Source organism: Aphelocoma coerulescens, chromosome 5 (assembly GCF_041296385.1).
Source record: "Aphelocoma coerulescens isolate FSJ_1873_10779 chromosome 5, UR_Acoe_1.0, whole genome shotgun sequence".
NCBI lineage: Eukaryota > Metazoa > Chordata > Aves > Passeriformes > Corvidae > Aphelocoma > Aphelocoma coerulescens.
The window spans coordinates 63,742,155-63,812,436 of record NC_091019.1 but is presented as its reverse complement, the minus strand read 5'-3'; the positions used below and the strand labels follow the sequence as shown (position 1 = coordinate 63,812,436).

At 46.3% G+C, this 70,282-nt stretch overlaps 2 protein-coding genes across 4 annotated transcripts; one reads left to right on the top strand and one right to left on the bottom strand.

The window, feature by feature from the left end:
- Positions 1-23,149: 23,149 nt before the first annotated feature.
- Positions 23,150-44,391, top strand: NAA30 (N-alpha-acetyltransferase 30, NatC catalytic subunit). The gene is made up of 5 exons (XM_069018564.1): positions 23,150-23,211; positions 23,485-24,417; positions 31,827-31,950; positions 33,975-34,030; positions 40,959-44,391. Exons 2-5 carry the CDS (start codon positions 23,488-23,490, stop codon positions 41,094-41,096), a joined length of 1,248 nt encoding a protein of 415 aa, XP_068874665.1. The 5' UTR covers positions 23,150-23,211; positions 23,485-23,487; the 3' UTR covers positions 41,097-44,391.
- A 1,766-nt stretch (positions 44,392-46,157) lies between these two features.
- Positions 46,158-69,926, bottom strand: CCDC198 (coiled-coil domain containing 198). Of its 3 annotated transcripts, none has more exons than XM_069018562.1 (6): positions 69,589-69,926; positions 66,331-66,407; positions 63,496-63,582; positions 62,360-62,458; positions 61,799-61,964; positions 46,158-48,056 (listed from the first exon to the last, which is right to left on the bottom strand). In XM_069018562.1, the coding sequence occupies exons 1-6, from the start codon at positions 69,806-69,808 to the stop codon at positions 47,929-47,931; spliced, it is 777 nt and encodes a 258-aa protein (XP_068874663.1). In that variant the 5' UTR covers positions 69,809-69,926; the 3' UTR covers positions 46,158-47,928. The 3 variants fall into 3 exon arrangements, with proteins under 3 accessions (XP_068874663.1, XP_068874662.1, XP_068874664.1); XM_069018561.1 differs by lacking the exon at positions 46,158-48,056 and adding an exon at positions 60,498-61,092 and having other exon boundaries at positions 69,589-69,920; XM_069018563.1 differs by lacking the exons at positions 46,158-48,056; positions 66,331-66,407 and adding an exon at positions 60,498-61,092 and having other exon boundaries at positions 69,589-69,919.
- Positions 69,927-70,282: the final 356 nt, after the last annotated feature.

Here is a 70,282-nt window from a genome sequence, read left to right as displayed (position 1 = left end):
ACAACTCCAGCCCATGCTGGGGCATTGATGCCACACTCAGCCAGCCCTTGGACAAAGACCAAGGTCCATCTGATCTCCAAAGCTGCACCAGATTGAGTTGCAATGAGGCCACTCTGGCCAGCAAAGCTTCTGCTGCAAGACTCGTGTGCCTACAAGGAGATGCTGCTGTTGCTTTGTTTTCCTTCTGAAAGCCCAAAACTTCCATAAAACATCCTTTCTGTCATTTCCCTCCCATGTTCCCTCTTCCCTTCCTGTTCTGGGAGATGATGCAGCTCCAAAGCAAGGACTGTCTTTGCTTTGTGTCTGGCACAATGCTGCCATCAAATTCCACGAAACCACCACCTAAACAGCTTGCTCAAGCGAAAATCTATGCTACAAAAATGCCCCTGCCCAGCTATATTGGATTTAGCAGGAGAACTTGGAGCATCATCATGCACTGAGAAAGGATGGGAAGGAAAGGTGTCCCCCGGTTTTCTTTTATTCACCACCGTGTATGGAACAGAATGAGCTCACTGGAGAGGGACTCTTTCCAGGAACTGTAGTGATAGGACAGGGAGAAATGGGTTAAAAATGAAAGAGGGAAGATTTAGGTCAGACATACAGAAGAAATTCTTCCCTGTGAGGCTGGTGAGGCCCTGGCACAGGGTGCCCACAGAAGCTGTGGCTGCCCCATCCCTGGAAGTGTCCAAGGCCAGGTTGGACAGAGCTTGGAGCAACCTGGGATAGGGGAAGGTGTCCCTGCCCATGGCAGGGGGTGGAACTGGAAGGGTTTTAAGATGCCTTCCAACCCAAACCATTCTGTGATTCTACAGCAGTTCAGTTCTAGGTGGGATTAGCAATAAATGTTCCTTTATCCCCAGAGAAGGGCTGCAGGATCCTTTTGCACACGCTTCTAAACCTAAAGCAACCCAGCACTGAGTATTTGGACCACTGACACCAATCCAAAGAGCAAGGCCACTGTATTAAATACTTTGCACCTTTTCAATTCCAGTGGCCTTATTTCAAGCATTCAATATTTTCTCTCATTTTTGTTTCAACTTATTTTTAGCTTTTTTTTTTTCCCTCTGTCAAATGTATTGAAGCTGACATAATTATCGCTCTGCCTCCCCCAAAGGCATGTATTTACCTACTTGTTAAAAGGCTTTTTCCATGCTGCCATGCTGTTGCTGTGACAAGATGACTTTGAAGGCACAGTAGGTAAAATAATATTGTATATTGCACAGCAACCCCAACAACGAAATGTTAATTTAACCAATAAAGTAACCACATTGTAATTATAATAATCACTGTTCCTTATCTCTTAACAGGGCTAAAAGTGGAATTCAGATTTGCCATGTAGTGCGTGTCAGCTCTGAAATTACTACACAAATCACTCAGAGCACTGAAGTTTTTATCCCCACCACCTCTAACTCACGGAAAGGATTCTCTGGAGAGTCCAATGTGGCCTCAGAGCCATCATCTTCCTCTTCCAGCTCCCTCCTGCTCCAGCATCACTCTGGGAACAAATCATCCGGGGGCTGTGCTGGGACACCCTCTCTGAGCAGGTAATTAAGATTTAGCCATCATTCTTTTGTGCTTCTAAACCTCTCTGCTGGCTTTGAGACTCCCACCCTGCTTCTCATTCCCAATGTCACACAAATAAATGGATGCCAAGTTCTCTTTGAGACTCAGAAATGAGTTACCAAAAATAAAGTAAATCTGTGGCAGTGATGGACATCTCAGAAGACAGAGAGCTTACAGCAGGAAAGAAAGGGAAGGAGAGGGATGGAGAGCCTTTTTGTGTTTGTAGGCATGGCAAAAGCTGCTTTTTGCCCTTCTGCTGAGCAGCAAGTCAGGAAAAGTGTGGTCCACTGCAGCTCGAGGGAGGATGATCTAAAGTTGTACAAGGGAATTAGCACGGCTTAATCCATGGCTGCTCCCCAAAATGGCAAGGCAGGAGCCATCTCAGGGTGGGTACCTCAGCCCCAGAGGGGAAGAGGCTGGAGCTGCAGATCCCACTGCCTGGATGGCAGTGAAGGGGCCCCAGCCAGTGCCCAGGGTCCCACAGGGACACTCCAGGGATCCAGGACTGCTTGGGAACCATGCCCAACTCAAGTGCAAAGGGCTCCTTTTCCTGCCTTTACAACCCTTCCCATGGCAGAGATGGGATGGTCCAGCTGACCCTCCTAGCTCAAAAATCTGTGCTGGAAAGGTGCCACAAACCTGGGATGTTGGGCAAGACCTTTAGTGCACATAGCCCTGCACAGATGGAACAGGGGCAGCTGCAGGCAGAATACCCCACAGGTCTGTCAACACCGTGGGCAAATTCCTGCTCCTGCTCCTGCTCCTGCTCCTGCTCCTGCTCCTGCTCCAGGACGTGGCCTCCAGACCAAAGCTGCCTGGCCAGGAGCTCCTTGGTAAAAGAGTGGGTGTTGTTTCCCTGAGGGAATGGATCTGTAACTGATCCCAAGGAGGTCCTGACATCCTCTACAGAGGGGCTTCTTGAGGATAATTCTGTTACAGCCCGAGCAGCGTTGAGATACTCCAACACCACGAGTCTGTGTGAGGTCCGAAAACAGATTTTTCCCTTCTCACATTTTATGGGGTGTGGAAATAAAGCCAATTCCCATCCCAGGCCAAATCCCCCAGCCAGATGCCAATCTGGCTCCCGACTGTGATCCTCAAGCTAATATTAACTTGACACAGAGGCAACAGCAGAAATGAGGAATTTGAAGAGCAGGCCTGGGTCCATGTTAGCGTAGGTTTGGAATTTTTGATGTGAAAATTGATCTGTGGCTTTGCAACACACCTCAGGAATCACCTTTAAACATCAGAATACTTAATGCTTGCTCTGGGCAGGTTTTCGAGATAGCAGAGTCTTTCTCTTCCCTTTAAAAGTCCTGGAAACAGCAATATTTCAGGAAACCTCGGTAAATACTGGGCTGCACTGACCAAATCACCCCACAAGAAATGAAACAGCTCTCAGTGTGGCCAGTGGATGTTGCCAGCCAGAGCTCAGGTTGTCCTTTTGCCAATATCAATCCAGCAAGATATTTTCTATATTTCCCATTGCTACTCCCAAAGTTGATCTTTCTTCTTTTTTCTCCTCTGGGGATATTGCAGGGGCTGGACAGCAGAGAATTCCCCACAGTGAGTCCATCCTTTCCTCAGGCTAAGGAGGAAATGCAGCAGTAACTCTTTCCTCTGTGTTAAATAGAGGGGGTTTAAGCCATCTCCACATGGCTTCTCCTCACCCCGGCGCTCCCAAGAGCATTTTAACATCAAATCTGCAGCACCCGTGGCACTTCCCAGGCCTCAGGGGTGACAAACCTTCATTGTCACCTGCAAATGCCACTTTGTGCATTCTGGGGACTAACGGTGAGAAAATGTAACCGTGCCTCTTTTTAATTTTCTCATCAGATTAGAGGCATGCACGTGGCAGGGGTTAATTGCCAGCAACTTTAATTGTTACCCTATGACTCCTGCTTCCCTCGTGTGTTAGTGGCACACAGTCAGGGCTAATAGTGAGAAAATTTGACTGTAGCTCCACCACTCTCTCTTCATTAGGCTAATGGAACATTTTCCTCTCATTTTCTCCCCGGGGTAGCTGTAGGAGTGCTACCTTATAATTGTTGCTCTTACTGTAATTGGCAGTAGTAGGAGGATGTATAATCTCATTGTCTTTCCTGTGCAGTGGTAGATTTATTTATGACCTATTGACAATCCCCAGCCAGCAGCTGTAGCACAGTGAGGGCTGCATTAGCCTTTCCCCTCAGCAAAGGGGAGACTGCACAAAGGCTGTGATTAACCAGAAAGAACAGGAACCCAAGATGTCCCACAGGACCAAATGTTAACATCAGGAACGGCAAACAAAGGCGCTGCTGACCCTGAAGGGATGTTGGTATCCGATTCCCAGGAGTCAGACCAGCCTTTGTGGGTTCTCATGGCATGTTCTCATCTCACTGGTGAAACACAAAGGGTTAAATTCATCTTCAGAGCTGCTTCAGCACACTGACACCAAAAATGGACCAGGCTGGCTTCCACACTACTGTCCACTATAGCTGGGTGAGAAAATGAAGTCATCAAAGCCTGTAGGTGAGGGGGATATCCCAGCCCCACTCAGCAAAGCACTTGAAGTTGGGCCTAATTTCCTGCCTTGGGGTTTTGCTGCACAGGGCCCTAAACTAGTTTGGCATGAACAAACCTGATCCTTCCTCCCAAACACGACTGTTGGATCCAGAAACAGCTTGTAGGTCACGGCTGCTGTTGCCAGGGGGCTGAAGAGCACAGTTTTTCCATGGATGACACCCTGCAAGCAGCTATTCCAATCAGAGGCTGCCAGAGACCTTATTAATGTCTCCATGTGTTTTCTGCCTAGAAGCTGCTGCTCCTCTTGTCCCCTGCTCCAGAGGAAAGCTCTTTGCTTTTACTCACAGACCAGTATTTTCATAGCAGCAGCCTCAGAAAGTTGGGGTCAGGGCAAGCCATGAAGCTCTCCAGGCTGGAGGAACAATGTCTTGTGAACAGGCACTTATCCAGTGGTCTCAACAGAGCCAGGATCAGGCCCTGAGACCCTGATAACACTGAGTTATCCTGCTGCTCCTCAGGTGGAGAAAATAGATAGAGGTAAGTCAGGATCAGAGCTGCAATGAAGCTCATGCAGAACCCTCCCATCATGTTTCTCCAGTGGCTGAAATGATGCTCTTTTTTCCACATCCTCAAGGCTGAATCAGTCAAAGAAACACTTGGAAAATCCCTGTGTCTCCAAAATAGGGAGCACCTGGAAAGCAAATCTCCATCCTCCATGCTGTTAGCTTTAGTAATTTATTTATTTATGAATTTTCCCGTCTTCTCGCTGCTTTATAAAAAAAAAAAAAGACAAAAAAAAAAAAGAAAAAAGAAAAGAACAAATAAACAAACAAATAAATAAATAAAGAGGGAAGCAAAGATAAAAATACTGACCCAAATCCACCGGCAAAGAGAGAAAAAAAAAAAAAAAGAAAGCAGGAGGGCACCACAAGATACATCCTGGTTCTGTGCTCGTGCTCACGACAAGGGTCCTGCTCACCTCCCTGCTGCTCAGCCAGGTCCACTTGTGCTCTCATCTCCTCTCAGCCCAGGAAAAGCAGGTTTAGGGCTGGTCAAGGGCATTCCATAGCAGGCAGGATTTTCTCTCACAAAGGAATTTGCTGGCTACGCCCCAGAACGTGACCTAGGTAATGAGCTTTGTCATTTGCTCTGTCGCGTGTGGGAGCTTTTTTGGGAGCCAAACCAGCTTTTCTGCACTGCTGAAAAGCTTTGAACTCAGAGGGCTTGTCTCAGGGATCTCTGACAATGAGAGCCATAACACCCACCCTGACATATCTAGCACAGTTTGTGCAGGAAGCTTTCCCAAGAAAGGCTGGGATTTTCCAAGGGAACATCGTATCTCTGGGTAGGATGAGGGATCCAGGCTCTCCAGAGAAGTGGTCCAGGCACCAAGTCAGCCAGAGTTCAAGGAGGATTTGGACAACACTCTCAGGCACAGGGTGGGGTTCTAAGGGCTGTGCAGGGTCAGGAGTTGGATGTGATGATCCTTCTGGGGCCCTTCCAAGCTGGAATATTCTGTGATTCTCTGATCCTGCCCATCCAGATGCAGACATGCTGGAGATGGGGCTGCCTGTGCTCAGCTGCAGCCTGGTGGGAAACACAAACACAAAGATGCTGTGCAGGAGCAAGAGCCTGGGTTATCCCATGGGAGCAGAAACTCTGGGAGCCCCCATGGTGGCCCTGGGGACTTGTACCATGAAAACAAAGTTTTCAAAGAGAAACATTCATGGCTCATCCAGGAGGAGATGGACACAAACCCCCTCTTGAGCCCTGCATATCCCAACATGGGGAAAAAACCTTGGAAAATTTTCAATCCCACCCTTGATCCCACTCCTTGGTCTTTGTCCATGCCCAGGCCCTGAAGTTGACTGCTTGTCCTTCCCACCCCTGTAACGGGGTCAAGTCACAGAATCCCAGAATGGTTTGGGTTGGAAAGGGACCTTCAAGACCATCCAGTTCCAACCCCCTGCCATGGGCAGGGACACCTTCCACTATCCCAGGGTGCTCCAAGCCCTGTTCAACCTGGCCTTGGACACTTCCAGGGATCCAGGGGCAGCCACAGCTTCTCTGGGCACCCTGTGCCAGGGCCTCCCAGTCTGAGCCTCACTGGATGCCAGTGGAAGTTTTGCTTCCATGAGAGGGAAAACCAGCCCTTATCAGCCCAGGATCAGCCCCTGCCAACAGCAGCACACACGTGTTGATAGACAGGATGGATTTTTGTGTCAGAAGAGTGGTTTTGCTTATCTTCCACTGCACACAGATGAGCTTATTAAAGCAAAGTAGGTCAGGCACATGATCTAACAGTGTGATCTATGTGAAAGCCACTGGGAGGTGATCATTGTGCTGAGACACTCCAGTCATGATGGATTTATTCCACTTCATACAAAAAGACTCGGCCAGAGCCAAATCTCCCCAACAAAGCCAGGAGCAAGCTCCCCACTAACTTCAGTGAGACCAAGATTTCAGCATCAGTCACTGGTTTCTGCAGAGAATATTTAAAGGAGTCCACAAAAGGAATTACTACCTCTGGATGCTATGGAAAAAAAAAAAAAAAAAGAAGACTAATAAAATTAAAAATAAATGAGTATAGTGCTGACTTCAGGAGGATGACTTTACTCCTCCAGGCTGTAACAGTTTGTGTCATCATTGAACATAATCACAGTAACAGGATGGTTTGGGTTGGAAAGGGACCTTAAAGCACATCCAGTTCCACCCCCTGCCATGGGCAGGGACACCTTCCACTAGCCCAGGTTGCTCCAAGCCCCAGCCAACCTGGCCTGGAACACTTCCACAACACTTGTAGCTCTGCAGGGACGTCAGCAGCCACATCTGTGCCTTCATCCAGCTGAAAACTAACCAGGTTTTGCCCTCCTTCATTCCCAGCTTCCTCCTCTCCCTGACCTGGCTGGCCACAGCACGGATACTGATACAGGCCTGAAGGCTGGACTCAGCCCAGGACTTCATTTCACCTCCTAGACAGAAGATTATTCTCATTTAGGCATTAGCAAGCCCTGACTCCTCACTGGTGGGCAGCTGGAAGTGGCACCCCCTTCAAGAGGTGTCAGATCCAGCAGAAGATGCCTGCCCTGGGCCGGCAGAGATAATCTCTCCCTCCCTGGTGACAGGCACCATCCAACGTTATCAAATCCAGCTCGTGGCTCGTGCTCAATCAGCAGCTTATTTAGAAAAGTCAGTTTGCTAACTGAGAAAAGTTTAATGAATTTTTGGTGTACGGGGAAAAAAAAAAAGATTACTTTATATTACCGATGTGTTCATTTGAAAAATTCATTACATTTATGTATTGTGTTTTCATGTAAATACCTCAGCCAAAATGTATTAGCAAAGAATACAATATTATGGTTCATGGTTCATGTGGTATCTGAAAGGAATAATTGTATAACTAATCAGTGAAAACAAAGTAAATGTTCCTCTTGAGCTTGTACAATAAAAAACTGAATTAAAACTATTCAGGCTCAAAAATGCAAATATGCCATGTTTCCCATCAACAAGAAAATAAAAAAAATTAATATTTAGAAACCCACCTGGAGTACTGGGTTTAGGTCTGAGGGCCCCAGCTTGAAAAGGATGTGGAGATGCTGGAGTGAGTCCAGAGGAGGCTACAAACATTCTCCAAGGACTGGAGCCCCTCTGCTCTGGAGCCAGGCTGGGAGAGCTGGGGATGCTCATCTGGAGAAGAGAAGGCTCCAGGGAGAGCTCAGAGCCCCTTGCAGGGCCTAAAGGGGCTCCAGGAGAGCTGGAGAGGGACTTAGGACAAGGGCATGGAAAGACAGAACAACAGGGAGTGGCTTCAAATTGACAAAGGACAGGGTTAGATGGGATACTGGGAAGAAATTCTTCGCTGGGAGGGTGGGCAGGCCCTGGCACAGGTTGCCCACAGAAGCTGTGGCTGTCCCATGCCTGGAAGTGTTCCAGGCCAGGTTGGCTGGGGCTTGGAGCAACCTGGGATAGTGGAAGGTGTCCCTGCCCATGGCAGGGGGTTGAAACGATGGAGTTCAAGGTCCCTTTCCAACCCAAACCATTCTGGGGTTCTGTAATCCAGAGTCTCAGGGATTTTCTGACAGTCTCATCACAAGGCACTGGCACGGTGTTCAAACCACTTCCCTGTCCCACAGCCCCAGCAAACAGTTCAGAGCTGGATTTGGGCAGTTTATTTTTTGGGGCTGGTTTTTAAATGCAACTTTCTCAAATGATCCCTCTGGTGTTAGGGCAGAATGGGAACAAGGTGATACAAGGGAACAACCCTTGGGAAGGATTTGAATTCCCTAGAGCACAGCAGAGCCATGCCCAGCCCTCAGCAGCCAGTGGCAATGGCCATTCCCTGGGGAAGAGTCAGCACAGCTCCCATCCAAACCCTCAGGGGTTAGCTGGGGTTACCTGCAAAACACAGATAGGCAGCAACCAGCAATTGCAATTAATTAAAGACCCTAAAATCCCAGTTATTTCCCATTCATATATTTATTTTCATGTACATATGTAGCTTAGACTCGCAGCAAGAGACAGCTTTTCCCAGGGATCTCTCAGGGATCCCTGTCCTTACACAGGCTGCTCTGTGAAACCCCACAGATCAGAGCTACACCAAGATGATTTTTGGGAAGAAAAGGGTCTGGATGAGCAGCACAGCCCATGGAGTTGGTACAGCAGGGCCACGGTCTCCGTGACTTCCAGGGGGCAGGGAGATGCTGCAAGCAGGTGAGAAGGAGGGAAAAAACCAAGGGGAATCCTCCTGAGTCTGGGCACTACCAAAAACAGGGGAAAAGGAGGTTTTGCTCAGACTACAAAGAACTCAGTGGGGTCAGTGATGCTGTGTCTCTGATGGACACCAGGACCTCAGACAATGCACAGTGTGGAGCCTCCTGGATGGGATCTGCATGTCCTGACAGCAAAGGAAAAAAAAAAGGAAAAGAAAACGGAAAAAAATCCACTTTCAGCACCACTTTGTGACTTTCTGATTTTCACAGCCAAGTGCCAACACCTTTTCCTCACTCAGGTACGAGCAGGGCTGATGGGCTTCACTCAGGCTGCCAGCAAGGAAGGTTTTGCTGCCCCAAAGAGCAGAGGCAGAGGAGATCCAGTACCCCAACCAGCTTCCTGCAGGGTGTGAGATGGAGAGCATCCAAACTGCTCACCTGGGCAGGATGAGGAGGCGGTTCCCAGGATAAATAAAAACCTGTTTCCAGAATAAATAAAGTCATACAAGATGCCCTGTGTGGGGTGACATGAATCCCATGACTCTTAATGGATTTGGGATCCCAAACCCCCGCCCCCAGCCCAGCAGCTGGGGTGTCCCTTTTCCCAGAACCACGCTCATTCCCGCAGCAGAGTGTTAATATCCACAATGTTGAATTATTCACTGCCTCAGGGCACTCACTCTGCTCTGAGCTGGATAAAAGCACTCAGGCAGGCTCTTACAGCATCCTGGGGGCTGCCACAATATCCTGGATCATTGTGGATGCAGCGGCTGGAATGTAGGAGCTGGTGCCTTCCCGGAGGGGGCAGGACGAGCCGCAAAGCCCCTGGGCTCCTGCGGGCTGCTGGGTGCAGAGCTGGCCTCGGGCAGCGTGCACTGGCTCTGCGCAACCACAAGAGTGTGCCTGCACCACAGCTTTGGGAAATGGGAGCGTTTTGCTGCGACGATGTTAAAATCTCTCCTCCTCTGCAAGAGAAAGGTCCCGGCTCTGCCCTCCTACCCACACGGGATCCCCCTCTCTTTAAGGACTAGCCATAAATCTTGGGGAGAGAAGGATTAGGATTTTGGAGCAGGCACTCTGTTGCATGTCTGGGTAGGGATTTTCTGCCTCAAGCATGTTTTTATTTTCAGGTCCTTAAAGCTGTAAACTCTGGAGATGGGTCCCTGCATGTGCAGGGTAAGGTTCTTCTCCCAAATCTTTAAGAGGTGTCCTAACTTCATCCTTGGCAGTGCTGGGTTGATTGTTGGACTTGATGACCTTAAAGGTCTTTTTAACCCTAATGATTCATATTTCCATGATCTGAGCTGGTTATTCCAGTTCTTTGTTATGGATATGAATTTCTAGGGCAAGTCCATCTGAGCTGCTTCACTCAGTGACTGTAGGATGAACACAGACTGCAGGATTAAAAAGTGTCTTTCAGCACATGTAAAGGGAACCAAAGGTGTTGAGTCCAACTCTAGGGGTTGGTGCTTGCAGACATTGCGTTTGGTCAGCCAAACTGATTTGAAAATTCACTACTGCTGATTGAGACCTGCTTTCACAAAATCACAAAATCACAGAAACATTAAGGCTGGAGAAGACCTACAAGATTATTGAGTCCAGCCTTTGACTGATCACCCCTTTGTCAACCAGACCAGAGCACTGAGCTCCTGTCGTTTCCTGAACACCTCCAGGGATGGGGATTCCATCACTTCCCTGGGCAGCCCACTCCAATGCTTGACAACCCTTCTGTGAAGAAATTCCTCCTGATGTCCAACCTGAAGCTCCTCTGATGCAGCTTGAGGCCATTTCTTCTTGTCCTGTCCCTTGTTCCTTGGGAGCAGAGCCCAACTCCCCCCTGGCCGCACCCCGGGAGTTGTGCAGAGCCAGAAGGTCTCTCCTGAGCCTCCTTTTCTCCAGGCTGAGCCCCTTTCCCAGCTCCCTCAGCTGCTCCTGGTGCTCCAGCCCCTTCCCCAGCTCCATTCCTTTCTCTGGACACACTCCAGCCTCTCAATGCCTTTCTTGTCTTGATGTGCCCAGAGCTGACCCCGGGACTGGAGGTGTGGCCTCAGCAGTGCTCAGCACAGGAGGACGGTCACTGCTCCAGTCCTGCTGGCCACACTATTGCTGGTACAGGCCAGGTACCATCGAGCTCTTGCCCACCTGGGCACACCTGGGCTCATGTCCACCCACTGTCACCCCCAGGTCCTTTCCTGCTGGGCAGCTTTCCAGCCACTCTGCCCCAGCCTGGAGTGCTCCACAGGGTAGTCGTGACCCAAGGGCAGGACCCAGCCCTTGACCTTGTTGAATCTCACACTGTTGGTCTTGGACCATGATTCCATCCCCTGCAGATCCCTCTCAGAGCCTTCCTGCCTTCCAGCAGATCAGCTCCCTCAGGGTACAGTGAGTCCATGCAGTGAGTCCCTGAGTCCACGCAGTGATTCCATGAGTCCATGCAGGACCACGTACACCACTCACTTACCTGGGAGTGACTGCTCTGAGCATGGTTTGATGTCACATCCCTTCAGCATCAACCCCGACCCCTCACTGCAAGTGCTGTGTTCTGCCAGGGTCCTCTGAGTCTGCTTGTGCTGGTTTCTGCCAAAAGTAGGAGGTGGTGGAGCAGTGAGTCAGTGCTGATGGCTTCTCCCTCTGCACAGATGGGCAGCCTTCTGCAGCCAGCAGCAGCTGCAAGGCCCAGCATCGAGGGTTTTGTCTGCAGGGGCTTGGGTGCAAAGCTCTGAGCCTTTAAATTCATGCACAGACCAATATCATTGACTGCTGACCTTCACAGGGCTGGGAATTTCCACAGCACCCAGCTCCACGTGGAGAGCTCCCAGCGAGGAGACGAAGTCTGGTTTGGGGCTGAGCACTCCCACATCCGTGGGAATTTGGATGGAGCTGTTTGGGAGCCACTGAAGGAATCAAGCCGAGCTGCCAAGCCTTGGGCTTGGTGTGAAGCTGATCTCCCTCTCAGCAAAGGTGATGGGGAAGATGGATCCAGGCTGGCAGCAGCTCCCTGTCATCTTCCATTTGTGAATGAAGACCTAACTCTGCCGGCAGCTGCCATCTGTACCAGCCTGCTTGGACACGGCCATGGCTCTGCACAGCATCCAGGAAAAACAAGACAGCCAAGACAAACACTTCCAAAAGTGCTCACAGCTGACACATTGCTCATCTGAAGGCCAAGGCACCTCATGGTCACTGCTGGCTGCTCCAAAATGGGACCACTGACCTGCCCTACCTCTCCATTGCTCTCGACATCACATTTTCTTGCACAAATACATGGGGGTGTTGGAACGGGTGAATATTCATGCTATGAGAATATGAGAGCAGAGAACATTTTGGAAGGTACCTGGGTACTTAAAGCCTATTGGTAATTTTAATGGTCTTTTTAAAAAAAAAAAAGGATTGTGAGGACACATTCTGCCTTCTCTGTCTCTGCCTAGTGGTTTATTTATCTTCCTGTGTTTTGCAGGGAATTGAATTCTTGTCTCCACAGTTATCAATACTGCCACCCAGATTTCTTTCCTGAGCAGAGTCTATGATTACACACATAGAGTTAATTACTCTTTCCCATGTTTATTATTTGGGACTTACCAACACACAATTTCCCTGGAGTTTACCCTTCAGTCACCAGGACTTGGGATCCATTCTCTTCCCTTGACACAAATCCTTAGGTTAAACCATCCCATGGAATTGCGTGATACCAGCAAGCTGTGGCACCTCAGAAATCCCCTTCTTTTCTGGTCAGTTCCTGGAGAATTTATCTAGACCTTTAGGGGATCCTGCTTGATAACCTCTCTGTAGTGAAAAATTACCATTGTTTCTGTATTTTCTTTCCTTCTTTAAACAATTAGAAATCCCTGACAGGGCTTTCATCTTGCACCATAATAAAGTAATTTCTAAAAAAAATTATTGCAATAAAACTGCTAAAAATCTTTCTGCAGTGACTGATCTTCCACAGTCTCCAACATATCCAAGTATCCCAGATGCCAATTTGCCTGCTACAGAAAGAAGAGCTGTGGTTTCCAGGGCACCTCCTGCCTCTCCCAGCTCCACACTGATCCAGACTCATCCAACCCACATTTGCTTTTTGCCTTGTCTCCAGCACTGGCCAAAATGAACATCTAGGAAAAGTACAGGAGCAGGATGAGCATAAAGTGATGTTTCCATGATACTCTCTCAGCCTCTAATAATTTTCCTCTTGGGAACTTCCTGAGCCAAATACTTGCAGACAGTTGGAAACCCTCAGTTGATGCTTCCCTCTGGTTCTCTTGAACACACATAAACTGTTGTCATTCCCAATTCCACTTTATCTACAGCCTTTTGCCACCCCCCCCCCATGTATATATGTATATATACCCCTTCTACATCCATAAAGGAACCAAAACTGGGGTACCCAAGAAGGATTTATGAGTTATGGGCTTCCATCATGACACAACAGTGTTAAAATCTGGTGCCACATTTACCACTTTCCATTCCTCTGCTAACTATCACCACATCCAGGAGATTTCTTGGTTACACTTCTGACGCTTATTTTTTCTCTTTAAAAGATTCAAATTCAAGCAGTTTGACATTTTCTACCCTGAATGTTTCAGAGGATGCTGGAAAGCATCCAGTACTCATTTTATCACTTTACTTTTTGGCCAGATTTCAGTGTAGCCTTTTTTCTTTTGCACAGAATTAAAAGATCACACAACAGGTTAGTTTTCCATATGTTTCATTGTTTTAAATAATTAGCTTAATTTAGGCTCCTTTTGTGTTCTCCTTTTGCAGACTTTGCAATCAACGTGTTTACTAGCAAGTGAAGACATCATGAATGTATGTGTGCATTAGAGGGTAAATGCAAAAATTACATTCTGAATTCACTGACACGAGCAGTCACCCCTACAACACGGTTTTGAGAGTTTAATCAAGAAACAAAAACTTGTGAGCCCAAACAAAACATCTTGAATTTCTCATTTCAATTGCTAAACACTCACCCAGGCTGCATGTGAATGAATTACCGACCCAAAATTATGTGCATAAATTATTTGGCAAACAAGTCTGAGTAATGAACAAATGTGGGTGAATTGCTGTGTTGGGGAAGAGAAAGCGAGGCATGATTCATTCAATCACCCACTCGTTATGGCTGAGTCCCCGGGCTCAAATTAGGCAATAATCAAGGATCCTTCAGTGCAGGGGCTGGAGTGAGCTCAGCTAGGCTGTGAGCCTGCAGACCCAGGATTTGGGAGCTGGGGCTGGTGTCTGCATCATCCAACACTCACCCATAGTGCTGAAGTGCCCAGCCAGTGCTGGTGCAGGCACTTGGACAGCCCCCCATGCACCAGGAAATTGCAATTCCAGATCTCACTGCAAAATCACACATCTCTGGGCCAAATAATAGTCAATATATGGCCTAAGCCACACTGACTGTTGTCATGTAGTGTAAGCAGGTCTTCAGGCTGGCAGAGAGGGGGTTTAGATGGGAGATCAGGAAAAAATTCTTCCCTGTGAGGGTGGTGAGGCCCTGGCACTGGGTGCCCAGAGGAGCTGTGGCTGCCCCATCCCTGGAAGTGTTCCTGGATGGGAATTGAAGCAACCTGGCATAATGGAAGGTGTTCCTGCCCTTGGCAGGGAGGTGGAACTGGATGGGCTTTAAGGAGCCTTCCAACTCAGGCCACTCTATGGTTCTCTGATCACACAGGCACAAGAAAAGCTCACCTTGTGCCATCCCTGCTTTTCTGTACTTACACTGGATACCACTACCTGAAAATGTGGAAATTATGCACAGACAGAACTGGATCCAAACCTGTATTCCCAGCTGTAATGACAGAAGGGGGTTGAGCTCTCTACCTCTTGAATTAGGCTGTCTTCTAACCATTTCTTCTTTTCCACACACAATTATTGCTCACTTGGGTTTCAAGGTTTGCATGGGATATCTGGAAACCTCATTCTTGAAGGACTTGACAAATTTGTGCCCAGCTCAAACATTAAGTGTTACCAATATCCAACACCTGCTGCTGATTCAGCCATGCTCTTAGCCCCACCTCCTGCCCTCTGAGCCAACAAAAACCACAAAGTTCAGCTTCCCAGCTGCTCTTTGCCCTCACCAGGCTCGTGTTCCAGACCTCTGATGTTTTGGGGAGAAGCACTGCACTGCCTGTGCTCGATGGTCACTCTTTTCATGCAGGTAGCAGAACCAACATCCAGAGGTTACCCAGGAACCAAGGATCAACAAAGCATCCTCTGTCCTGAAGCTTTGTGGTTAAAAACCTCCCCAGTCAGACTTTTGAAAGAAAGAACAGAGTAAAAGCATTCAGAGCAAAAACGGTCTTGTTATTTTTCTTTGGCTTTGCTGAGCATCAGAACAAGTGCAAAGGTGACATTCTCAGGGAACTTTTATTCCAACCATCCTCCTTCAGCCACTCTTGATTTTCAGAGTATCAGTAGCAGGTGGTGCAGAAGACACTGCCAAGGCTCACTTGGAGGATATTTTTGAAAGCATTAAAAAAAAATTCCCTTGAACTATTCCGAGCACTGCAGGCAGCTCTTTTCTGCCTCAGAAGGGAATGTGGAAACTTGGGTTTCCTCCCCAAAAGCAAAATACCTCTGCATATCCCTGGCCCTCCATGAGCCAACTGAGCCTCAGTGTAGAATAGGAAGCAGGAGCTGAATTCCTCCCCTGGGGAAACCAGAGCTGAGTTATTGTTCAGTGGCATCAGGAACTGATTCAATGTGAATGGGAGAATAAAAAATCCAGGCAAAACAATGAGATCCCAGCCAGCAATACACTTAAACCCACATCTAAGCTTAAGGTCATGAATAGTCCCAAGTAAAATACCAGGACTGGATGCACTGGCCTTAAGAGCATAAAAACGGGTTTATGCATGCACAGTAATAAATTTTAGCAAGGATGGTGTTTTAAGTTGCCCAATTCCCTGTAACACTCTGGAGTTTCTGTTTCTAGTTATTGCAAACATCTATGCCACAGTGAAGGGAGAGTGACAGGCCCAGCACTGCTGCAGTGTGGTGTGGAGCAAGCAGGAGTTTCACTTCCCAGGCCAGCTATTTTCCCTCTGCTCCCTGAGGGAATTCTGTTGAAGGGGAAATTTGCCCCTGTAGTGTCATATAAGAGAAGAAAGCAACAGTTTCCTACATCACTTTACACTGGAACCCTGATTAATATTCAGGTAATGTAACTTTTACTAAAATTAGATTGGCAGCCACAAAATGCTTTGCTAATTCTGTTTGCAGTGCTCTGCCTGTGACATTAATTTGAGTGATATGGCCTGAGCTTCCTGTTGGACACACGAGTCTGTGGTGTAAAATTCACTTTTGACAATCAAAAATTATTATATGGCTGGAATTTTAATAAAAGCAGAGTCCAAAAAGACCTCAAGAACCTTCTCTATTCTGCTCCTGTGTAACAAGGCAGGATCAGCTGAGTGATTTTTGTTCTTGAGAGCTTTCCATGACAACCCTCTCTAGGAGCTTATTACAAGACTTCACTGTCCACACATGTCACATTTTTCAGAATTCTCCTGGTCAGTACACATCTCTTACAGCTTTCTGGTGAATCTCTGAAACACCTTGCACTCAGCTCTTTATAACTCCATATATACAATATTTCCTTGTCTTGCTTATGTCTTCCCAACAGAAGTCTAACTAATGTCAAGACTCACAACTTCAATGTTTTCCCCTCTGTCCCAGAGCCTGTTACTCTGACATGGAAGCAAATGAGGTTGATTTGACATGATGTGTTCTTGACAAATCCATGTTGACTGTCTCTAATCTCCTTGTCTTCTCTTACATGCTTACAAATTGATTGGTTATTTGTTCCAGGATTTCTCAGGAAACTGAAAGTAAGCTGATGTGTCTGTAATTCCCTAACTCCTTTCAACCTTCATCTTTTTTACTAAGTTTCCGTCCTCACCTTCAGTTTTTTAAGGTACTTACTCATCAAATATTTCATACCCTAGGGAATCCATCAGCAAATCAGCAACTAGCAGAAGACATTCTAAAAAGATGATCATATTTTAATGACCTAAATTATTACAAGATATTTTAAACTATTTTAGGCAGATTATTACTGGGTTTTGGGTTTGGTTTGGTTTTTTTTCAAAACACTACAGTTCTGGTCTGTCTCTACTGTACAGCTTTCAGCAAGCTCGTTTATAGCATCACATGATTTTTTAATATGCTCTAACTGTTCTTCTTGACAGCTATAAACCAAACCCAGCCAAAGTGGTCAAACTGAGCCTGACACTGTTGATGGATGTTACTGCAAGAAAGAAGGCCTGAATTTCCTGCCAGTGTCCTCCTTTCACACAATGAAGTGGGATGGGTCAAAGTGTGTGGGTGAGCAGTTCATGCAAGGAGATCAACATATCGACTTGCCCAAGTGCAAATCCCTCCTTGTGCAACACTGGGAGCAGGGAACAATGATGGATGAGAAAGCCAGACATGCCTGATTCTCACAGCACCCTCCCTGCTGTCCCAGGGCCTGCTCCCAGTGGAGCTGGGTCCATGCACACCAGCTGAGATCAATTGCCAACATCAGCTTTGCAGCCATGCATTGAGCTTTTCTGGATGTCACACTCGCACCTTCCCCCAAACTCTTCCTTCTTTCCCTGTTCTCAACAAAGGTTTGGGGAGGAGAGCTGTCTCCTGCTAGTCATGGAGCAGTGCATCATTTTAAATTAATCATTCCCCATTAGCTTCCCAGGCCAGATGCCAGGCACAATGGAGTCAATCCTCTTCCATGAAATCATCTCTGAAGCAGCATCTCTGCTCTTAAGCACATTTTCACTGGGTTTCTAAGCACACATCAAACCCGGGTTCAACAGAAAGAGATTTTCTCTGCTCTTTGCATTGCTTTTTTCCAATACTACTGAAGGGCACTGTGCTCTCAGGAGACAGGGAAAAATAAAAGGAGTCTTGGCAGAGTAGCAGACAGAAGGAAACTCTTCCTGAAAAGCTTAAGAGCATCTTATTAGAAGGAGAATGAGGTTATGGACACACCTTTTCCTCCTGCTGAGTCATGATTTCTTCCTGCCACTGACAGTAAGCATGGGAAAGAGAAGCCAGCTCCCAGTCAGTAATCAAAGACTCACACGATTTCACCCATAGTACAAGAAAAGAGGTAAGACCAAGAAATGAAATAAATATTGTCATGATTGACTCATCCTTCACAGATCTCTGTTTTGTACTCTTTTTTTTAACCTGTCAAACCTCTCTCGCTGTCATTTCACACTTGGTTTCAACACAGCTACAGAGGTGGAGATGGCAATTCTCCTGCTTATTGATCTCGACACGACAAAACCTTGTCCCACATGGAGAAAAATGTTACTGCTGTCAAAAGAGATGTAGGCAGTGACTTTTGTATCTTCCTCTGGTAAAATAAACTTGGATTATGGCACGGGGTCACTGCTGTGGGAATTGCAGACGCCGGAGCGCTGTACAACACTCCCCTCTTGTGATTTCTCTCGTTACAACACTTTCCAAACCGCAGCGTTTCCCCATTAACCTCTTTTACATGGAAGATTCCCCCTCTGAGCACAAACCCCGCCCTTAAACAGCCACTTTCCTCGGTGGGAACTGAACAACACTATTGGATGCATACACGTAAATTTTGGTTTTCCTGATTTCCTCTTTCCCTGTGCCTATAACCCTGTGCTTTTATATGATTCTCTATCTGCTGCTTCAGGAACTTGTACAGACCTGGTATTCCCACCTCTGCCAGCACATGTTGCATTTCCTCTCTAAATGCAGAGTTCAGTGCAGAAATTTCAGACCTGCAGGTACATCTTTGCTATTCTCTTGTATTTATTGGAGGACCAAAGCCAGGCTGCTTCAGTGGAATGACAGCATCTTTGCCCACACGGTGACTGTCTCTAAATTTTGAAAGCATCACAAAAAAAAAGGGAATCAGTGCAGGATTCCTGCTCACCACGGCGAGGTGTGGGCTTGCTCTCAGGAAATTGCAGAGTTGGACACTGGTCCAGAAGAGAAGGGAAGCTGGGGACTGGGCATGGCAGCGAGGTGGGATGGGTGGAAGAGGTGAGGACACCAGGGTGGCCTGGCTGTCACAGGCACAGCCCAACACACCTGAGCAAAGCAAGCAGAGACCCTTTAGTGACAGCGACCAGGCTCAGCTGAGAGCCCAGATGGCCCAACAAGCCCATGGGGAAGCACAGGGTGAAGCAGGAATGGTTGTGCTGGACCTATCTCAAAGCTGACCCTGGCCCCAAATGGGCAAACCCCCAGGAAGGGGGACACCCTCAGGGCCATAGCACTGACAAGGCCATGAAAAACTTCTACTTGCCCACATGAAAAAGCAGATTCAAAATTATATCATTTATTTTTGACTTGGACAGGTGGAAAAGAAAAAGAGAGTTAATTACTGTTTTGCTGGTGTGCTCAGAGCTTAAGTAACACAGTCACTGTTAGGAGTAATTTTAAAGAATCATTGTTAATAAGTGAAGAACAACAGAGAATTTTCAGTTCTATTTCCGTGTCACACACCTCTTCTTTGAGAAAAAAAACAACAATTTCTTTGTTAAGCACTAACCTGATCCTCCATTTTATTGCCCAGATCAATTACAGCTCAATATTTTGTCCCCAGCATCCCCAGTTCTGGTGCAGCTGGGATGTCACTTTGTTACCACAGGGAACAAAGCCATGTTCAGATGTCCATTTTCTACTCTAATACCTTGAGAGGAACTGTGAAACTATATCAAAGTGTAGGTGCTTGCCTTAAATACTGAAGATAAGAGGAAGGCCATCAGCAACTCCCTTTCTTTTCACAGATAATGGAACTAAGTTTCCAAAGTTTGCTAAGTTGCTGTTTTCTCAACAAATTAACCATGGATACCTCCAAGGTCACAGAGCAAAGAATGACAAACAAGGCCTGTGTTCCAGCCCCATCCTTGCTTCAGAACATGTGGTTTGTGATGGCATGAGTGTGCTCAGGGCTGAGGGATGCTCAAAAAGTAGTGAGGGGAAAACTAAGGAATAAAATGTACCTAAAGTTAAGGAGAAAAAAAAAAGTGTGGCTTCTGGTTGAGAACATGCATTTAAAAAGCAGCTGTTGTCGTAACAAAGACAAGAAATAAGACAAGCTTAAGCATAGCAGGAACTTAGACTGAGAACATCTCAGCAACAGCCATAGAATCATAGAACTGTGGAATGGTTTGGATTGGAAGGGGCCCTAAAGATTTTCTCATTCCAACCCCTGCCATGGACAGGAAATCCTTCCACTAGACCAAGCTTTCATGATAATTTAGATCACCTTCACCCTCCCTAACAATGTTTCCTGGCCTGGATTGTCTTCTTCACACAGACATCACCCTAACACGTGGCTCTCAATCCCAGTGCTGCAACATGGCAAGTGAGAGCAGAACGTGGGCCAGCCCTGCACTGACATTTGTTTGCTCTTTCTGTTTAAACTACCCCAGGCCAGTGAACTTGTGCCAGAGCAATTCCATCGGGCCCACAAGGGTCCTTTGGTGCCTAATAACACACAAAAATAAAAATGAAAGCTTTGAGCACAGTTTTGTATGTGAACACCTCTGTGGAGCAGACAGAAGTGTTTAAAAACAGATCTGCAGAGCAACTGCAGGACACAAAGAAAACATGGATAATGTGCATTAAGCTTTCTGAATCATAGAATAACCACAGAATGGTTTGGGTAGGAAAGGACCTTAAAAATCATTTTGTTCCAATCCCCCTGCCATTGACAGGGACACTTTCCACTAGAGCAGGTTGCTCCAAACCCCATTCAACCTGTCCTTAGACACTTCCAAGGATAGGGCAAAGGAGACTTGGAAAAGAATAAATAAATAAATCTAAAAGGATTCAGTTACCCATTTCTTTGTTAGATTTTCAGTATTCCCATCATTAATTACTTTGAATAAAAGCCTTATAATTCCCTCAATTTCCAACAGGTCTCTTACTCTGTGCCCACTTTATTTCAGCACTCAGCAGTTCAAAAACAGGAGCCTGTAACCCCACACTATTTATTCTTCCTAATTAAAAAAGCCTGTTAGGACATGTAGAGCTGTTCCTGGATTTTACTTTTAAGCCCAGACCTGTCACTTCCTTGAAAAATAACTGTAGCAAATGAAAATGAGCAAGTCTTACAAGGGCCCTTCATGAGAGAAAAGGAAAAAAACCCCACTGTTTCTCAGCATTTTGGGGGGCCTTGTGTGCACACTAATATAATATTTACATCTAAAGGACTTGTTTGTTGCTGTGGTATCCAGTAGCATTCTTAAAAGAGATTATTTGAGGCAGAAGAGCAGCAGAGATGGCTTGAGACTTCTTTCAGCCTTGCTGAATTTCCACGTTTATCAGACACCCAACGCAGCCCAGGGTTTATCCAGGCAGGAATGACGTCCCTGACGCAGCTTTTGGAAGGAAAAGCAACAACTCCTGTGCTCTGATCTGCAACAGAATGTCACCAAAACACCTCTGGCGCCTGTCCCCAGACTAAACACAGCTGGAAACGTCCTTGTGGGCAGTGCCTGGGCCCGGTCAGGCTCTGGCTGGTGCTGATCAAACAAAACCCAGAGCAGACAGTGACTGTCCCTTGTGCTGGGCACTGCCCCTGTGCTGGACACTGTCCCTGTGCTGGGCACTGTCCCTGTGCTGGGCACTGCCCCTGTGCTGGGCACTGTCCCTGTGCTGGGCACTGCCCCTGTGCTGGGTACTGCCCCTGTGCTGGACACTGCCCCTGTGCTGGGCACTGTCCCTGTGCTGGGTACTGCCCCTGTGCTGGACACTGTCCCTTGTGCTGGACACTGCTCCTGTGCTGGGCACTGCCCCTGTGCTGGACACTGCCCCTGTGCTGGACACTGCTCCTGTGCTGGGCACTGCTTCTGTGCTGGGCACTGCTCCTGTGCTGGGCACTGTCCCTGTGCTGGGCACTGCCCCTGTGCTGGGCACTGCTCCTGTGCTGGGCACTGTCCCTGTGCTGGGCACTGCTTCTGTGCTGGGCACTGTCCCTGTGCTGGGCACTGCCCCTGTGCTGGGCACTGCTCCTGTGCTGGGCACTGCCCCTGTGCTGGGCACTGCTTCTGTGCTGGGCACTGCTCCTGTGCTGGGCACTGTCCCTGTGCTGGGCACTGCTTCTGTGCTGGGCACTGCCCCTGTGCTGGGCACTGCTCCTGTGCTGGGCACTGCTTCTGTGCTGGGCACTGCTCCTGTGCTGGGCACTGCTTCTGTCCTGGACACTGTCCCTTGTGCTGGGCACTGCTTCTGTCCTGGACACTGTCCCTTGTGCTGGGCACTGCCCCTGTGCTGGACACTGCTGAGGCCTCATCGCCAGCCCTGGGTCCAGTTCTGGGTCCCTCAATTCAGGAAGGACTTAACTGAGGGACTGGAGTGATTCCAAGGAAGGGAAGGGAGCTGGGAAAGGGTCTGGAGCACAAGTTTGATGAGGAGCAGCTGAAGGGGCTCAGCCTGGGGAAAAGGAGGCTCGGGGGGGACCCTCTGGCTCTGCACAACTCCCTGACAGGAGGGGGGCAGCCGGGGGAGGGGGTCGGGCTCTGCTCCCAGGGAACAAGTGACAGCACAAGACAGGATCCTAAGATGTGCCGGGGAGGTTAGGTTGGATATTAGGAAGAGTTACTTCACAGAAAGGGTGATTAGACATTGGAATGGGATGCCCAGGGGGATGGTGGGGTCACCGTCCCTGAAGGTGTTGAAGGAAAAAGACACTAAGCTATTCCAGAGCATCCGGAGGAGGCCACAGGGATGGGGAAGGGTCTGGAGGGGCCTCATGAGGAGCAGCTGAGGACTCCTGGTCTGTTCAGCCTGGAGGTCAGACCTCAGGGCAGCCAAAGGTTCCTCAGGAGAGGCAGTGCAGGGGCAGGGTCTGACCTGCTCGCTCTCAGTGACAGCACCCGAGGGAACAGCAGGGAGCTGTGCCAGGGGAGGTTTAGGTGGGGTATCATGAAAAGGTTCTTCCCCCAGAGGGTGCTGGGGCACTGAACAGGCTCCCCAGGGAATGGGCACGGCCCCAGGCTTGACAGAATTCAGAGAGCTTGGACAACGCTCTCAGGCACAGGGTGGGATTGTCGGGGTGTCCTGTGCAGGGCCAGGAGTTGGACTCCATGATCGCTGCGGGTCTTGCCAGCCCAGGATACTCTGAGTTTATGAAAGACTGGATGTGTTCAGTCATGGGCTGGACTCGACGATCTCAGAGGTCTTTTCCAACCCAGCTGGTTCTGTGGCTCCGTGCCCCTGTCACTGACCCCGCGTCCCTCTCCCGTGCCCCGTCCCCGCCCGAGGGCCGCGCTCCCGGCACCGGGACCCGTCTGAGGGCGCTGGCACCGCCCCGCCCCACCGTCGCCAGGCGCCGCCGCCAAGGGAGGAAGTGTCGTAAGGGCCGACAGGAACTGGCCGCGGGTTTTACGGCCGCGGCGGCCGCGCTTGGCGGCGGCGGAGCGGGAGCTGCCCAGACGCGGCGGTGAGTGGCGGCAGCGGGGGGACCCCGGGCCCCGAGCGCTCCGGGAACGGCCCCGCCCGCGCCCGCGGGGGGAGCGGGGCAGCCGCCAGAGGGGGCGGCGGGGCGGCGAGGCGCGGCCCGGGCACCGTGCGTGCCTTTGTTCGCGCCCCCCCCGCTCCCCGCCGAGCGCGGCCCGTGAGGCCGCCGCGCCTCCCCTCCACCTTCCCGCCGCCCCTGTTCGGTTTGGCGCCCTCCTCCTCCTCCCCGGTGAGTTTGTGTCGGTCTCTCCCGTAGGATATGGCCGAGGTACCGCCGGGGCCTAGCAGCGTCCTGTCCCCGCAGGGGGACACGCTCTCCCCCTTCCCCGGAGGAGGAGGAGGAGGGGGGGCTGCTTCCTCCTCCTCCTCCTCTGCCACCTCCTATGCCGCCGCCGCCGCCGCCTGCACCGGCGCCCAGGACGAGGAGGCCGAAGAGGAGGAGGAAGAGGAGGGACCCGCGGGCGGACGGGAGCAGCAGCAGCAGCAGCGAGGAGGAGGAGGAGGAGGAGGCAGCGACGGCGGCAAGGGGGGCTCGCAGCACCGCCACCACCATCGCCACCACCACCCCCCGCACCACAACCACCAGCTCAACGGCCTCATCAGCCCCGAGCTGCGGCACCTGCGGGCCTCCCTCAAGGGCAAGATCCTGGGCTCGGAGGCAGGGGCGGCCCCCGAGGGGCTGGAGAACAAGCGAGCCAGCAAAACAATGGGCTCCGGACAGCAGCAGTCGTCGCCCCCCACCGCAGCGCCCTGCTCGTCCCCCCACGCCAACCACCTCCCTCCCCAGGGAAGGACTGCACCCTCTCCTCCTCCTTCTCCCCCAGCTAAAGGGGACAGGAGCCAGCCTGCTGCCACAACCACGACTGCTGCTGCTAAGACTGCAGCCCGCAATGGGCTGGCAGGAGAGACTGGCTTGGAGGAGGAAGAGCAGGAGGAGGGGGATGAAGGAGGGGAGGAGGAGGAGGAGTCCCTGCAGCTACTCTCCGGGTCCTTAGCAGCAGCCTGCAGTTTGAAAGGCTCGGGAACGGACTGTCAGCCCGAGGAGGACCTAACGATACGATACGTCCAGTATGAGTCAGAGCTGCAGATGCCCGATATCATGAGACTGATCACCAAAGATCTGTCTGAACCCTACTCCATTTACACATATAGGTATTTTATCCACAACTGGCCACAACTTTGCTTTTTGGTAAGTGCCGGAGGGAGCAGGGAGGGCAGGAGTTGGGAGTGGTGTGGGGCAGGGGAGGAGAGGATGGAAATACGTTTGTGGAAATACTTTTAATAATCTTTTTGCGGATAAGGCCAAGCTTTTTTGGAAATACCTGTCCCCTTGTGACCTGTGCATGTATAAGTAAAGCATGTGCCCGAAGTTCCTGCATTTGTTAACACATATTTTAAGTGGTGGGGAAAGGGTTTGAGTACAGGGCTAGGATCCAGGAATTCAGGGCTTCTAATCTTGGTTTTGACATTGACTTTTGTGACCTTTGGTAGCCTCATTTTATGATTCTGTCTCAGTTCCTCGGTTTGGATTTAAAAAAGAAAGCACTTAGTCCACTAATGCCTTGTAACTGCTTGGTAATTCTTGCACAATGGTTTTAAAACTGACTGAAGCAGGGCTGGCACGTAAATGTTAAATGATAGGTGGAGAGGTACTGTGAAAGGTTTAGTAGACTTTTTGATCTGTGAGCTTACTTTGAGAAAGACAAGTCCAACTGTGTTGCTTTTACAGGTGTGAGAGTGCTCGCAGCATGCAGGAATTCTCATGCTGCTCGCATTGGCTCCCTGCACTAACAACGCATTTAGTTTTGTATTCTTCCTACTGCACTATTGAAAGGCTGGTTTAGCTGCCCCCCTGCCTTCCTAAATGTTTAGCACTTCTTGTGTCTCAGTTGCATGCTTTTAGGATGATAATTCATCCACAGGTAAATGAAACTGAGCAGAAGTTGGTCTGAGGAGTGTGTGTGCATAGCAAGGGCTTAGCTGTGTTTGGTTTGCTCATAGGAACCCTTACAGCTGCAAAACAGAACGTTTAGGGGAGTGTTTGGCACTTCCTTGCTAACGAAAATGATGAATTCTTCTCTCTTGGTGTTTTAATTAAGGCCGGACACCTCTCTGAAAGGTCTGATTTAGCCAGAGCCAAGCCACCCTTCAGTTCAGGGGTATCTCTGAAATTTTGATAGAATAGGAGTACAAGAGGTGAGGCTAATGGAGTCCATCTGGCCTTAAACTTCCTGAATGTTCCTCTTTTAGGATCTGGTATAATTTATAGCAGGATTGATACGGTTTATAGAAGGATTTTCACAACTGTGCCTCTTAAAACCCTGCAGAGGGAATACAGTAGGATTACAGGAAGTTGAGCAAAGCAAAAAGCTGACCTTCTGGAACAAAACAGAATACAAAAAATATTGGAGAGCATTGTTGGTTGCAAAGTCATGTTTGCCATTACAAGGATGCTGATCAGAGCACAGTGATGTTCTTCAAACACTGAGCTCTGCCTGTGAATGATTTAACTCATACTGAGAATAAAGTGCTCAAGAACTACAAAAGTCCATACGTTGAGCATCAGGTGTATCCCTGGTAATGCCAAGGCAATGTTGGATACTCTTAGATCACAATGCATTTGTTTAGACTTTCAGTCGTTATGTTTTTTTTTTTGGTTTTTTTTTGTCAGGGAATAACTGGAGAATTTTGTTGTGAGAAGAGCAGTGACAAGTTGTTTGACAGAGAACTAAAACAGATGATTTCTAATAAGTGCATTCAAAGTGTAAGATATCACTCAAGGAAGAGAAAGCTTATTTTGTAATGACAGCTTCATTTTTTGATAGCCTTGAAGAATCAACAAAACTTTTCCTGAACTCAATGTATTTGCCTTCATTTTTTTGGGAAGGTGGGACAATGTAAAGTACATAAAACTGTACAGAATAATATATGGCTGTGAATGTCTAAAGACAGCAAATTGTTATCTGCTTAATACTTTGAAGGTCTTGCAGCATGCTGAGTCAAATTCATGGAGGGGGGAGGGTTGGGGTTTTTGTGACTGGTTTTATTATTTTTAAGGTTTGTTTCTTAGAGGTTGCCTTGAAGATTTTCTGTTCTATAAAATATAATTTGTTCTTGCAGTTAATGGATTCCTGAACTACTTCTCTCTAATAAATCACTTTTAAATATTTATCTTTAGTCAGGGACTGCATATTTCAATTAGCAAGAAGTGTCAGGATGGTGAACATGAAGCTTAGTGCCTGATCTCACACAATCATTTGTCTTTAAAGCCTTGTGGCCCAACGCCCTTCTGGTTTCAGGTTTTGGCTGTGTTTTGATTGTCTTGGGAAGAGGGGTTAGCCTACGATTTGATTGTATTTGCAAAAAGATCTATAAGGGTTCAGTCAATTCCTTTACTGGATTTCACCATCACCATTTAAAAAATCTTCCAGAGCATATTCACCTGTCCCCCCTGTGCTGTCTTGGGCACCTTTCCTTTCCTCTCCCTGTAGGAAGAAAGGACTGACACCACTGAAATTTAAGATGGGATGTGTGTTTTCCCTAAATAATCAGCATTAGCCTTTTTCTGATGTTTTATTCAGTGAACCATGTAAAACATCATTTTCCTATTCTGACAGTGCAAAGCTAATTTCTGGGGACATTATTAACTTTATTGCATGGGTTTGAAACCTGCTGAGTTTTGGCTTGGCCTTCACAAGTTGCCCAGTTGTTCTAAGGGCTGGTGCAGCCCAGGGTGCCACTTGCTTTTCCTTTCTCTTCAACTCCCTCTTCCTGCCTTGTGCCAGCCCTGTGTTTTTCTGATTCTGGGAGCCAAGATACCCCTCTGACCAGCATATACCTGTAAATGTGTGTATATCTAGATGTTTCAGGGTGATCCTCTGTTGGTTTAGAGCTCCAAATATATTCCTGTAGGATGTCACAGGCACTGGTGCAAGAGAAGAGGTGGGAGTGCACAGCTGGAGGGAAGGCAGAGGACCAACCCTGACTGGTCACTAGTGTTTTTCAGGCTCAAGCCACTTCCTAGCTGTACACTCAAGAAGTTAATATTCCACTTTAAAAGGACTTGGAGATACTGGAAATCTTAAAGCCCAGTTAATTTCAATGTCAAATTTATCCACATAAGTCTTTCCCTGACTTTAGGGGTGGCAAGTTGGGAGTACTGCTCAGTGCTGAGGTGTTACACTACAGCAGTATCTGGGCTGTGGTAATAACCAGCTAATAACCTTTTTCTCCATAAACTTCCAGTGGAAGGCATCCCTGTCCAGGGCAGGGGGGTGGAACTAGATGATCTTTAAGGTCTCTTCCAACCCAAACCATTCTGGGATTCTGTGATTCTATGAAACTCCAGCTCTCTGCTTAAACTCATGTTTTGTCTGTCTTTGGAAGAGCAGGTTTGCACTGTGTATTAGGTGTGAGTGCCCAGTAAATGCCTGGGTTTTACTTCTGCTCAGAAGCTCTGTCAGCCCAGTTTCTCCTCAAATTATAACCACTCCTCTGCCAAAAAATGACAGGGGCAAGGGGCATCTTGTGTTTCATGTGAAGTATTTTTAAGCACTGCTACATCTTTGTTCCCAGATGGATTGTAAATGCATTTTCGAAGTTGTAGCTTTCTTTTAAAGTGGTTTTGTAGCTTCTAGTATTAGCAGTGTTAAAGTTCTGGAACTTGCATTTCAGACTGATAAATTAAATATTTCAGAAACTTGTTTTCAAAATCCTTTAGCGTGGGAGAGATGAGCTTAGGAAACCTTGCACTGTGCCAGAGTTTGGATAAGACAGAACTTAATAAAAGCAGAGTTCTGGCTGAGTGTTGTAACCTCTCCTGTAATTCACTGTACCACTCAGCTGCCTTTTAAGAAAAATCTGGAAAATCAGTGCTTTTATTGGGTTCTTAACTTTGCCACTAGCTATGGCAGCATTTATAATTTAAACTTTCACAAGTTTAAAAATAACCTATTAATTCCATGTAAGTGGTTTTAAATGTGTTGTAAATCCTAAATGACTGCAGTTAAGTCTTGTTTTATACTAATGCTTTGCATTTTTTTTTTTAAATTGGATTTTATTCAAGAGTCTCGGTGTGTTGAAATTAAGACTTGTAAGACATCATCCCTGTTCTTCAGTTGTGGAAAACTTGGGGCGTAAAGGAAGAACCAGAAAAGTTAGGAGGTTGTCTGAGAAGTCTTCCTGGCCTCATGGCAGACGTAGGAAGAAGAAGTTTTGCAGGAGAGTTTGCAAACTCTGTATTCCAGTTTGTTTTTAGGAGTGATCACAGTTTCAGAGAGTCTCTCACTGTTGGTGGCTCTGTGAAAGCTGAAGTCCCTGCAGCACCTGAGCAGGTGACAACAGCCAGGGCAGTTATTCCAGCAGCGGCAGAGGGTGTTCCTTGCACAGGAGGGAATTGCTGGTTCCAGGTTCCTAGAGTGGAAACGGGGATGTGATGATTTGCCAGGTATCGGGAAGAGCTGTGGCTGAAGCGCCAGACGTGAGGTTAAAACCATTAGCCTAAATGTATCCTCTAATAGCATTCGGTAACATGATCCCTAAATGTGAGCCGGTTCATACAGAGCTGTGGCTGGGATACTTTGGGATGGACTTTGGTGCAGGTGTGAAAGGAAAATGCGGTGCAAGTTCTGCGTTTGAATTGCGAAATATTTCCCTTTTGGGGCTCGTTGGCTGTTTTAATCTCCTTTAAACAAAAGTCACAGGATCTGGATATTAAGTGCATACTCGGGCTGTGGCTGACAGACATAATGCCATCTTTGATAATGAAATTAATACAAATTGATTAATTCTGTGAAAAATAATGTTCTTGCTGATTTACAGACATTTCTCTACTAGCTCTTCCAGTATATTAAAATCTGGTTTATTTTAAACATTTAAACTTATTCATAGGAACAAAGTTGATGCAAATATTGGATTTGGATTCATGTATGTTAATCCTGCTACTAATAACCTAGTATTGGAGTAAATCTTATAGTACTCTGTGGGGTTTATAATATATAATAGTGACTTAGGCTGAATTATGTTTGTAGAAAATTGTGTGTTTAGAAGTACTCTCGTATACCTGAAAAGAAAATTTGGCCCATGATTATCTTTTCCTAAATGATTTTGTGTGGGAGCTACTTTTCCTCCCTCCTCACAGCTCTCCCTATTTCAGTCTGGTTTTTTTTATTTGCACAGTTTAACCTTCTGCAGGAAATTAAATTGCAAAGTTTCACATCACGGTTTAGGTTCATTTTCCAGCTTTAGATAAGGTTGAAAAGGAGAGAGAAGAGGAAAGGCAACAAAACCCCCTCTAATTGAGGTGGAAATGCAGCACTCCCTCTGTGAGTGGAACAGCTGTACATTCACTGCCAGACTTACCTGCCTAAAGACACAGAAATAGATTTAAGTGTTTTAGAGAACTGGTAACAGAGTCAGTCTTTCTTCAGCTCTCTGGCAACAGTGGTAAAACCAGTGGGTATTTGCTTCTTTGATCACTGAAACAAAATTCTTCGCTGTTCATTTAGCATTTTAAATATATGATTCATGAATATAACTTTTCTGAAATGTGCCCTGAACAAGAAAGAGCTCAGATATGTAGTGTCTAGATTGTCACTACTCCTGAAGTGTGTAAAAAAATATATACATCGTAAAAATTCTCCACATAACTGTTAGGATCAACAGTTTGCACGTGTTCACTCCAGGGCAAAGCACAACTATAACATGTTAGTTTGTGGTGTGCTTTTTTTTTTTTTTTAGTGAGGTATAAGATTACATCTAGGTACTCTGCATAATTATAGCAATGTTCTGAGCAGTCTGTCTGATGATACTCTTTATTTAACTCCCCGCTTTTCTCAGGTCTGAGCCGAGATACAGAACTTGCCTTGAGCTGAAACTTTGCATCCACCGTTTGAGTATAGGCACAGCTCCTCTTTTCTGTGGAATGAACTGTGTTTTGGAACAAATGAAAGACTGCTTAGAGGCTCTGTATTTCAGTCCAGAGTAGATGATGCTACAGTTCTTGTTTGTTGTTTTAAAAACCACTCGTTAGATTGTTCAGGGTTGTTCTTGGATACTGCTGAAATATGTTTTCCTGCCAAATAAAAACTTAGCAATAGTTATATTTGCTTCAGCTATTTTAGAAATGGAGTTAGGATCATGGAACTGCAGCTGGTCCTTTTTTTTGGCTGCTTCATTTCACCTTTGCTGAAGCTCCTGGTTGACAGCTGGCTTGGTTAATAACCCACCATCCAGGTGGAGATGCTCAAAGACTTTGTTCTTTCTGGGGTGAAGAGACTGTGCCTGCAGCATGACCTGCAAGAAGGACTCTTCCATCCATGGAGTTTCAGCCTACAAGCTGTGCACAGAGGTTCAGGTGGTTGAGTATAGCACAGACTTTGGAGAAGTGAGCTCTGGGTCCACAGGTGGGCTGCTCTGAGGCCTGGCAGTACTGGCTCTAGCAAGTCCTCTTCATTTGACGTGTCTTAGAGTTGTAAATTTGGATTATCCAGCAGCTCTTGTGCCAGCACATGCTGGTGCCAATCATGTGCTGTAGTCCTGGTTTAGCTGCTGCTCTTGAGCCCAAGGCTGGCCCCCCTGCAGGTCTGTCAAAGGCTGTGGATCCACTCACACGCCCATATGTAAAATTATGAGTTTCTTTTTATCTCTGCCCGACTTTCCTGAGTGCACAGGAATTTGTTTTCCCTTTGGATGCTGTCCCACTCTGCAGCATTACTCAGTTTTACTGCTGCAGGTTATAATGTCATTAATCCCTTATGCTGCCTAATCCTTCAGTTAACATGAGTTTTCCTTTCTCTTATGTGTTTCATGGTAAAATTTTGGTGAACACAGTGGGTGTGCAAGTGGTTTGATGAGTGTTTGGGGAGGAGTGTTTGGGGAGGAGTTGGGTCCTTTCCTTTTCGGGGTTTTTCTTGTTAATATTTCAGAATGCCTGCGTCTCCTTGACCACAGTTACTGTGACAATGCCACTGGGATTAACTGCCAGTGCATAGCTCTTAACAAACGAAATCTCCCAATAGTTAAAATGTGTGAAATTAACTGTGCTTTTTTGTTTGTTCTCTGGGTGTCATATGACTGAAAACGACAGTGTCTAAAGATTAAATGCAGCAATGCTTTTCTCTGATCCTTTGTGGCCTTGACATTAAAACCAGACAAAAATTAAGCATGTTATCTACCACAGCCCTTGTACAGGAAAATTCAGATCACTATAAAACACAAATGGATTTTTCTCTGCAGAAGCTCATATGAAAGGGTAATTTATGCCTTAACCTGGTCTTTTAGTTTATTTTATTTATTTCCCCTTAATCACACGTGGTCTTGCCTGTAGACTTTGTGAAATGATAACGTGGTTCTCTCCAGGAATAATTAATTGGTCTTTAATTGACTTGGAATTTAATTGGGATGCAATAAAGCAGTAAGTCTTTTATTCGTAGTAATACTTTTGGAGACGCTCTTAAAATTTATGTTGTTACGTTTTCATAGCTTTGTACAAACATATTTTGCGTGGCTGTTTCACTTAAAAAATGAACTGGTTTACTGCTTTTGGTAGCACTGTGGATGCCAAACTGAGAATTCCATACGTGTATGTTTGTCTTTAAGGCCATGGTAGGTGAGGAGTGTGTAGGTGCCATCGTCTGCAAGCTGGATATGCACAAAAAGATGTTCCGCAGAGGTTATATAGCCATGTTAGCAGTGGATTCCAAATACAGAAGAAAAGGAATTGGTAAGAATAGCCTTTTTTGTTCTTTCTTCCCTAAATCCTCTAGCTGGGATAACTCTAGCTGTCATAAAGATTTAAGCTGAACTGAACTTCAGGATGCTTTGTGTGTCATCCCCGCCTTACTCAACCACATGAGCTCCCCAGTGGCTTTTCTGATTTTGTTAAAATAACCTGAAATGCCCTGTGAGGTTCACACCTGGGATCTGATAAGGCTAAAAAGAAAGGCAGGCAGAAGCCCCTTACCTCTGCCTATACCACTGCCAAATAACAGCAGTGGGAACTGCTTTGTGGTTTTGTGTGTGCCCTCATCACTTTATTTCCATGTGTTCAGGCTCCTTTTTTACAGTGAACCTATTTCCTGACTTGCCCCTATAAATTATGCATATATTACCCGTCAGGGAGAATGTATGGAGCTCATTATTGTATTAATCGGGGAAGAAAAATAGCTGTGTGTTGTTATTTGAAGGATTGAAATGGAGATCTGTTTTGTTGGGAAGTTATGAGGTAAAGAAATCACTCTTGGCAGGGAGTTTGCCCTTCCTCGTTAATCAGTTTTGCCCTGGTGAAGGGATTTTCATTCTAACACGAGTTAGCCGAGTTGGCTTAATTAAATATCTGTTCTTATGGAACTTAATTTTTTTATGCTGATTATTGTGAAATTACATTTTGTAAGGTATTTTTAACTAAACGTAGATGTCAGCTCCAAAGCTTCAAACTGTGCTTCACCACTCATCCACCCTGAACAGGTCATACTTCTGTGATTAAAGACAGAAAGTTATTGCAATTGAAAAATACAGTGATCCATTGCAGAATGTATCACTGTGTTTGCCCTCTTCCAAAAAAAAACCCTCCAAAAAAACCACATTACCACAACTGTTCAAGCACGTGCAGATTTTTTCTTTTCCCAGTGCAATTCAAAAGCCATTGTTGGTTTCTGTAGTGGAGCAGAGGGAGAAAGATACTGAGAAATCACTGTCTCTCCTTTCCTTTTAGCTGAGTCATGAAGGAGTCTTCCATAATTTAATTGCAGGTGCTTGGATTCATAAGTAAATAAGAACTAATGCTGTTATTATGAAGATCTCTGCAAGACTTTTCCCTCGCTTTAGTCAGTTTGTTAAATTAGAATTACATACATAGAATTTATCTTTAAAGCCTTGCTTACTCTAGCATTATATATGTTGACTTTTTCCTACATTTGCCACCTTGCTGTTTCTCAAGGTGTGCCGTTAATCTGAAGATCTGCTTTAAATGTAGAAGTTTTATCATAACATTCAATGAAAAATCTTAACTGATTAAAGTTTTGAGAAGATTTTAAAACATTCTGTAGATTCCTTGGGGTTTTTTTTTCCTTTTCCATAGCCTTCTTATGGAAGTGAGATTTATGCAATTTCACTGAACAGCAGTTTTTTCCACTAATAACTTTGAAATCAACTTTCAATTTCACCCCAATTCTACAGACAGGTAGGGATATTACATTTGTAGAACTGTTGTGAAATAGATGAAAAATAATGATTAAAAAATTAAACTAATGCTTGACTGAGGGGAAGGGATGGGCTTCAAGGATATTATTAGATACTAGCAAACCCAAATGGGAATGAGCCATAAGAACAGTGGTTTTGTAAGTTCTGTTACTAATAGAAGTATTTGTTTTAGTAAGAGGAAATTCCCTTGGAAGATGAATGTCCTTCAAGTACATGCCAGCAGATTTTGACTTTAAATGCAACAAAAAGGAATGAATCACATCTTGGAAGGCTATATATAACACTCTGTTAAGCATAGCAGCCTGTTTCTAATATCTTTGTGTTACAAGAATCTTGCACTTGAGCTGAGTCTCTGGATAACTTCACAGATTATTTTAGTGTTCAAACCTGAGACTGCAGCTTGACTGCAGCTCCTTGTTTTTCTTTCCTCCCTGCTTTCCCCAGATCTTATGTCATGTAGGTAGCACACATTAGTCATATATAAACTGGCTTTTTTTTTTTTTTTTTGCACTGCAACTCTGACACTTACTGAAATCTGTGTTTCAGGTACAAACTTGGTTAAGAAAGCTATTTATGCTATGGTTGAAGGAGATTGTGATGAGGTAAGATTTTATAATCAAAACTTTCATAATGTAAATGAAATGACGTTTGCACTCTCTTGTATGTGGATTCCTTTCACAGGTTTTTCTTCTACAGGACTTTTTTTTTAGGTGGGAAATAAGTTGGTAAGAAGCCCTTTTATAAAAACGGGGAAAACAACCTCAAAAAAAAGTCTGGCACAAATAGGAGATGGACTTTGTAAATTTGCCCTAAGTGCTGAAATTCAGCTGTTTTACCTTGTGAAACTGCTTCAGCCTTCACTCAGGCCCATTTTCATGCAAGGGCCCCAGTTTGAGGTGCAGCTGAGCAGTGGGATGAGCATGTCCTGTGTAGCCCTGCCATACCTTCAGAGTACACAAAGCCACGAGAACAGTGTGTGCTGTGCTGCTGCAGTGTGGATTTATCACAGCCACTCATCGGGCTGTTCTGACACTGCCCAGAACAGAGCTGCAGTGGGTTAGCATGGTGACACAGACGTGGAAGGAGAGTCACTGAATCACTGGCAAACTTCCCTGCCCTAAAAGTTGCTACTCTTTTACCAGATTACAGTTCCTGTTTCGTTTTTGTTTTTTTTATAATATAAACATATATATATAGCGTGCCTCTATTGTTATGTGCCTTGTTTAACTTCTGAGGAACTCCTCCTGCATCCATCCATCCTCCTCAGCCAGGTTATCTGTCCCTTTAACTTCCAGCTCCTTGGTACAATGCAGTTGTTCCTGATATGTGAGCCCTGTCATTTCATTGTGTCATAGTTAATGAGCCTTTGATCTCTGTTATCTCTCTTCAACTGCTCCCTCAATTGTCCCACTGCTCCCTCAATTGTCCCACTGCCCCGCGGGGAAGTTTCTTATGCAAAGCTACAATTGGTGTCACAGGACTTCTGGCACATACTCCTGTTTATTTTTCCACTTGTGTTTCGCTTCTTGCAGCATCCCCTGCCTGTGTTCTGGCTTCATTCATTGAGAGATTTATTCTTCCCCTCAGATCCCTTCATGCCTCTGCTTACTGGTGTCTTCTGCCCCCTCACCCCACCTTCTAATTTATGTTGTACTTGAGCAGTACAGTGCAATCTGTAATTCTTTTAAGTTCTTTGTTTTTGGCTTCTTGCTTCTATCATGGTTTCTAAAATGCTTTCCTGTAATCTCTTTTACTACTTGCCTACACTGAACTAATCAAAAAGAGGTTGCTTGGTTTGTTTTCCCCATTGCTTTCCACTATGGTCTTGCATTGACTTCCCATTTCTAGACTATTCAAGATTAAAAAAAAACCTGCAAAATACTTGAGGATCAGGGTCACACTGTTCACACCACAGCTGCAGAAGTGAGATGCAGAGAAGGGGAGTGAATTGCCCACTGTTATTAGAGAGTGAGGAGTAGAACTGGCTGTTTCTACTCAGGCTCTGAGTTGCAGTAATTACTGTTAATTTCTGAATGTCTGTGTGCTGCTTCTCATGTAAATTCATTTCTAAGTTGGACTAACAGGTGATCTCTAACAGTGACCTCTTCCATGTCTGTCTTTTTCTTTTACCATGTCATATTAATCCAAGAGCCCTTCTTGGTGTTTTTTATTCTCATAAACATGAAATAAATGTGATAAGGATTGCAGGTCTGCAGTGAGGCCTCATTAAGTCTTAGTCACAGATTTCCATCTCTGGTGCTGTATAAATGCTTTGGATCAAGGGCAGAGGGCATTTCTCAGATTCTGTCTCCTTGTTCAAAGGCACTACAATTCAGACTCCTTGAACTGTGTGCTGGATGGGGACAGCCATGGTTTTGGGAGAGATGTTTGTAGACAATGATTCCAAACTCATCCTCTGCTTTTTGGGGGCTTTTGCACCAGCTGAGTCTTGTACTGGCACTAAATTTTGAACTGGGAGCCCTTTAGGGAGCATGGAATACAAGCAGAGTATTTTATTGATTTTTCTGTACCATCAGCAGAGGCACACCCACACTTATTTTTATTTATGTTGTTCTTTCCACATATAGGTTATCCACAGCCAAACAGACAGTGTTTTCATGGGTTTTTTTTCTTTGCCACCAAGCATAGGCTTCTTCCACATACCCAAAATGGTGCAAAATAAGGATGTTGGTTACTTGTACTCCGTGGGGGAGTGCTGAGTTTTCAGTCAGACGAGAATATGAAAAATCTAACTAGGCACACATGAAAAGCTCTGCCTGACTCTTGCTCTCACCAGTTTTCTCAACAGTTGTCAGGAGATCAGTTTCTGATTAATTGATGCTTAAAGCTCATCAAACATGAAGTAGTGCATCACAACAGTTTGTCTGTGTGAGATGTATAAATAGTTTAGCCATCCCTGCTGCTCTTAAGGTATTTTTCTACATCTTGTAATAAAGTCAGAATCATGATGAAAATGAAAAGATACTGGTTTTTGAGATAAGATGGAGTGCAATTGAAAACAAAATGCTATTTTCTGAAACTTGCTTGGAATAGGATTAAAAATGTGAATATGCAGCTGTGGGTGTCGTGAAAAATTTCCAAAGGCTGCTTGGAAACTCTTCCCTTCAATCTAATTATGGAATAGATGCAGTAAATAGACTTAATTTTAATAATTTGTGGCATATAATTTGATAAATGCCTCACTCAGTGTGTTGCTTTTGGAAGTATCATAGGTTGGACTTCTGAAGTACCAGCATTGAGTCCTGAAAAACAAAGGTTTTATACAACACCACAGATTAAAATCTTGACAAATCACTACTGATAGGTGGCATTTCAAAGCATGCTGCAATGTTCTGGCGTTTAAGGACATTTTTTTCCCCTGTAAGCTCTTTTTAGTGGGAATAAACTCAGCCAGGCCTGTGGAATGAGTGATTTACAGTGGTCAGCACTCTGCCTAAGAGGCAGCTTCTGCTGGATGCAGTGTGTTCCACAGGGGTGGTTTCTCTGGGGAAGCTGTGGAGTGAGGAGCTGAATTGCCTGGAATGGAATCTGTGTAGAGGGGAGGAGCTGGCCATGGCCTACGTTAGAATAGAAACCAGGGAAGTGAGCTGGTGTTGGGGGTGGGTGCTTGAACCAGAAATAACCTTCAGGCCTGAAGAAAGTACTTGACAGCAGCTTCCAGCTGGAGTGTCTGCATATAATATTATAAAACTTAGGGATCGCTGATTTTTACTTTTTTTTTTACCTTTGTGACTTTCTCAAGTATTTGATGTTAATGAATTTGAATATTTGGGGTAGTGAACTGTAGTGGGCTAAGTTGCTGGTAGATCACAGTGATTTAGGATAACTATGGGCTGGTTGCATAGAAAAGGAGAATTGTGGAAATAAATCAGGTAAAGGGGAATAATTTTACTTCCAACTCCAAAGTTTTGGAAATATTTTTCTTCCAGTTTAAAAAAGAAAAGCATGTGCTAACTGCAGCAAGGTGGGTGTCTGGCTGCTTTTTGTACTGTTTTTACTGACAAGCTATTTCCCAAAACTCTACAGCTGAAGGCCGTCCTGTGGAACTGTTACATCCCTTAATTACAATTAGAAAGGAGAAGTTGTTCATATGCAGGTTTTTCATCTGTAACAAATGACTGAGGAATCTGCATACAATCCATTCACTTCATATTACTGAAATAATGTACCATGCAAGGGGTAACTAATCAAAATAAGGCTCCAGTAAAGCGGGACTTCAAAAACCTTTTTAAAGCAGAAATGTAGAAGATAAAAGGGAACCACAAATTCTCATGGGAATTCCCATTGAAACTTCAGGGTGATTGAGAGTGGGTTTTTTGACCACACTAGTAGGTCTGTCATTTTAATTCAGTACCACACTAGTAAAAATGAAATGTGTATTTTTATGGAATCCTATTTGAAATCATAAAATTACTGATATTTTAGCTTTCCCTTAATCTACAAATCATATGAAGGGTGAAATGTTGTATTTTGGGTACTGCCTCTCTTTAAAAGTTAAGGCAGTTAAATTGATTAAGGACACTGGACAAGCCCTCATAACTTGAATGCCAAACTTAAAAGTAAGAATAGCAGCCTCCTCTGTGAGTGCTGAGAGGACTTTCTTCATTTGATTTGGCTGTATCCATTCTATGACTTGTTTTTTAAACTTGAGTTCCTTCAGAGTTTGAACTGAAGCAGTGAGAAAGCTTGACCACTCCAGTTGGCTTCAGTTCAGGAATAAATTCGAGGTATGAAAATGTAGCAACAAGGAACATTGCACTCCATCCTTAATATAGAAATTTTCTTGCTTCTAAACCCAGTTAAAATTAGAGTTGAGCTAAAATGTTAGGTTTATGAAATTTAAGATAAAAGAGAAAGTCACAACCTTCAGAAAGTTGCAACTTGAGCAGAAAACGCTGTTAAATCCAGTCAGAGCTTTGCTGCCCTTGGGAGGGGGGTGGGTGTTACTCTGTTATCAGAGGATTTAACAGGCATATGTGTGCAACAAAATCGACCCACAAGAGCAGAAATACATGTAACAATGTGAGGTTTGGAGCTTGATTGAAAATCTCACACAGGAAGAGATGCATTCTTCACCTAAGGAAGCTAATGAAATCTGAATAAAATATGCCTGTGTTTCCTTTTCAGAGAACAGAAACATGACTTCAGCTGCAGTATGTTGAGATCAGGGAATTACTTTTCATTGTGCTGAGACTTCTTAGAAATACCAGAGCAAATCTCTTGCATTTGCTTTCAAGATGAGCATTCACTCAGGTAGTGGGATTCCAACAAACCTGTATTTCAACATTTAACCACTCCCTTCAGCTCAATCACCTGCAGTGCTGGAAGTGTTTTAGCATTGCAAGGTGTTGCAGCTTGCAGTTGAATAGAGAGTTGTTACATCACTCTGCCAGGTTACTGAACATTTGAGAGAGTGAATGCCCTTTGTAGCTGAGGGTTCAAATAAATAATCCTCTGCACGGTGGATTTACACAGGTCAGATTCCTTCTCTGGCTTCACTGTTTTGTTTAAATTGGAATTAAGGAGTTGTACACTGTGTAGGAAATAGCCCTCTCCAGCGAAATGATTGTGCTTCCATAATTTGTTACAGATGAATAGTTATCCATTTTAATGGATGAAGGATGTTAGGAGCACTCCATCAGCTCACAGGAGTTGCTAGTAATGTTCTGGGAGTTGCCAACTACAGAAATTCAATCTCTCATTCTTGCCACAAGACTAAGAATTGAATTAGGTTGTCTTAAGTGTGCAGCTACAACACTGCCCTGCTGTAATTCAAGAACTCTGATGATTAATACTTCAATGTGTGACTCTTAGTTCCATTTTGTAATGAACAACTTCCAAGCCTTACATTGTTCATTGGATTGTTATCCCCAGGTTTATTGTTCTTTCAGCATCCTTACACTGAGAAGCACAGGTGGAATTGTGCATTGGAATGTGGCAGCCAGTGATTAGAGTGGTCACCTCCAATAAAATTCAAAAAAATCCATTTAATGAATATATTTGGCTCAATTGGCCACTGTAACCACTGGCTGCCTCCCCCTTTCACACTGTCTTAGCCACTCCTCAGACTGCAGAAAACAAACCCCATGGAGAGAAAAAGGAAAGGTTTTCTGCCAGGTGGCTTTGGAAGTAGCTCAGGAACCACCCTCGAGAGCTGGCAGGAGAGGCCAGGAGGAATGGGAATGTGTGCCTGAAGGCAGTGAGGCCACAGAGACCACAAAGTAGATGGACTTAAACTGCTCTACAAACCCAGGCTAAATTTTGGTCCAGTATTTTCGTTCTATGGTCTTTCTACAGTGACCATCAGCTCCTGTTTAATATGTGGATGTTCACTGTCAGGTGGTGTATGGAGCCCAGTCAGCTTGTTAGTTCAGCCTGTGTTCTTGTGCAACCATGATCTATTCCTAACAGCAGAATCCTGAAATAATTGAATTGAACACCAGTAAAGAGGCAGAACTAGTTTTTATTATGTGGAGTGGGTGTGGGGCTTGGCAGTTATGGCAGAGCTCTGCTCAGTGCATGTGGAGAAAAGAGAGAGAGAAACTATTCTGAAAAATTCTGAAGTTTAGTAATTAATGTCTTATTAAGGCCAGTGTAGTTTTTTGCCTGTGACTGAGAATTCTGAGACAATTTTGAGTCTTAATTTGGACTTCTCTTGGGCTTGAGTTTGGTCTGAGTTATTTCTGACAGGTCTTTCTGCAAGGAGATCTTACCAACACAGGGGGGAAAAAAGATGGAAAAATCTGCTTATTCTTCTGGTGTTCACTGTGATTTGGGTTTGGGGTATTTGTTGGTACCCAGGTTGGATCAGGCTTGGAGCAACCTGGTCTAGTGGAAGGTGTCCCTGCCCATGGCAGGGGGTTGGAACTGGATGGTCTTGAAGAAGGTGCCTTCCAGCCCAGACCACTCTGTGATACTTGTGTTGAGCACAAGTAATGATTGCAAATATTGGGTCTGACACCTGGTGTCAACCTGAAGCTTTTATCTACATCTAACTTGAACGAGTCAGGGGTCAAAGATACTAAATCATGAAGTAAATCCTCGTGTCCCAAGTTCTTGTTAAATGCAGAAGTTCAGTTACTAATTCCAAGTATGTTTTGGACCCTCACCTGTTTGGTAGCTTGGGTTTTGGGGGGAGGATGTCAGGAGACAGAGGCTGTTTGGGATTTGTTTGTTGCTGTGTTTTTTACCCTGTTATGAGGTGGTGAACTGAAACACTGTTTACAGCCAAGAACTAAAAACTTTGTATGTTGTTTACAATTACAGTTGTGGATGAATTGCTATATTTTTTTTTTAACGTGGGAATGGATGCTTGAATGTGGGAATGGATGCTTAATGTGGAAATGTCGCTTAATTAAGTAAAGATAAGAAGAAATGAATTCCATTCATTGCTAACAAATGCACCTTTAAATAAAACCTTTGGATTTGGTTCAGCAATCATGTATTTGCAGCTGCTGACTAACACGACACACTTCTTTTCTTTCTTTTTATTTCTCTTCTCCCTTAAAGGTTGTATTGGAAACAGAAATCACAAATAAGTCTGCTTTGAAACTTTATGAAAACCTTGGTTTTGTGCGAGACAAGAGGCTGTTCAGATACTATTTAAATGGAGTGGATGCACTGCGTCTGAAGCTATGGCTGCGTTAGGAGACCCCATCCCAGCGAGCAAGCGACGTCCCAGCAGCGCAGAGTTGTCCTTTGCATGCAATGCAATTTGTCCCAAATTGCTTTGCAAGGTGGACTTTAGTACTTTCCATGCAGCTCTTAAACCTGTCAGTGTCCCATTGAGTGTCGCACACATTCGTTGCACTTTGGCATGGCGCATTTGTTCCGAATTAAAGCCGATTGTCTCCGACTCCGAGTCCTTTTGGTACCAGCCAGATGTGCCAGGTGATAGCCAAGATATGTTCATTCATTTGCAAGTCTGCTGACTCTTTAGGACATCCACACAGTGAACGTTTTATCAGAGAAACCTGGATGGGAACGCCGCTTTTGGTTCCCGAAAATTCAAAATAAAGCCAATGTAGATTGTAAAATTCTATAAGTATACTAACATTTCATACAAAAATTGCCATAGTTTTCTGGGGAAGAAGAAGAAAAAGAAAAAAGGCTTCAATTTTAGGTTTTATTTTTCAATATTGAATTTTTCCATTCTTAAATATTGGTACCTCAGTGATTAGTGAATGAAAAAATGTATTGTAGGGTGGGGTGTGTGTTACAACAAGTAACCATTAAATTGCGTCTGCCAGTGCCTGTATAGATAAGTATATTTGTCTTCACCTCTAAGTTTGAAGTGCATGCTTTTATTCTTTTACTTTCTTCAATTGTCTTTGCAAGAAAAAAAAATCTGCTTTTATTTAAATTCTGGATTTGATAATAAATTATTTCAGATTTTTATAATTCGGATACTTCTTCCAAACAAGGGTTTGGAAGGCCCTTCTTATAGCAAGAAGTGTAAGCTAAATTGAAAACCTTTGAGTAGCTGCTAAAAGAACCTGGTGGCACCAGTGAATCTCTGCTGGGTTTGAATGCACTTTTTTCATTAAAAAGAGTGAGGGACTTCTTTTAAAAGAAGATATAGAAAATTAATGTAAATTGGTATGATTTTTATTTAATCAAAATTATTGCTAGAAGCTCTGAGAAACAGCTATTTTAAGATAGTTGGAACAATTTTTTTTTTTTTTCAGATTCAGATTGCTTTGCTTCAGTGTTCTAAAATGCTTCAATCTTTGGTTCTTGGTCTTGGAAATAAATTTCAAGGTGTATCATATTCATTTTTAGCTGCTCTCATTTTCTCAACTTACATGAGCTAAATTATTGGGGGATTTTTTTCCCCTCTAAAATCAAAGCAGCGGGGAAGGAATTCTGTCTCTTTCTTGCATTCACTCTTGCTCTGTTTTTCTCTTTTTTTTTTTTTTTTTTTTTTCCCCTTTCTTTGCTTGGGCTTACATAGGTTTTACCAATACCCATCAATTTTTTCAGTAATGGCAGTGTCGAGGCTTTCCTGTTCTGTGTGATTCCATAGCCCAGGTCTATGAATCAGTTGGGTTGGTTTTTGGTTTTTTTTGGTTTTTTTTTTTTTTTTCATTTTGAAAGACAAAAAATAAAGGTATTAGTTGACTTGTGGAAGCACCTCTGTAATCAGAGATCTCAGAATATTCAGAGTTGGAAGTTGATCCCCAGGATCAAGCCCAACTCTGATGTGAATGGTCCATACAGGGATCAAAAGGATGAACTCTCAGTGAATCCACTCCCGTGGAATCGAGCGAATTCTCCAGATTTGCCTTACTACACTTGGGGGTTTTTTTCTCTTTTTAGGGTTTGGTTTGAGTCGTGGGGTTGCTTTTTTGGGGGTTTTTTTGTTTGTTTTTACTAATTACTGTACACTAAAAACAAAACCAACAAAACCCCTACCTCCAGTATCATTTGGAAAAGAGCCCTGTGCAGGAAAACTGGATTTGAGCAAAGCCGCCTTTTGCACAGACCAATCGCACATGGTGATGGACGTTTCTTACCATGTACAAATCATGAGTTGTATTTGAAAATAAAGATTTTTAATGGAAATTGGCCCTGCTGAGTTTTCTGCTTGTAGATACCACCTGTGCTTTTGAGGGGTCTGTTCCCCTCAGTAAAGAAAACTCATCTTTAAAGGGTGCCCAAGACAAAGCGGTGTAAATGGGGTTTGTTACTGCCAGGACGTGCTGGAGCTCAGCCTAAAGCCTGTGTGTAGCCACTGCTGCCTTGTGACACGATAAAACCTCTTGTTATCCCGCTCCCTCAGGGTTGCCAGTTTTTCTGGGTGGCTTTTCAGCAGTTTTGATCAGTGTTAAGACTTAAATGTTGGTAGCCAATCCATTGGGTCAGGTTTCCCTCAGCTGTGGTCCAGGATGTAGGGACTGCCCTGGAGCTGGATCAGGGAGGTTTCAGACCTTGCAAGCAGCTGCTGGGCTTGAATCACAAATTGCAAACTGGGCTGCCTTGTGTGTCTGCTGGGGTTTCAATCTGCAGAGCCAGACAGGCAAGTTTTCTATTGGTTAATATTTAAGCCATGGGTGTCTTCAGATTCAAAAGCCGACTTGGAAGTGAGCTGAAATCCCTCCTCACTGCCAAAAACATCCCTCTGGAGCAAACTTCAAATACAATTCTGGTTGGTTATTGTAAGAAGTGGTTGTTGCCATGCCCATGTTGAAAATACTGAGCAAAATAGGTGCAGGTCTCTCTTTTTTTTGTTTTTCAAAGAGCTCATGGCCCAAAAGGTTCTGCCATGGCTGCTGTGTCAGAGTTCACTGCAGGAGACACTGAAGCTGCATGTGTTGGGTTGTATCAAACAGATTTGTTCTCTGTACTGCTTGGGATTTGGAAATCAAGTGGGAAGCCTTGAATTTGCATAGGTTTTCAAAAAGAATCTAGCAAGGAAACGTTGGTTATTTCTCCTGTCTGTTGCTAAACACAGTCCTCTCCCCCTCACCTTTTTGCATTGACAAATCTAACTAAGGAGGTGATTGCTTTTATATTTAAATTTGCCCAAATGTTGCTACTGGCTGACATGTCAGTCTGGATGTTTGCATTCATTATGTTGTTTTTTTAAGAAATGATCAGGTTCATCACCTTCAAGGCATCATCGAATTGGTGTTGCATAGTACGTCACAAACTATTTTTCAGGGCACTGCAAGACATTGCTACAACTCAGTGCTGTGTTGAAAAAACTTCAGGTCTTGTATAAACATTACAACCTGTGTTGGAGTTCAGGTATCAGGTGGGCATCTATGAAAATAGCAAGTGTATCTCAAAATACTGGACTGCTGTTTTGAGTGGATTATATTCTTCTGTCCCTTTATCCTTTTTGATGAGAACAAAAACAGTGGGGTTACGAAATGTACAAGTTGTCTAAATACAATGCAGTCAAATAAATGGTTAAGTTGTTTATCTATTTCCTTTTCAATGGGAATGTTCTAATGATTGTTTTGCTTTGTCTACAAAATACAAATACACACTTGCTCAAAGCCAGGCTGGATGGGGATGGGAGCAGCCTGATCCAGTGGAAGGTGTCCCTGCCCATGGCAGGAGGGTGGAATGAGGTGGTCTTGAAGGTCTCTTCCAACCCAAACCATTCTGGGATTGACAGAGAAATGGTGGGAAATTTTTACAAGAGAAAACTGTCTATCATTACTTGATTTTAAAATTTCCTTTCCTGTGTCAGGAGCATCTTGAACATCATTTATCTGAACATCTGTGTCATAGCTGAACTGAAATGGGTCATTTTTTTATGGCTGTTAAGTCATGACTAACACAGTCACTCTGGATTTTCCTGGGAGATAAGGAGGGGGTTTGTTATTTTGGTTGCAAGTAAGCAAGAGTTGAGAACTGCTTGCAACCCTTGCGATGCTGAGAACTCTTTTTAAAGCATACAGAGGAGTTCTGTGTGTACTTTGAAAAAATGTACTTTTAAAATTCTCTCAAAGTACTTTTCATGGACGTTGAGCTTTATTCCCTCTACGATTATGTCCAGGCTCCTGAAACTCTGGGAATTTGCCAGCAGTTGTGCCCATGTGGCTGTGTGTTTGAGAGGTGTGCAGGTGACTGAGGGCTGTAACCAACCTGCCAGATACTGCTGCTCATCTGCCAGGAGCTCCAAGGCTTTTCTCCTTCCAGTTTCCTGTAGGATTCCTTACAGCTTCCAGTACCTAAAGAGGAACTTTTTTACAAGGGCATGGAGTGACAGGACAAGGGGGAATGGCTTCAAACTGACAGAGGATGGATTTAGATTGGATATTAGGAAGAAATTCCTGCCTGTGAGGGTGGGCAGGCCCTGGCACAGGTTGCCCAGAGAAGCTGTGGATGCCCCATCCCTGGCAGTGTTCCAGGCCAGGCTGGAAGGGGCTTGGAGCAACCTGGGCTAGTGGAAGGTGTCCCTGCCCTCGGCAGGGGGTTGGGAAGGGATGGTGCCTTCCAACCCCAACCATTCTGTGATTCTGTTATTCTAATGAATGATTCTCCAGCTGTGCAGCCCTTGCAGGTGGCTGGAGTAACCTCCAGATGGGAGACACAGATTTAAATTCCAGCTCTGCATCCACCATGAGTTCTATCCTGGACTTAAAAATATATCTTATCAATCAAAACTGAACCCTGTGATAGCATCAGCAAAAAATGTCCAAACTGACTTTTTAACTTTTCTGAGAGACGCTTTTTTCCTATTTTGTGCACCAGCCATTGCCTTGATTTGGGGCATTTTCTTTAAGAAAAAAAAAAAAGAAAGCAAAAGCAGGACAGGAAAATTACTTTCAGCTGAAGTGAACACTTCTCTCCAGGTGCTGAAGACTGAGAGAAGGTGACAAAGAGGAGGCTAAAGATTTAATACAGGAGCTTAATAATAACTGGTTTCTACTTTCTGTCTGTAACAAGGTGCCACCTGCTGCTCCCTTTTTCTTTGTTTGTAAAAAACCAGTGAAGAAGAAGGTTGGAAAAGCAGATGACCGAGCAGCTTTGCTAAAGTGAGAAAGGTTTAGGCAAAGCTGAAGCTATTACTTACATATAATAGTAATATTATAGACTCATAGAATATCCTGAGTTGGAAGGGATCCATAAAGATTATTGAAGCCCAGCTCCTGGAAAAATTATTATATTATATTATATTATATTATATTATATTATATTATATTATATTATATTATATTAGCCATGCAACCCCCTTCCAGACAGTACCCTGAAAATCCCTGCCCTGTCCACATGAACACACTCCTTTCCATGAGTAATTTAGAGCACACAGTTAATTGAATACTCTCGTGTTGCCACGGCTGCCTCCCGAGGGATGGAAAAGGCTCTTAGGTAAAATCAAAATTAGTCTTTAATATCAGCAAGAGCAAACAAATGAGCCCTTGGAGTTGGATGCATTTGGTGAAAGAGGTTGATGTGTCGCTCGTGAATTGGGCTAAGTGTGTTCCAACCCCATTGACTGAGCAGGAGGGTTTGCTGGAGGAGATAATTATATAAAGAAGAAAATTAGCTGCTCTTCAGACAAATTAAGGATGTCCTTCTCCTTCATCTCCTCTCTCCGTGCTGATGTGGGAGTCCTGCAGCTCTCCAGGAATGAAAAGCAGTTTCAGGTTCAGCCCTAATGAAAGGCTTGCACCATCCATGGCTCCTGCTGCTGGTCAGTGATGGAATTCACCAGAAAATGGGATTTTTTTTTTCTTTTCCACCTATTTTTTTACTCAGGTGATTTGATCCAAAAGGCTTTTGGTGTCCTTAGGTCCGAAGTCTCTCCTGTGGCTGGCACAGGGCTGCCTTTCTTGCACCAATAAACTGAGCTTGTTAGGGGTGAGTGAGCTGGGCTGCCTGAAAATGTAAACAGCCTCAGAAAGTAAATAAATTGGGAAGTGTTTCAAGCCACAAATGGCAGTCAGAGCCTTTTCCTGCAAATAGCAGAGATTTTTATCTCACTATCTTGAAAGTGACATTCAGAGAATTGCTCTCTTGGGGCTGGAAAAGAAGTTCTTCATTACAGGAAACAGGCCTGGATATGATTAAAAAGCAAAAATGTTCTCCTTGGGGTTTGGGTTTTTTTGTTTTATTGAAGGGAAATTGAAAATCTGGTGATCTCTGGGCTGTCAGCAAAGCAGAGATTACTCCAATGGCTCCATTTATAAACTGACAAATGGAATATGGAGCAGACATTTACAGAGGTGCTGCCTTGCATTGGGCTCTGTAATCTCTGTATTCTCTGTCCTTCGTACTGTGTCAAAATAGGCCAAAAATACATTTATTGAAATGTCAAACTTCAGTGTTCTGGCTCTGTCCATGTGGAAATAGCTTTTCTATCTCCCCAACAGGAATTTTGCAGTTCTCTGTGAGATTGTTTTGCAGTTTACTGTGTGTTCTTGGAAAGTCCTTTGGAAGAAGTGCGCTCGGAAAACTTTCAGCCTCAAAATCCCAGGAACATTCTGAACCTACAGAAAGAGCCCTTTTTTTCTCACAGATCCTGCAAGTGACCTCCTGTTTTTTCCTCACCAGCTGAAGAGCTTAATCCAAGCGTGGAAATAAAAATCAAATTCTGGAAAAACATTTTTAAAATATCTTCTTAATGGTCTTTTGCCAGCTTCATCCCTCTTCCCCTCCTGCTTGAGCTCAGCAAACTTTTCGTTTCAAGCTGTTCTAACACTCAAAGGACGGATTACTGTGGGTAAGTTTTCCTTGGTAAATAGTTTCCAGGGAGATTTAGATTTCTTTATGCTGCAAATTTCTGCTCCTTGAAATGCAAAGATAATTTTCTGGGGTTTCTTTTGGTTGTATCCAGCCCCAAAACTCCTTTCTGTCAGCGTGCATTGGATGCACTGTCAGTCAGCATCAGGCAACCTGCAGCAAGGTTAGGGAGGAGCTGCAGCCCTCAGAGGGAGGAAGAAGGGGAAACTGAGGCAGGAGAGGCTGGGTGTGCTGGAATCCTTTGGATACACGAATTCTGGAAATCAGAACTGCTGCTTCTTCAGAGGCAAGTGCTACCACCATACCTTGGAGTATGTGGATTGCCTGAGCCTTGTACAGACGGGAGGGTTGGGATGTGCTGGGGGGTGTCCTTAGCAAATCTGCTCATCCTCCACGCTTTTCTTCTCTCTGTGCAAACAAGAATGGCTTGAAGAAGCATTATCCTGCTTAAAACACCGGATCACATGGCAGGGGAAAGGCACAGAAAAGGGCAAAGCGAGGATTTGGTTTGGGAGTTACCATTTCTCAGCACTTGGTTGTCACAGGAGCCCGACCTCATGGACTTCAGCCAGAGCAGTTTTTGCTGGGGACTTTCTGCAGCCCCAGGGATTAATTCTTAAAGCTGGTCCTGACACAGGATGGGGCCTCTGACTCCTGTGACTCAGATGAGGCTCGAGGCTTAGACCGCCTCACTTTGCCAAACAGAAACCAGATTTTTCTTTAAAATTAGGACTTGAGGGGGAAATGGTGAGCCACAGTCGGCTACAGCTAAGGAAACAGAAATCAAACAAACCACCTCCTGAAACAGCAGCTACACCAGAAGCTGTCTCAGCCTGGGCAGCTCTCTGAAATCTTCCTGGAACAGGCAATGGCACTTCTAAATCCCTGCTGCCCATCACAGCCATCCTGGTGGTCACCCTGCCTTAGGACACGGCTCCCCTTCCCCAGCAGGGAGAGCAGAAGGATCCCCTGGCCATAAAACTACAGCCACAGTCGTATCCCCGTGTCTCCTGGTCATTTTTCCCATTTCTGCTTGTTTTCCAGCAAGAATTTCACCCATTTGCCTGCAGATAGTGAAGGCAGTGATGGGGTTGGCATCAGTTTGGCTGTAAACACGTGGATGCAGGGCTGGGGGCCTTGACTCCTCCTGGTCTCATCTCCCAGGTCAAAAGTGGCAGGACAAGAGGAAATGGGCTTAAGTTGTGCCTGGAGAGGTTTGGATTGGATACCCATGAAAATTTCTTAACTGAAAAGATTGTCAAGCCCTGGGCAGTGGTGGAGTCCCCATCCCTGGAGGGATTTAAAAGCTGCAGGGATGTGGCACTTGGGGACAGGGGTCAGTGGTGGCCTTGGCAGTGCTGGGGAAATTGGTTGGAGTGGATCATCTTAGAGGGCTTTTCCCACCTAAATGATTCCATAATTCTCCACATTGTTGCTCTGAACACATGGTGTTCACTCAAAAATCTTGAGGTATAGACCCTATAGAAAGGATTTGTCTTTTTGAGAGAAACATTTAATCCAGAGCAGCCACTTTTTGCTCCATGGGACCACCTGGGCACCTTTCAAAGTCAAAATTTACAGCAATTCAAGACTTTTCTCCTTCTGGAAGGTTCTGTAAAGCTTCCAGCTGTTTTTCCAGGCCTGGCTCCTACAGCTGTGCCCCACAGTGCTCTTTATGTGGTTCAACAAGTATTACCAGGCTGCTTCCCGAAGATCTGGAGTATCTGCATCGCATCTGGATTCTGCTGGGAGCCTGCTCTGCCACTGCCTAGGTGATCCCACTTGTCTGTGTTGGGTGAATAATCTGCAGCAGCAGCAGCTCGGGCTTGCTGATAAGAGCTTTACATAGAAATGAGGCAAGAGAAGGTTGGGATGCACAGGTCTAATCTCTCCACTTGGTTTTTTAATAGGAAATAAGGGGGGAAGCAGGGAGGCAAGACTGTGCTGATGGATAAAGCAGTGCCACAGGGCAGAGGGCACAGAGCTCCCATATTTTTGTGTGTTTTACACACTGGGGCAAACCAAGCCTGGTGAAACAGATTCTTCCTTGATAGTAAGTGCCTCAAATAGGGTGGGATAACACAGGTGTGGAAAAGGGGTAAAGGCCTGGGGAGGGATAGGAGGAGAGGAAAGCACTAGGGATGGGAAATCAGAGGTGTGGAGCTGGTGAAGTGTCCCCAGTGTCTCCTGCATGCATGGAGATGGGCACTCTGGCTGGCTGGGAGGGGGATTTCACAGATAATTTGGGACTGTAAAATATGACTACAATGGGGTGCCTGTTGCAGAGGGTCAGGAGGGTCTGCACTGGAAGGGCAGCACTTCATTCACCTGAGGAGTTCTGTGTGGCCAGAAGGAGATACCTGAGCAGGTCGAGAGGTGGTGAAAAACTGAGCTCCTGGTGCAGAATGGGCTACCAGAGCCTACAGAAAGACAGAAACAGGGTGGAAAAGCAGCCCTGTCTGCAGCCAGGTATGTGCCCTCCTCTGAGAAGACTGTGTCCCTCAGCAAAAATATATAGCTTGTGATGTATTTCTGCCAGGCTGATAAACTGAGCCAGCTCCCAGAAAGGTTCAGCTAGCAGAGGAAAAGCTGGGAGCAAGGGAAGGGAGAGGTAGATGTCCATATATCGGCTGTGAGAGCAGCTCAGCCACCATGAGTGACCTCCTCCAGCTCCCAGCCGACCGCTGGCAGCGCTGGCCACCCTCCCTGTGTGTGCCCCCATGGAGCAGCTTCCAACTCAGTTACAAAATAACCCAGACTGACCCCTGCTCTTGTATCCATCTCCTCCAGGAACACAACCACCTGCCCTTCAGCCTCTGGCTTTCCAGCCCCCTCTGATTAACCTTTCTTCCTCCAGCATGGTGTGGCAGCGAGGGCTCTCCCGGAGGAGCAGGAAGGCAGTGGGACTTCTCCAGAAGCTGCTCCCAACTTCTGTGTCCACCACATCCCTGACATGCACATGGCCAGGGAAGGATCACCTCTTTCTCATCCAGGCGTGCTTAGCAGAGAGCTGAGCCTCCACTGGGATGGTGTAAGCAGGCAGATAAATGTTGTCATGTTTAAGAGCAGGGAATTAATCACATCTGCCAAATCCGTCTTGGTAAACAAGCTTAAGCTTTACCCGGGAAACCTGAAATGATAAATCCTACTTTTCCATTTGGAAACTCCGTTGTTCCTTTTCAGTTAAGCTTTTTCTGACCTAAGAACTCTTTTGGGGTTATTGTCTGTTTCTGGCCAGGCACTGAGAGGGGAACAAACAATGGAAATTTGTGCAAAAGCCCTTTCTTCTGGAGGTAGGAGGTGTGGGCTGCATCCCTCTGAGCCAGCTGTGTCCACTCTGAAGGACATCAGGGAGATGGATGCTCAGGGATCCCTCAGAGCCTTCACCATGGCCACAGCTTTACCTCATCAGCTCCATCCTGAAATTGAGCCCAAGCCCATAAACTTTTCTGAGAAAACACTGTGGGGAGAGATCCCTTGGCTGTAAAGGACCAAGAGGCTACAATCCATAAACCTTTAGGAAAAGTATCACTGCAGCAGAAGGTGTGGCAGGTTGGGAACCTGGTCAGGGCTGATAACGTCACCTCAGGGGATGGGAAGAAACCCCACACTGTTCTCTCAAACCAGGCTCTGCTCTCCTGATCTCCCAGCACATTTAACCCCAGATCTCCATCTGGGATGAAAGGTTTCATGTTAACAGGCTTTAATTGTGTGGGCAATGTGCTGCTTCTCCAGGTGTTGGGTTACTGCCTGTCCTCTAAAAGCAGGGACATGTCATCAAGGTCAGGGGCTTGGTGTGCATTTATTTGGTCACCAAAGTAATACCTTCCTTCTCCTGACAATGGGAAGGTGGTGGTGCTTTCTGTGCTGTGAGGAAAATCATTAGCAGAAAACCTGAGCTGATGTTGTTCACATCTTTGGGGGCAGTTGTTTGCTTTGTTTTTCTGTCTGAGATATTTGTCTTTTTTTTTTTTTTTTTTTTTTTTTTTTTTAATAATCTTTCTTGGGCTCTTTGAAATGTGCCAAGCGGATGATTAACTGCAGGAAGCATCCAGTCTCCGGGCGTGATTTGCATGTTAATCAGTGAAATCAGCACCGCTGAATCCTGTTACACCTGGACATCAAAGCAGGCCATTAGGGAAGGGATGGAAGATGATAGCCATGGGCCTGGGACCTGGGGGTGGCTGGAGGCGGCTCTGCAGGACAGGAAGCCTCGAGGGCCAGCAGGGGAAAGCTCGACTCTACACCTGACTCATCGCTGTGGGGAACCCGCACATGGCTGGCAAAATCTGACACTCAAGGGAAAAGGCTTAGGGGAAAACGTTGCCCTAAAAGCATTTCATTATTTCTCTCCTGACAGAAGCTGTCTGATGGGAAGGGCTTTGGTACATCGAGCCAAATTTTATGATGCCCTCACAGATTTTGCAAAACCTTCATTGCAGAAGAACCCCACTTTCAAAACCAGCCCTCAGTGACCATCAGTCCCATGACCCCAAAGGCAAAGGACCAGAGAATGGTTTGGGTTGGAAGGGACATTAAAGACCATCTCATTCCACCCCCTGCCATGGCAGGGACACCTTCCACTATCCCAGGGTGCTCCAAGCCCCATCCAACCTGGCCTGGAACACTGCCAGGCATGGTGCAGCCACAGCTTCTCTGGGCACCCTGTGCCAGGGCCTCACAGGGAAGAATTCCTTCCCAATATCCCATCCATCCCTGCCCTCTGGCAGTGGGAAGCCATTCCCTGTGTCCTGTCCCTCCATCCCTTGTCCCAAGTCCCTCTCCAGCTCTCCTGGAGCCCCTTTAGGCCCTGCAAGGGGCTCTGAGCTCTCCCTGGAGCCTTCTCTTCTCCAGGTGAGCACCCCCAGCTCTCCCAGCCTGGCTCCAGAGCAGAGGGGCTCCAATGACTTCATTCTGTAGAGCAAATAGGAAGGGTGGCCACAGGCAGGTGTTATTTTCCTGAACCTGGACACAGCTGGGCTAAGAGCAGTGATTTTCTGTGGAGGTTTTTCTTATCACAGATTCACTCCCTGCTCCAGATCTCAGTGCCCCTCTCCAATTCCCAGTGTGAGCACAAAGCCAGGTCTCACTGTGCTTAACTAGAACATCAGGTACAGAATCTGAGTACTCAAAAGCTGGGAAATGAAGGGGGAAGAATTCACTCATTTTAACTATTTCCACATTGTAACCACTTACATGACTTTTCTTGCCGGGAAGGAAAAGCCTTTTCCCTCTCTGCAGCTGCTCAACTCCAACTCAGACAGATATTTCTCTGTATTTTTGTTGGGGTTTTTAAAATCCTTTTAGTGTTTTGTAATTATTTTTTTTCCTTCTTACACAGATGAAGACTGAACTCCTGTAATTTGAACACCTGGATCAGAAAACTCATCAGTACATTGCAACCAAAGAGGGAAAAATTAGGGCTAACCTTGTATTATGTGCAGCTTAATATCTATGTTCCCATGGTAGGAGAAGATTCCAGGGATGGGGCAGCCACAGCTTCTCTGGGCAACCTGTGCCAGGGCCTCACCACCCTCACAGGGAAGAATTTCATCCAAATATCCCATCTAAACCTGCCCTATGTCAAGTTAAAGCCATTTCTCCTTGTCCTGTCCCTCCAGATCCTTGTCAAAAGTTCCCCTCTAACTCTCTTGGAGCCCCTTTAGGTTCCAGGAGGTGCTTTAGCCCAACTGTGGGTTCACTCCTGGATTCTTCCTGTCAGTTAGCTGAGAGGGAGGAAAACCTCAAGTTTTAAACATCAGAGACTGGGATCTCAGACAGGGGCTCTTGCCATGTGATGGAAGAAAAGAAGAAAACAGGGCAGAGCTGGGAAAATAAGTCATAACATCAACTGGCAGCGCAAAAGCTGGCACTGACTCCAGCCCCATATATCCTAATTTTTGTCCCATTCAGGTGTCCAGGACTCCAGCAGCAGCAGGACCAGGACTTTAACTCCCCACCACACTCTTTCTCTAGGAGATTATTATTTTGCAGATGCCTGAAGCCACCCCTGGATATACAGGAGGCTTAGCCAGGCTGGGGGTGGTTTCTTCTCCCAGGGAACAAGTGACAGAACAAGAGGAAATCACCTCAAGCTGCACCAGGGGAGGTTTATTAGGAGGATATTAGGGGAAATTTCTTCACCAAAAGGGTCATCAAGCCCTGGCACAGCTGCCCAGGGCAGTGGTGGAGTCCCCTTCCCAGGAGGGATTTCAAAGCCATGTTCATGTGGCAACTGGGGACATGGGCCAGTGGTGGCCTTGGCAGTGCTGGGGAATGGCTGGACCTTGGAGGGCTTTTCCAACCTAAATGATTCCATGATTCTGTGATATTAGATCTCAGTGGGAGTGTCAGATTTGGTGCTGTGGTGGGAGATGCTGCAAATGCTGGCACAGGACCAGTCCCTGTCGTGGGGAGGTCAGAGCCAGCTCCCAGGACTGAGAGCATCGTGTGGAGGGAGAAAAGGGAGAAGGCCCTCATCCTCAGAACCTGTGCAAGGCTGGCTGCCTTCAAAGCAAATTTTCCCAGCTGCACGAGATCCCTGTGGGTCATTAATTAAAGTATCATCTTCTTTTGAAAGATGGGATGGAGGAGGAGAAAAATAAACGGGGCTGGATATCAAACCGAGAGCAGCAGTGGGCTGTGCCCAGCTCCTCATCCTTGGCCTCAAAAGAAGGACAGGTGGTTTGGTTTCACAGGTAAACCTTCAACAAAAATAAATTTAGAGTCTGCAAGAAGATTTAAATTTTTTTTTTTCTTTTTGGCCACTTCTGCTTGCAACCACAAAGTGAATCTGGAGATCCTTGGGAATGAGAAAATTCAAAATAGAAGTTGAAAGCAAGGGTTGCTGCAGAGAGGAAGCCTTCTCTTTTTAAATTTTTTTTCCCTTTTTTTCCTGCTCTAGCTTTAGCATGCTACTTTCTGCCACATTTCTGCCACGTTTTTGGATTACTTTTAGTAATATCTTGCCAGATCATTGTTACAAGTCATCTTTACCAAAATAGCAGCAATAACTTGTTGTGGCTGAAAAGTGGGATTTCAATAAATGAAAACCAGAGAAAAATCTCAACCCCCCCAAAAAAAACCAAAAAAACAAAAAAACACCACCCAACCCTGCTCTTAAGCTTAGTGGCTTTCTGTTTATTTGGTTCTTAAGAGTAGGAGATTCTTAGGGAAAAGCAGAATTTCTAGAATATATTTTGCAAAGACCTACAGACACATTTTGCAGCAAATTAAGTGTCTTATTTTATCAATCCCTATCCCAGGGCAGCAGCAATGGCCTCACAGTCCCTGTGTAGTGCAGCACAACCAAATGAAGCTTCAGAAGGTTTTTTCTCAGAAGAACACTGGAAAAAAAAAATCAGCTCCAGCAACTCTCAAAGGCATCTTTGTGTGGCAAAAAGCTGTATTTTTAGGTCAACTTGGCTAAACTGAAGGAGGTGGTTTGTGTGTTAAGTAGAAGTAATGCCTGGCTTTTAAGCTCAGCCTGAATTTGTGGGAGTCCTAAGCCATGCTGGTTGTTTTGGGTGCTGTTTAGAACTGGGATCAAATGGCCACCAGTGAGAGACACCTGCCCAGTATTTAATTTGAAGTGTGTGTCTGCAAGGGGTGACTGCAAAACTGTTCCTTTTTGCTCCTTTTTTCTCAGGGAACAGTGGTTATGTAACATTTTAATCAAGAAAAACGAATAATTTTGGATGTTAAATCATGGCTGCATGGAGTAGCAGTTAATGCCAGGGTGGGTATCAGCTGTGTGTCAGGAGGAACAGGGAAATTTGGGGCTGGATCAGCAACACAGCAGGGTTTGCTCTGCCCCATGCCCGAGGGAGAGTGTCAGCACTGATGGGAGCGAACAAAATGCATGGAGAAAAAAGGGAGAAGCTGTGGGCAGATGGAGGATTCCCCAGATTTACAGCTCCCCAGGACTGACACAGATATCTCCTGTGGGGACACTTTGGAAAGGCTCCTGTCACAGAATCACAGAATCCCAGAATGGTTCGGGTTGGAAGGGACCTTAAAGATCATCTTTATTTCCAACCCTCTGCCAGGGGCAGGGACGTCTCCCACTAAAGCAGGTTGCTCCAAGCCCCATCCAACCTGGCCAGAAAGGGAATTTAGGGGGTGAGAAAGGGGAAAAAATAGGTGAACTGGGGCAAGATAGAAGGGGAAGAAAGCAAGGCTTGGTTTTGCAAGCAAGAAGGATGATTTCTCCCATGTTTCTCCTCTCTGGAATGATGAAACAAGGTGCTCAAAGGCTGAGACAAAGAGGGAATTATAGCAAGGACCAACCAAATATTGGGCCTAAGGACCTGAAGCTGTGTCAGTGTGGGGGTTTGGTTGGATATTAGGAAAAAGTTCTTCACCCAGAGGGTGGCTGGGCACTGAACAGGCTCCCCAGGGCAGTGGTTACAGCACCAGACTGCCAGAGCTCCAGGAGGGTTTGGGCAGTGCTCTCAGGCACAGGGTGGCATTGTCAGGGTGTCCTGTGTGGAGCCAGGAGTTGGACTGGATGATGTTTGTGAGTTCCTTCCAGCCCAGGATGTCCTATGAGTCTGTGGGATAAGTGTTGCTCTCCTGGCCGTGCACCAAGTGCCCTGTTCACTCCTGGTTTTATTTTTGTGTCCCTCTCAGCCAGGGCTGGATGTACCCTCAGCCAGAGCCAGCGCAGGCCTGAGCCTTCCTGCAGGAATTCGCTGGATGAGCTGTTCCCACAACGTGTCAGTAGGTGGCAAAAAGCTACAACCCTTGTTCTAAGCAAGAAATAAATGTTTTTCCAACCTCTTTCGAGAACGGGAGGGATCTGTGGGCAGCCCTGTGGAGATGGATTGTGTTCCCACTGGGACAGAGATCCCTGCACCAGCACTTCTGGGAGGGAAAAGCATCTCAGAATCCAGTGTCAGGAGCAGGTGAAGAGGCTCAGAGAGAAACAGGACCTGCCTCCTTCCTCTTACTTCATCAGGGAACCCTTGTGCCATCGCTTGACCTTACTCAGAAATTATTTGAAGAAAGCTGGGAACTGTGAGGACGTGGGAAAACAGCAGGTTTGGGGCTGTGCTATCACAGAGCAGTCTGAGGATACCTGGTGAGGCAAACAAAGACCTGCCACGCTTGGTATTTTTTCAAGCTGGTGATAAGACTTTAATCTTCATGTACAGCCTGAAACGGAGCTGCTCAAGTCGCTGTTCTTGGGGGCTTTTCTCTGCAGCTTTGTGTAAGCAGATTGAAGCAATCCCAGTCGCCTGTCACACACCTTCCAGGGGGGCAGGGCAGATAAAGGGTTTAATAAGGTTGCTGGATGTATCCCAGTGGCTCAGATGGTGGGGTTTTTCCTGCCTTTGGATGCCTGTGTGCATCGGGGAAGGAGGATGTTACATGGTGCTGAAGACTCACATTCCTGAGGAGGTCAAACACTCTGAGCACCAGGTGGGACTGAGCCCAGGGAGGTTAGAAGATCCCGTTAATCCAGACTAGTCAGTGAGATCCAGTTACAGTGGGGCTTTGTTCAGCTTTATTTACCTAACACCTCTCTTTGTTAAGTGTAATTAAATCTTTGGTTTTTTCTCAAGAACAGTAACAGAGGTGTTACAGCAACCCCAGCTGCTCTTTTAAATACAGAAGTACAGTTTGTTGACATTTCCTCTCATAAAGTGTACATTTAATTGCTAATGATTTTGCCAGGCTGGTGCTGACTTCAGGCTGAGCATTATCATTTTGATTTAACATTTCAGCAAATCTGGTTCAACTAATCGTGAGCTGGAAGAACTTGGCTTGCTCTGGCCATGTTTGTACTGACAAAAACATCCCATAGCCATTTCCCTGGGGAGATCAAATGTCCTTTGGGGCAGGGATCTATCTGACCTACATCTTCTGGGCTGTACCATTTGCTGTTACCCATACCCACACCATTAACTGCATAAAATCTCCATTCTTTGCCATTTTGGTGAAAAATGATAAAGTGAATTCTCTGAAGGTGCTGAATCTGGGCCGAGCAGCTTCTGCCCCAGCACAGCTCCTATGTGGAGACACCTCTAACCTGCAGGATGGGTCCAGCCTTGCCCCAAAGCTTTGGGTTGTGTGGGACAGCCACACAGACACATTTTTATCCCAGGGGGGTCAGGGTGAGGGGCTCTGCCAAACACAGACTCTGGTTTCTGTGGGCTGTGGCTGGGGTTGAGGCTGTGTGTGCTCAGATATGGTGAGTGGCAAGTTGTGTCCTCTCTAGAGCTGCTTGTAGTGGCTCAGCCTTCCAATGGTTCCAGCATTTGGAACTGGGAACTGAAAACATCTCCCTAAAGTCTCCATTGCTGAGTTGCAGAACATACATTGTGGAAGGTTGGTTGGGGTTTTCTCCCCCATCTTCTGCAGTTTGTAGAAAAGTCCAAGTTTCACCTTTAGTTACAAAGAAAATGTTTTCATTTCCAGTGTCTGGAAGGATGTTAGAAAACACGAGAAGAGGGTGAGATGCCCCCTGCCTCTCTACAGGTTGGGATGAATGAATACAATCAAGAACAGCACAGTCAAACAATTTTGAGCACCAGAAGTATTTCATAGACTCACAGAATGGTTTGGGTTGGAAAGGACCCTAAAGATCATCCAATTCCACCTGCCAGGGACACCTTCCACTTGCCCAGGTTGCTCCAAGCCCCATCCAGCCTGGCCTGGAACACTGCCAGGGATGGGGCATCTGCAGCTTCTGTGGACAGCCTGTGCCAGGGCCTCACTACTCTCAGAATAAGGAATTCTTCCCAATATCCCATCTATCCCTGCCCTCTGGCATTGGGAAGCCATTCCCCCTGCAATGGGAGCAGGCTTGCTGATTTTATTGCTTCTGCAAGAGCAAATTTTGCACACTGTAGATTGATAAATTAATGCTCAGAGTCTTCTCTGCACAGTCTGTGATATGGATCGAATGGTCCACAGGCACTTCTCCGTGGGCAGCACTCTTCCCCAAGGCTGGCAACACGATTATTGGAAAACTAATCAGCTCTATCTGAGATAAATTGCATTTCCACCAATTATAGCTTAATTGTTGACAGATGGGAACACAGAAGGGAGATGTGTCACATCATTAAGAGAACAGGTGTATAGACAAGTGCCAGATTAATTGTTCCAGCCCATTAAATCATTGACCTTTTCAGCACACCCTCAGCACTGAGTTCAAAGCTCTCACGATATTTCCAGTTCACACAGAATGATGGTGTTTATCAGCAAAGTTCTCAGGGCATTTTTAAAACACACAGACTCCAGACATGGACTCATTAGCCATGAACAGCTCTCCTTCTCATTAAAATGATTCCTCTTCTTCTTCCTTCCCTGTGCTGGGGTTTGTTTTCATGTTTTTCTAGTGAAAACCCACACGGTGTGTGGGCTTTCTCCAAAGTGCAGTTTTCCCCATGGAGCATGTAGACATTCTGTAATGGGCCATATATTTAGGGATGTCAAAAGTAGGTGAAATCAGGACAGAACAACTCAGTCCTGGGCAGCTGGGCTGGAGGCTCCAGCTCGATTTGGGGCTTTGACTGAGATTTCCAGCTCCTGCTCTGCCTGGGATTTTCAATAAAGATAAATACTTGTGAAAGTGAGTCAGCCATGGGCGTCTCATTCCCCTAAATGAGTGTAAAAATGTGTCTCCTGCTCTTTTCCTGGCTGTGTAAATCAGGAGGCTGAGGGTGCAGCACAGACACATCACAACAGCTTTGTGGGAGGGAGCACAGGTTTGAGACAGTGATGCAGCACAAGCTTCATCTGTCTTGAGCTGTCCAAGCCCTGCTCGTCCTGGGTAACTGAGAACTGACTCTAGATCTTGTTATTCTGGGTGTCCTGGATTGAAAAATGAAAGGATAAGATTTCCAGCTCAAAGTGGCTGTGATGATAACATTTGTTACACCTGGACTCCCTGCCCTGCAGCAAGGAGCTGATCTGAAGATGTTTTGGCCCCTGGTAGTTCTGGAAATACCAAGTGGGGAGGGAGGGAGACAAGCAGGAGGCACAAGGATGAGTTAATGCCATTTGTCAGCTCTGCAGCTTCAAACAGAAGCAAAACTGATGCTGGTGATCAGACCTGTCTGTTCCCCAGGGCCAGGCCTGGTGGTGAAATCTCTCCCTCCTTTGTGTTTCACCAGTTCCCTGCTTATCCAGTTTGCCACGTTAAATAACCATGTGATATTTAACTGAAATCTCCTTTTATATAAATGCTTTGAATCCACAAACTTGGTGGCCTTTATGGACCTATTGGGACAACCAGATAGGAGACAGGAGAATTGGGTGAAGTTCCCTCTCAGATAACAAGTTATTTCATAAGGAAAAAGAGAGAATTTAATAAAAAATAGAGTTTATGTGAGATGGAAACTGCAAGAACCTCTTTGATTGATCAGATACTTTCATATAATCATCTTTTTCAATATACTTGGAAATGTCAGATTGCAACAGAGCAGCTTGTTCAAATTCCTGGTGAATGCTGCAGCCTTGACCAGCATCCCTGGGAGAGTGTCTGCAGGAAAAGATGGAAATCCCTCCATTTCCATCATTCACTCCCCAGCACTGAAACCTGAACAGGGAAAAAAAGTGAACCAAAGCCAGATTTTTTAGATTGCATATAAAACTGGAGGTTAGTACTGAAGAAAGTACATATATTTTTGTGTCCAGGACAGGAGAGGAGAGGAAATTAAAAAAAAAAAAAAAAAAAAGCCACAAAAGTAAAAAAGGAATTTTAGAAATGCCAAAATAAATATTTTAAAGGCTTTCTAAATAAATCATTTTACCTTGCATTTTGAACTGGGGTTTGTGGTTTAGAAAAGGTTAACCCCAAGTTAAACAGGAAGATTGAGTAACTCAAAGGCAAGTGAAACATTTCATTTCAGTTGAAATTTAATATTTGGGGTTAACCCAGAACTTTTCCCAGCTTCCACATGGGGTTTTTTTTGCCAGCCCCCTTCTCTTCTCTCAACCCCCATTTCCCTGTTGCTCCATCCAAGGCTTTTTTCCCCAGATATTTTGGTTCAGCCACACAACCCAGAGGGTCACTATCCACCCCACATCAGCGAGCTCCTCATTTCCAGCTGTTCTTTCCACTGGCTCAGGCTCACAGGAATTCCACATACAGCCAGCACTGTGCCTCCAGCCTCAGCCCATCCACCTGGGAGGATTCCAGCCCCACTGGAGCTGGGGCTCGTTTCTTTGGCACAGCCCAAGCCATGCCACTAGAAATCCCTGTCAAAGAAGTCATCAAAGAGGGAAACTCTCTCTGTCTTGGTTCTCACAAGTGTGGGTTTGCGGGGAATCTTCTCTTCCCTCTCCCACTCCTCTGACCCTGTGCTGGAGGAGTCCCAGAACAGATCCCTTGCCCGTGGCTCCATGCAGAGCCACAGGTCAACCTTCCCACTCCTGTCTGGAGAGAGTTCAGCCCTGTCAGGCTGCCTGGAGAGTCCTTCACCCCACGTGTTTCCTAGGGGAGAGAAAAAAATGAAATATCATGGTTTTGCAGAGCTGCTCAGTCACCTGGAATTCAGCTGGAAATGGCTATGGACAAAGAAAATCCTGAGAGCTCCCTGCAAGACGAGGCCCCGTGTCTGGGGCAGGGTGAGGTACAACACACTCAGGATTATATTTGGCGAAGTTACAGAGTCTGGCAGTTGGCTTTATTGCCAAGGGGAAGAGAGCTGAGGTGAAGAACCATGAGGAAATAGGAAGCCAAGCTTGTTCCCCTTCCTCCTGGTGAAAGTTCACCTTCAGGTAAGTTTTTCATGGATTTAAGCACTTCTGGCCTCGGTGATACATTCCCAGCCTGTGCCAAAGGTTGTCATGTGCAGGCAAAGCAGGACAGGGCTCATGCCTTGGACAGGTCAGGATGAAATGGTGGCTGAGATCCACTTTGCTTCCCCCTTCTGTAGGGACAGTGGGGAAAAAACCCTAAACTTAAAAAGTGATCAGCCTCAGCGAGCGCCACACTTACCCCAGAGAGCTCTCTGAAGCATTCCAGTGCTTTGTCCTACAAACACAATTCCCAGCCTTCTCCCCCCCAGCCTTCTGAACCTGCATCTTATCACTGCAGGAGATGGAGCAGTGGAAGCATCTTCCATAGGGAAACTTCTCTGATGACATTTAGGAGGGCTGGTGAGTTTTACATCGCCTTGGAAAATTATTCCACTTACCAGGGTGGTCTTCATGAAAACGCTGATTGTGCTCAGCAGGGATGGGGTCTCGGCTTCTGGCACTGTCGCCTCTCTGGGGAGTGCCAAGGACATCCTTGGGGCTGAATTGCTTGGGTTTTTGCTTATTGATTTTTGCCTCCCTGTGGAGATTCCGCTTCAGCTCTGCCTGGGTTTGAAAATGAGTTGTCAACACAAGCAGCAGAGGAGCAAACACATTTTAATGGCTCAACGTGGCCCAGCATTAGGGGGGTTGGCCCTGGAAATAATTGCACAGTCAAGTAGTTTAACCCAAGCAAATGGAATTTGCCAGACTGGGTATGTGGCAGAACATGACTGGGACAGGGAGTTTTGGTTTCTCCGTGAGTCATGGCCAAATGAGGGCAAAGCACTGGAAAAATCACAGGGAATTGCTGATCACAGGGGCCCTGGGGATGCTCCCCACCAGCCCTCTGCCTTAGACACAGGGAAAGCTTCCTTTCACCTTCCCAGCAAGAGGTCTGAGGCCCCCTGGTCCATAGGAGAGACACCCCCATGCCCTCCCCAAATCCGTCCTGGCATTACCTCTCGTCGCTTGCGGGTCAAGTCCAGCATCTGAAGCTTGTGCAAGTGCTGCCTCCTGCCAGGGAGGGGGTTCAGGCTTTGCCCTCTCTTCTCCAGCACCTATGGGGTATTTAAAGATGCAAATAAATACACCTGCACTTTGTGAAAGAGAAAGGAAGAGCCACCAGCTCACAAACCCCTCAGGCACTCCCGGATAAAGGGAGTGAGCATCTCCCTGCATAGCCAGCTTGCAGGAATTCATCACAGATTTCCACTGTGCTTGCAGTTTATCCCACAGCTCTGGGGCATGAGGGAAAAAAACTTCATTAAAACCATGTATTTGTGCTTCTGCCCCCCGAGGTGTTACCACGTCGAGTTGGTTCTCCAAGATAATCAATCTCATGATCCAAAGGGAAGAACCGCTTTTGCATGTTTGGGGTTGCAGGGGGTGTTTATGGCACACAGAGTTTGCAGCCTTGAAATCACACTTATGGAATTGTTCAGATGGGAAAAGGTGTCTAAGATCATTGAGTCCAAACGTTCCCACAGCACTGCCAAGGCCACTGCTAACCCATGTCCCCAAGTGCCACAACCTCACATCACTTAAATCCCTCCAGGAGTGGTGACTCCACCACTGCCCTGGTCAGCCTGTTCTAATGCCTGATGGTGCTCTCAGTGAAGGAATTTTCCCTAAAACCCAATCTAAACCTCCCCTGGCACAAGTTGAAGCCACTTCCTCTCATCCTGTCCCTTGTTCCCTGGGAGCAGACCCCGACCCCCACCTGGCTCCAAATTCCTTTCAGGAAGAGCAAGAATGTCTCTCCCTTCTCCCACCAACTGCAAGTGATGGGTGCTCAAGTGAGTCATTTAAAAACGCGTCTCTCATATTTTCAGCCTCTAAAATATTTAATATCCTGGCTCAGCAGGTCCATCTCATCCAGGGAATTGTCATGCTGGCAATTCAGAAGCTTTTCCCTTATTTTGGATCCTCTCACCCACATCCCAGTGTTTCAGCTCAGCGTCCTGGGCTCAGCCAGAGACAGGAGCACAGCCAGTGGTTAAATACCAACTTCTGCCCTTCAGGGTGCCCGAAGTGTGAGGGAAAGAAGCCTGCAGCCAGGAATGCCTTGTGGAAGGGCACAAACTCATGAACTTACCTTTGATTTTGGGCTTGCAGCCACTTCTCGCTGACTCCAGGGCCTTGCAGGAGGGATTGCTTGTGGAGGGATGGCAGGTTCAAGCCTCTGCAAGTCCAATATTTATAATAGTTAGCATTGCTCTTTTCTACATGATCATAAAACTGGATATGAAACTACCTGGACATTTTTCCAGCTCCTATTCTGGCCCAGCAGCTTGGGATACAGGAAGGAGTTTGGCATCTCAGGGAGATGAGCATCATTTGGTCTTTCAGGAGTGGGCAAAACTGGGGGAAGCTTTTGCATTACAGCAAAAGCAGCCAGGCCCCAGTTTGACAGCAGTTTCATCCCTGCAGGTATTTCTCTTTGAGCCTCAACAGCACCCAAGTCTCCATCCAAGACCAGCGTGAAGCCAAGCTGCAGCTCAGATTGCTTCATGGCAGAGCTGGAGCATGCAGAGGTGTCATCATTTAATTTAAAGTATCCTATCAGGTCATCAAAGGGCAGATCCCACTTAGAGGAGACCTAGAGCACCATTCCCTCTGTCCAGCCTGTCTTTGCATTGGCCTAAATAAGGCTCTTTCTGCAGAACTGTGCATGGTACAAAGTCATTTTCTGGTGGCTGGTGGAACTCGGCAGAGACTTGCTCTGCAGGCTGCTCTGAGCATGGATTTTTATCTCAAGGAGCAAAGATGCCTCCTTAAATCATGACAAGCTGGGAGGTGTTTCAGGGTCTTTTCATGGCTTGGCATTCATAGAATCACCAAGGTTAGAAAAGACCCCTCAGATCATCAAGGCCAACCAATCACCCAGCACCACCAGGTCCAGCACTAAACCATGGCCTTTAAGTGCCACATCTACACAACTTTTGGACATTTCCAGGGGTGGTGGTTCCTCCTAGAGTTCCCTGCTAGGATGGGAGCTCAGTACAGCTTCCATAAAAATTGAATAGGACATCATCAAAGACTTTGTCTCTAAGACCTGACTTGTACTTTGTTTGGGACACCATGAACTCCTTGATTATGAACAAGGGTCCAATAAATGGGGACACATCTCCATCTGCACTGAACTGCTGCTGGATCCTGAGCTGTCCTTTTAAATCAGTGCAAAAATGCAGGAGGGAAAATCAGCGTCATGTAAAGGGAAAATTCCCCACTAGTCCCCTAAGCCAAGTTCACGTCTCTTAGCATCAAAAAAAACTCCACAAAGCTAAATATGAAACTGAAAATTTGCACTAGATGGCAGCATGTGACACCACAAGCTGTGGTCCGGGCTGGCATCACTCCAGGAAGACACCAGTGCAGGGTGGATGGAGGCAAAAAGCCTCCCACATCCCTCAGCTCATCCCCCTGCCCTGCTGGGGAAACCAAGCTTCAGGCTTTTGGGTGAAGTTCTGTCCCAGGCTGGAAAGTTCACTGTTCCCTTTAGTTTTTGTGAGCCTCACAGGTTTTTGTCTGGAAACACTCACTGACCAAGATCCTCTAAAAGTTCTTGAGAAGACCACGTCATCCTGCTCTGCTGCCTTTGAAAGTATTCCCACAGGAAAAGGCTTTTGCTGGAGCTGTGTCCACTCCCTGAGAGCACCAGAAGCAGAACAGGGTAGGATTAACAGAGTCTTTGTCCTGAAATGAGTATTAACCATGTCTCCATAATACACAAGTAGAGCCATGATGGAAATAAAATCAGTAACTAAAAAGTTCCATGCTGGGCAGAGGTTTCTAAAGGAAACTGTGATGCCATATGACAGTTTTCAGCATGTAGGTGGGCTCAGATCAGATGCTACTGTTGCATCATCCCACCAAACCCAGGCACACATGATTCCATAGCTGGTGGCCTCCTCTGCTCTCTGAAGCCACCAGTGTCACCCAGAGCCACAGCCCTGAGTGGAGGGGCTTAAGTGACCTCATTTGGTGGCTCTTCTGTTCTTTATGATATTAAAAAGATCGTAATCACAGCAAGGAAGTCTCAAGCAAAGCATTCCTTGCTCCAGTGGGTTTGCTGTTCACAGAATCATGGAACTCTGAAATGGTTTGGGTTGGGAGGGACCTTAAGGACCAATCCCCCTGTCATGAGCAGGGACACCTTTCACTAAACCAGGTTGCTCCAAGCAGATTCAGGCTGGATATTAGGAAGAAATGCCTGTGACTGAACACTGGATTTGAGCTGTGGCCTCACCAGTGCCAAGAACAGGGGGAGAAAAAAGGATTTAAAGACATTTCTGAGCTTTAGTTATGCAGTGGTAGCCCTTGTGTGGAGGAAAATCTTGACTGTTAGGTCAGGTATAGTCATGGAGTTTGGCTCTGGGGTAGGAATGGATCAGGGAAATGCAGGACAGGGAAACTGAGGGGAGTTTGGGCAGGTACAGAGCATGAACAGCAATTCCTGAAACCCAGAATGATTGCTCTGTCTTTCACTATGCCCTATTGCACAGTATGTCTGTCTGCTCTATCATCTCTGCTCCTAAGCTGGTGCCTGACCCTTACGGGATGTTGGGCCTGCAGAGCCAAAACCAGCCCCACACAGTGCAAGTCAGATCCTTTCTGCAAAGGGCTCTGTCTTGGCCACACTGGCCCCATGGGAGCCAGGATTTGGCTGCAGGTACCCAGACACCCCAAAGGACAGTGGGACACCACAGCAAAGGTGGCCCTACGTCCCACACTGGGACACGTGTCCTTGCTGGGTGTCTCCAGAGCACATAAAGCTGGTGATCACCCCAAAGTAGGACTTCCCCCTTGTGTTGCTGTAGGATATTTGCTTCCCCCACCATGGTGCTGTGACACGTGCCCCTGTCCCCAAAACCCCACTTGGAGGAGTCAAGCAGAGCAGCTCCCAGGGAGCTCCTCACACTCTCCTTACTTGAGGCCTTCGAGGCGGGTGCTGTTTGATGATGCTGGTTCCATCCTTCCCCGGCACGGTGTTCAAAGAGAGGGGCCCTTCAAGGTTAAAGACATGGATGAAGTTACTTTTGGGTGACCATCAGCTGCTTAGGTGCACTCAGCAATAGATTTGTGCCCTGGTTTTCGGTTGGCACATCCCACTGAAGTCCCTATCTGGGTATTCCAGTAACACATGGAATGTTCTGTGGGCTGCAGAGGTAAAGTGGGCGTAGCTGTGTCTGTGATTTCTAACAAACACCCACCACGTACCCCTCCAACTCCCCTCTACAGCCACTCACATTCCTAAACATGACCACCACCATCCTCGTGTCTCCTGTGGCCTCTCCCAGCCCCTGGGACTTGGGTGGCCAAGGGACTCTCCTCCCATGCCCTGTGACCATCAGCTGGCCAAGAAATCCCTGATCTCTGCTGCCTTCCCACTGCCTGCCCTGTTAAAGTCAGGCACAGGCAGCAGTTTGGGGTTTTTTCCTGCTGCTCAGCCCCTGAGACTTGATTATTGTTATTTTTTGGTGGGACTGAGCAGTACCTCTGCTGATTTACTGACTGTGGCAGAGCTGAGCTGTTGCAGCAGGAGTGGGAGGGCTGTGCTCAGGCGAGTGGTGCACTCTGAGACCCTGGAAATCAGCCCAAGAGAACGTGTCACCCACTAGTGATCCCATTAGGTATTAAAGCAGAGCCTTCTCTGAGGCCTGGACAGGATCTGGGCTCAGGTCTGTTCTGTGCTGGTGCTCTCAAGTGGACACCACTGCCCCTTTTGTTCTTTTCTTGCACAAATAAATACTTGCATGAGCAGGAAGTATTTCTTTCAAACAACAGTTTACCTGTTTATCTCACCTATTCACCCCAAAAAACTGTCCTGGTGCAATCAAATGACATTTTATACATGGAGTTAAGTGAGGTGGGGCTGAGCAGCTCCTGCTCCCATGTGGTGGGAGCCCTGAGATGGTCACAGGGGAGGAGAGTTGGGGATAAAGTGCAGGAAGAACATTACAGTTGATGCCAAATTTAATAATCATATCTAACAAGAAAAGTAATTCTTTTGAAGGTCAGCTTATGGGGGACTTCCTTGAACCTCATGGAGGATCACCAGGCTGGGCTCCTGGAGAAGAGAGAGAAGATAATCACAGAACCATGGAATGGTTTGGGTTGGAAGGGACCTTAAAGATCATTTTTTCCCAACCCCTGCCAGGGGCAGGAACACCTTCCACTATCCCAGGGTGCTCCAAGCCCTGTCCAACCTGGCCTGGAGCACTGCCAGGGATGGGGCAGCCACAGCTTCTCTGGGCACCCTGTGCCAGGGCCTTGCCACCCTCACAGGGAAGAATTTCTTCCTCCCATGAGGGTGTTGGGATATGGAGATGGTGACTCCATCAGGTAAATGTTTGCTGGGCTCTGCAGAGCCCTGGCAATGTTTAACCACTGAACAAAGCTGTGGCTGCTCCACACATGCAGGAATGGGAGCCTGAAGGGAAAATTTTCAGGAAAGAGGCTCCTCTGGAGACAAATCTCATCTGCAAGGAACACGTAGGGAAACAGCAGCTTGTCAGAGCAAAAGGGGGTTCTGGAGTATTGCCTCTATCTGCAGGGCAAGTGAGTGCATAGGGAATTTCTGGGAGAAAGGGAAAGGTAAAGAGGTGGTTCCTGGACCTGGGAACAGGTACATGACACAGGGAAGTGGCTGTGACTTGGGAGAAGCTTGTCCTGGAGAAGGGTACGGCTTTGAGGAAGTTATTTCTCCATTATGAGGTCTGATGGTTTGTGTTGTGCATGTTTGGGGTTGTTTCTAATTTTTCCCTCCCATCCTATCCGTGCATGTGGCTTGTAGGAGATTTGCCCTTACCCTCTGCAGATACAGAACTGGGGGCTGAGGGTTCACTGTGCCCAGATCTGCTCCCCACAGAGCAGGGAGCAGCACCAAGCCCCAGCTCAAGGCATCCTTGTGACTCCTGGTTTTCACCCTTGCACTTCAGCAGCAGCAGATCCTCCCCTCTGGGGGAATCTGGATTTAAAATAAGCCAAGCTGAACCCTCATAAACCAAATAAAACCTATTCTCTTGGAGGCTTTGCTTATTTAGACAGCAGCTTGAGCTAATACATGGATCAAGTCCTCCTGAGCATACTCTTCTTGTTTCTGAAAATGGAAAGCAATGAAAGATTACATTTATTAAATTTTTTATAAAACACACATTTTTTAACAAGCATTTGTTAAATGCCCAGTGATAATTTTCCAGAACAGGAACATTTGGTTGTTCTTGTTCTCATTGAGTACCTAAACTCTGCTCTCCTCCAGCAAGACCTGATCTGTATTCTCCCCAAAACCTCAGTTCCATGAATGTCACTGCTATCATGCCAGAGATTTATTTGCTTTCACTGCTTCCTGATGTCCCCTGATGAATGATCCTGGAGGAAATACCCAGCCTCTGGTGAAGCAGCGGTGCTTAACAATGCTTGGCGTGGGTCAGAAATTGATTTTTGGGGAATGGAAAAGCAGGGAGGAGGGTGCTGGGGCTGCAGATCCTCCTCCCTCTCTGCCTTGCCCTTCCTCTCACCCCGTTGGTTTTCACAGATGTTTCTCCCTCCACTCCCCTAACACGGCTGTGGGAAGCATTTGTCACCATCCAGCTCGTTGTGGAGAGGTGCACATCCACTTCCAGATGGATGCAAACCTCCTTCCTCGCCTCTGGGAAGGATTTGGGTGTGGATGGAGCTTAAAGGCTGAGGGGAGAGGCTGCTTGTAGGGAAACACACACAGCCAGGTCTGTCTGCCTTCTTCTGCTCCTGGCTTGGGAAATTTGTCATTGAGTCCAGTTTTACCTGCCCAGAATCTAATTCTGATTAGGGCAGTGATAACGAAGTGCGTGGCAGGGGCAGCTGAGCAGGACAGGGGTGTGATGGGGGTCACAGGGTGGCTGGACAAGGGCTTGTCTGGACACAGGTGGGTGCCAGGGCGATGCTGGGGAGTTGGGCTGTTTCCAGGGGGTGACTGATGGGAGAGCAAGGAGCTGGGATCTGGGCTCTGGTGAGTGAGACGCTTTCCAAAACAGTGGAGCGGGGAAAACAAGTTTTCCCAAAGCTGAAACCTCCTGGAAATGGCAAAAATGGCAAAAAGCTGAGGATGCAGAACAGCACACCCCCACAGCCACCCCACACTGCAGCCAGCAAACCCACAGCCCCAGTGACCCCCCTGGCCCATGACATTCCAGCGGTGACCCCTCACCTGCAGAGGCTCTCCCGTACCAGGTCTCCCGGAGAGGTGGAAGCTCCAGGTGGAAGATGGGCTTTCCCCACGGTGCCCCACCCGGGGGGATGTGTGTGCTGGGCTGTCCTGGCATGCTGGGGAGCCGGTGCAGGGCAGCCAGAGTGGGCACATCCCCCCGGACGGGCACCGGGGCCACCTTGGTCACCTTGGGGTGCCCCTTGGAGGAGCTCAGGCCCATCCTGCAGAGCCAGGGCTCTGAGAGGAGAAGGAAATCCCCTCATGCACCATCCTCCCTGAACGTGGAGAGGGATCTTTGTGAGCGACTCAGAGCCCAGGCAGCTCCCTGCCAGCTCCCACGGATGTCCTTCCCACCTTGGTTAAACATTGACCCATCCCCAGGCATTCCCCCGCTGGGACGAGAGGGGGCTGCTGCTGACAGAGAAGGGGAAAGCAGCTTGGGAGCCAGTGCCAAACCCCAAAGAAGATTTGCTTTTACCTATAAGTGATTTTTCAACCAGGACCACCAGACCTCAGCTGGGTGTGAGGTATTTTTCTTCAAGCAGCTCTTTTGCTAAATCTTCAGGTTTTGGAAGGAAGTTCAATCCTTGGAGCACCAGAAGGGTTAAAATGTCTCCCATCCTGCATGGGAGAAGCAGCTTGGGAATAAGGCCTGGCCCAGGAGCATCCTCCACCTTTGCTCCTGCTGGCTGGG

Coding starts and splice junctions, on each gene's coding strand:
- CCDC198 (XM_069018561.1), bottom strand. CDS start 69,808: ATGGGCCTGAGCTCCTCCAAGGGGCACCCCAAGGTGACCAAGGTGGCC. Junction 62,459..63,495: donor CTGCAAGCCCAAAATCAAAG/GTAAGTTCATGA, acceptor AATACCCCATAG/GTGCTGGAGAAGAGAGGGCA. Junction 61,093..61,798: donor TTTTCATGAAGACCACCCTG/GTAAGTGGAATA, acceptor TCTCTCCCCTAG/GAAACACGTGGGGTGAAGGA.
- NAA30 (XM_069018564.1), top strand. CDS start 23,488: ATGGCCGAGGTACCGCCGGGGCCTAGCAGCGTCCTGTCCCCGCAGGGG. Junction 31,951..33,974: donor ATACAGAAGAAAAGGAATTG/GTAAGAATAGCC, acceptor TCTGTGTTTCAG/GTACAAACTTGGTTAAGAAA. Junction 34,031..40,958: donor TTGAAGGAGATTGTGATGAG/GTAAGATTTTAT, acceptor TCTCCCTTAAAG/GTTGTATTGGAAACAGAAAT.